General features: G+C 43.2%; 1 protein-coding gene and 1 long non-coding RNA gene across 5 annotated transcripts; both read right to left on the reverse strand.

Moving 5' to 3' along the window:
• Positions 1-21,948: 21,948 nt before the first annotated feature.
• TMEM218 (transmembrane protein 218) lies at positions 21,949-40,060 on the reverse strand. 4 transcript variants are annotated; one of them, XM_082200734.1, is made up of 6 exons: positions 39,970-40,060; positions 38,963-39,251; positions 37,972-38,044; positions 35,909-36,019; positions 33,524-33,626; positions 21,949-22,217 (listed from the first exon to the last, which is right to left on the reverse strand). In XM_082200734.1, the coding sequence occupies exons 4-6, from the start codon at positions 36,016-36,018 to the stop codon at positions 22,065-22,067; spliced, it is 366 nt and encodes a 121-aa protein (XP_082056860.1). In that variant the 5' UTR covers position 36,019; positions 37,972-38,044; positions 38,963-39,251; positions 39,970-40,060; the 3' UTR covers positions 21,949-22,064. The 4 variants fall into 4 exon arrangements, with proteins under 4 accessions (XP_082056860.1, XP_082056861.1, XP_082056858.1 ...); XM_082200735.1 differs by having other exon boundaries at positions 38,923-39,251; positions 39,798-40,050; XM_082200732.1 differs by having other exon boundaries at positions 39,798-40,049.
• A 4,162-nt stretch (positions 40,061-44,222) lies between these two features.
• On the reverse strand, positions 44,223-46,534 carry LOC309519384. The gene is made up of 2 exons (XR_014213829.1): positions 45,567-46,534; positions 44,223-45,493 (listed from the first exon to the last, which is right to left on the reverse strand). It is a non-coding gene; the product is annotated as an uncharacterized lncRNA (long non-coding RNA).
• Positions 46,535-72,089: the final 25,555 nt, after the last annotated feature.

The raw sequence follows: 72,089 nt of genomic DNA on the forward strand, positions 1-72,089 counted from the left end.
GAACAGAAATCGTGCTCTGGCGGCGCGGCGGCAGCAGGACGCCCCATTAGCTAAAGTGGTGCTTCAGGTTAAGAACAGTTTCAGGTTAAGTATGGACCTCCGGAACGAATTAAGTACAGTGGTGCCTCGCAAGACAAAATTAATCCGTTCCGCGAGTCTCTTCGTCTAGCGTTTTTTTCGTCTTGCGAAGCAACCCTATTAGCGGATTAGCGCTATTAGCGGCTTAGGAGCTATTAAAGGCTTAGCGGCTTAGCGGCTAAAAGGCTATTAGCAGCTTAGCGGCTTAGAAAAAGGGGGGAAAGCGGGGGAAAATCGCAACACTCGCAAGACGTTTTCGTCTTGCGAAGCAAGCCCATAGGGAAATTCGTCTTGCGAAGCGCATCAAAAAACGGAAAACTCTTTCGTCTAGCGGGTTTTCCGTCTTGCGAGGCATTCGTCTTGCGGGGCACCACTGTACTTAACCCGAGGTACCACTGTATCTGTTTTTCTTGAATCTGGAGAGTCAAAGACATTGGGTGACCCTCTCAAAGTCCTGATAAGAAAAGAAAGTGGGGACGATGACCTTATTTCTCTTTCCAGTTACTCCATACCCTGAACCATGTTATAAAACTTTATTATGTCCCCTCTTGCTTTTCCCCCCCTAAACTAAAAGAACTAGAACGTTTTAACTTTTCCTTACACCGAAGGTGTGCCAACCTCCTGTTCATGTTGCTTGCCCTTCTCTGCACTTTTCCAAGTGTACGGTATCTTCTCTGCGATCCTTTTACAACACGAGCCTGTATGCCGGAAGCAGGCCCCACAAGGTCCAGTGGGAGTTGTTCCTGCACAATGGTGTAATAGGATAAACCTAATTATGTTTACTCAAAAGTAAATCCAGTTGAGATCCATGTGGCCTACTCCCTAGTAAGCGGGTTTAGGATTTGCAGGGTTACAAGGCCTTAAGTTAGGACTTAATTTTGAATAAATGTGCACAGGTTTTTGCTCTTAGTGAACTATCTTGAAAACTACGGACTCAGCTACATTGGCAAAGAAAAAACACTTTATATGCGTTATTTATGCATTCTAACATTGTGACACCAGATGACGCTGTGGAGTTCCGATTTTGCTTACCCATTTCCCATACAAAGTTTGCAACGCGTTTAACTGAAACATTTCTTTCATGTGTCTAGATCAGGGGTCAGCAAACTTTTCCAGTGGGGGGCCGGTCCACTGTCCCTCAGACCTTGTGGGGGGCCGGACTATAATTTGAAGGGGGGGGGGGAATGAACAAATTTGTATGCCCCACAAATGACCCAGAGATGCATTTTAAATAAAAGCACACATTCTACTCATGTAAAAACATGCTGATTCCTGGACAGTCTGTGGGTCAGATTTAGAAGATGATTGGGCCAAATCTGCCCCCCGGGCCTTAGTTTGCCTGCGCATGGTCTAGATCCAGCCTATGTACCATATTTATTAGATTCAATGCGCCATTGCATCTAAAGCACACCTCAACTTTCAAAACCTTGAAACCAAAAAAAGTATTTGCTGGTGCCATCAAATCTAATGTGCACCCTAATTTTTGCGACGTAATTTGGCCAAAAAAAGAGGTATATAGTGAATAATTGGAACACAGATGCATTGTGTGTGTGTATGTGAATGCAACTTTCATGTTACCTCCACACTGACAGATTTGACTATCCCTAATATATATGCAGGCAGGCAGGCAGATGATGGATCCTCTAGTTCAGGGGTGTCAAACTCAAAACTGCATCAGCAGTTTGGTCACCCTCAAAGGGCCGGTTGTATCTGTAGGACTTACAGTACAGGAGAGAAGGGTTCAGGCAGCCGTTGGATCTGTCACATCACAGGATGGCATGCGCTCAATATAAAAACAATTGGAGGTTTCCTGTGTAGAACGACCGGCGCCGCTAGAGGGCAGACGTTCTCTGGCTTGTAGGCTGCCGCGCATGCGCTGAAGAGGCGGCTTTCTTGTGTCAAAAAAAAAGGAAGAATAAAAAGTGAAGGCTGGCGGCCGCCGGCGGCTACACGGGCCACATGACGAGGTCTGCCGGGCCGGATTCGGCCCACAGGCCTTGTGTTTGACACCCGTGCTCTAGCTGGATTATGTGCACTTTTCTACATTTATTGCTAGCTGGTGAAAACATGTTTTGCTCATGGGGAAAGGATTTCACAGCTGGACAGGGGGAGATTGGTGAAATTTGTGGTTACTTATTTACCCCCCTGCCCCCCCCCCGCTCAACCCTGGGTTATAGGTGTGTGATCAACATTTGCATTGCTGAGTTGCAGAAGCGATAACTGACAAAGAAAAAACAAAAACAAAAGCCTGATGTAGAATTAATGCCATTGCAGGATGGGGGCCTCACATGTTTGCATGCAAAAAAACGCTGATGGGATAGAGGGGTGGTTAGATTTTTTCTGGGTTTTTGTTTTGTTTTTAAAGTCCCACTTTATATTTCCAGAGTATGTTGCTCAAGGCAGCTCACTAAAGAAGAAGTCGTGACGTATTTCTTCCTCCACACCACCATTCCCAGTGACATGAGAGAGAGAGGGAGAGAGAGGGAGAGAGAAGGAGGAAGAGGAAGAGGGAGGGGAAGAGGAAGAGGAAGTGGAAGTGGAAGAGGAGGAACAGGGACAGGAACAGGTGGAGCTGGGATTCTGGCAGAAAGGGTATTTTTCCTGACTACCTGTTAGTCTCAACCCTGCCCTCTGCTGACTGGAGGCATGCAAGTTTGCTGAAACCCACCATTGTACAGTGGTACCTCAGGATGCGAACGGGATCCGTTCCGGAGCCCCGTTCGCATCCTGAATGGAACGTAAGATGCGACGGCGCGCATGTGTGTGACGTCATTTTGAGCGTCTGCGCATGGGCGAGCGGCGAAACCCAGAAGTAACACACTCTGCTACTTCCTGGTTGACGCAGAGTGCAACCCGAAAGCACTCAACCTAAAGCACATTCAACCTGAGGTATGACTCTATTTCTATTGAAATTATAGCTAACTATTTGTGTGTCTACACATATAAATTAGCATATGCACATTTGATGCAAATCTTTGTGTGTGTGTGTTTGTCTCCCACCCCACCCACCTCTCTTTTTCTTCTCTTTTTGGATTATGCATTTCCTGTCTTCTGGTCATGCATTAAGTGGCCTGTTCTCAGCTCTGGTGTGCCTCTGCCTGGTCCTCGGCTCCAGTGCCCTGTCTTGGCTCTTGGTTCACTTCCGACAGCTGCCTGTGGGGCAGATAAAACGGGTGGCTGGGCAGTGTGGCCTGCATGTGCCTGTTCACCTAGGTGCATCCACATGGCCTCCTTCAGCAGATGAGAGAGGGACATGCCAGACCTCCCACATGCCCGCCTCCCCCCCGTCAACCCGTTGCTTTTCGCCAACCGCTATGTCTCCGTAGCTGTGTCCCTTAATTGAATCTGTACTTTTAATTCAGCACCTATAAACGTTAATGGAGTTCTTTAGGGCTCCCTCGCTGGAGATCTCATTGTGCGTGGTAACCAGGGCAATCACGTTTTATTGGTTTGGCCCTTCTGGAAGTACCCATGAAATTTCCAGCAAATGGGTGGTGCTCTGAGGATTTCCATTAGTGATCGGGGGCGCTGGCTGAATGAAAGTTGTCGGAGATTCAGCTCTGTTACAAATGCCTGTGTAACTTGAGCTAAGTGGGAACAATTTAATTTAGAGCATGAACACACCCATGCAGGGCAAGATCATTTTTGGAAGCAGAACTCCCCTTTGTGACTCCCCCAGGGTCATCCCCATGGATACATAGGACCCTACCTTATACCAAGTCAGAACATGCACTGTCTCTGAATTGTCTACACCGATCTTCTTCTTTAGCAATCACTCATAGCCAAGTAAGATTGTCTTCCATAAACACAGTCTTAACAATGAGTCGTAAGTGACTGTGGAGGCTAATTCTGGATCCACACATCCTTCCACAGTGGGGACATTGGTTTCTGGGAGGGAGTTGATCACAGTGTGGATTTGCCAAGCATGCCTTCCTCTTAGCATGTTCCTCCTTTGCGTTCTGAGTTTGAGTGTCTTCAAAGCCCATGACACCTTTGGTAAAGGCTTTTCTCCAATTGGAGCGCTCACAGGCAAGTGTTTCCCAGTTGTTGGTGTTTATACTACATTTTTTTAGATTTGCCTTGAGAGTCTTTAAACCTCTTTTGCTGACCACCAGCATTACACTTTCCATTTTTAAGTTCGGAATAGAGTAGTTGCTTTGGAAGATGATCATCAGGCATCCGCACATGACCAGTCCAACGAAGTTGATGTTGAAGAATCATTGCTTCAACACTGGTGATCTTTGCTTCTTCCAGTACACTGGCATTAGTTCGCCTGTCTTCCCAAGTGATGTGTAAAAATTTTCGGAGACACCGTTGATGGAATCTTTTGAGGAGCTGGAGATAGAAAGTAGGACCTGGTAGATCTACACAGATGCTTATTACAAAATAAGGCTTGCTACCTTGTGACTATTCAAAACAACAGCAACTGATGATAGACTCTCTGCCCCCAAGACTCACCAACACTGCCAGCTCTTAGGTGTCAGGCAAAGATATTCTTGCTCTCCCAAGCATTTGGGGCTTGATATGGTTCACTTTTCTGGCTATTAAGTTCTTGGTGCCCATCTTTTGGATAGGTGGGGAAGGATATTTTCCTTGTTAGTTGATTGTTGTGACGGAGCACTTTCAGTATTAATTATGGCAATGCTTGTTCTTTTCTCTTTTACTGTACTTTAACATAAGTTGCTTTGTGACTCATCTGTTGTAAAAAAAGGTGTCAAATTAATTAATGAACAGTAATCAGTGTGATCTTCCTTGCACCGCAGTGCTGAATTTAACACTTGCAATGGCAGAAACAGAATGTTGGGTTGTATCTGATGCTAGCTAGTTCTACTCAAGAGTAGGTCCATTCAAGATAATGAGTGCCAACTTAGGCTCATTAATTTCAGTGGGACTACACTGAGTATAACTTTGTTGGATTCAAGCCACAGTCTCCACCAAGCCTTAAAACAGCTAGATGATTCTTGCTGGTGAAATTCTAGTCCAGCAAATCGGTGTCCTCCCTTGGACGGATTGCATCTATTGAGCATCTGCGAAGCTGCCAGAACTCTCAAGGCACCCTTCTGTAGGTTCATAGGCTGTTAAATCATTTTAGTGAGTTGCTTTGATTTACAGGGGTTCCTGGCGAGTCTTTACACTCCGAAGCAACTGAAATGGGCAGTGTTCATACCCAGGGGAGCTGGATAGTACTCCATGTGTGTTTGTTTTTCCCTAGCAAGAATGTAGTCATCTGCAAAAGGAATCAAGGCCTCTTCTGCCTGCTGTCCTCTCTGGCCGCTTTATGTCAGCTTCTGTACAATCCATTACATTGTTAGCTGCCTCCTGATACCCATTTGCACCTCAGCTTTCTGGTTGGCTGGGTTCTTCTTCTGAGCTGTTTGTTCTGCTCATCTTACTTCAGAAGTGCTTCCTTTGGCTTCCCCAAAGTGGATTTTCAGCTACCTGCATCCCTCCTGTTCAAGGCTGTGATGGGCAAGGAAGGAACTCCCACATAGGCCACTTCTGTTGCAGAGACTTGCTGGGTGGGGGGGGGGGGAGGAAGGTTGCACCATGATCTCACAGAGATGACTGGGAATAGTTCCCCAGAGGCAGCTAAATCTTAACCATAACTATGTATGCAACAACAGCAGCAAGAATTTTGATTGCAAAGTAGTGGAAGACACAAGATTTACCCACACTGGAAGAATGGCAGATGAAGGTGATGGACTACATGGAATTGGCAGAAATGACTGGCAGAATCCGAGATCAGGGAGAAGAGGCGGTGGAAGAAGACTGGAAGAAATTTAAAGACTACCTGCAGAAATACTGTAAAATTAATGAATGTTGAAGGAATGTTGGATTGAATATAAGCGGTATTGGTAAAAAGATGAATAAGAATATGTAAATGCGGATTGACAATGGCTGGAAATATATAGTTATAATAGGTTAAGATAATAAGTAAAGATAAATGATAGAGGGTAAGGATTTGCTGAACTAACTATGTGAACTGGAATACAGAAAAGGGGGGTGTGAGGAGGTCAGGAAATAAGTAAATGAAAGATATGACATGAAAATATTGATTGTTTTTCTTTTCTTTTTTTAACTTCCTTCTTTATTGTCTATTTTTGTATTTTTTCTCTCTTTTTTATTATTGTTATGCTTTTTTATTTTCTTATTTATAACTTTGTAATTTTTAATGTTTGGAAAAGTTTAATAAATATTATTTAAAAAAAATAAATAAATCTTAACCATAACAACCAGCAGCAAATCTAAAAGGATGTAGGATGATGCCACAGTTTAACCTGGAATAACAATGACTCCACTAAGGCCCAATTCTTGCGGTGATTTTAAAATTGAATACGGTTAGTGTGGGAATGTTCAGGGTGGCGGGAGAGGATATATTGTTTATTAATATCCTTCCCAACTTGCGCTAGCAAGTTCCTTTACTTAGCAGAGTTACATTCCCCTTTTTACATGCACAGTTGATGGCTGGTTGCAGGCTCGTGTGAGCTTCTCACTATTATACACTTCAGTCTGTCTCAGATTGAATTGTACGTTCCTGGTAAATTCTCTTGAATCCCTCTTAAAAAAATAAAGATGCCAAGATCTTATTCAAAGTCAATAAAAGAAGTTTACTTACATCAGTTCACAGTTGGATTCCTGAAGGCAGACTTAGTTACAAATATGTACATGTGGATCTACCCCATATGGGAGGGATAATCCCATAGCTCTAAGAGCTAGCAGAGCAGTCCTAGCTAAAAGCTGGTCAAACGAAGAAGGAAGTCAAAAAGAGGGAAGGGTGCTGCGTGACTCGTCCTTTTGTTACCTGGACAGGTTAGGTCACACCCACCTTCTATCACATGCAAAGGGAAGGATGCTCTACGCCAGGAGGAACAGGAAGTTTCAACTGGCTGGACCAAACATTCCCTCGCATGTCTCCTCTAGCATTACAAGGAATGTTGTACTTGACTGCCTCTCATGGATCACATCCCACAATTAGGTGGCAAGGTGACATGTCCTCTTGTTCCAGGCTCATCCACACCTCTTTTTGCCCCCGGGAAAATCCAATCTCTAGCGCTGAGTCGGAACAAATGGCAATCGTGTTTTTGCAGATTGCCGTTTGCTCCAATTCAGCACTAAGGAGAGGGGTTTCTTTTTCCAGGGGAAAGTTGCATGGCAAAGGCAAAACTGCTCACACCTGTGTCTAGAATGTTTTGCTAGGTGTGTATTTCTTCTGGGTGAGGTAGATTAGACCGACAGGTCACGACTGGCCCCAAAGGACACATGGCCATGTTAGCTGGGAATGACTCCATTCCAAATCTTGAAGCGCTGCAGCACCTGTAAGCCAGTGTAGACATTACTGAGCTAGGAGAGCCAATGGTCTGAGGCACTTTCTTAAGTTCCTACTATTCTACCCATTTTAAAGATGGGGAAAGAAAGAGTGGCCAGCCTGAGGCTACCAAGGAATCCAAAACCAGGGCACGTCTGTGGCCTCCGATCCAACACCACTGGATGCTGCAAATGTGTGAACTGCCCTAAGATCTTCTGATCAATTATTATTTTATTAATTTCTTTTATTATTATTTTATTATTATTTTATTATTTTATTTTATTAATGAATTTATATACCGCTCTATCACCGGAGGTCTCAGGTCTGAAGGGTGGTATATAAATTTAATTAATAAATAAACTCCCCCCCCCATATAGAATCCTGAGAACTGCAGTTTATTTACCAGAGAGCTACAATTCCCAGAGCCCTGAGCAAACTACCATTCCTCAGATCCTAGGGGGGAAGCGCCATGCCTGCAGATTTCCCCTTGCCCGGAAGAACATTCGTTTCTCCTTTGAAAGTTCCCCACCCTCGATATCCTTTCTGTTATTTTGCTTTATCGCTTCAAGTTTTAGCTCCGTTGCTTCGTTTAAAAAAAAAAACTTTAAAAAGAAAGAAAAACTTTCAAATCCTTCCCCTCCTTTTTAAAAGACATGAAAAAGAAAAGTGCCTTCCCCCTCCAAATCTGGTTCCCAGCAGCGGGGTTTAAAAATACCCTCAAATATCACGAGAGTTGTGATAGAAATCGTAAGACAGAGGCCCCTGCAGGCTTCCTCCTCGCTGGAGTTCTGTATCCTTCTTCAAAGCAAGAGGAAGAGAACCCTCCACACTGTCATTTGCATAAAACCAATTTCTTAAAATCTTTAATTAAAATCTTTGCAGATTAGGTTTGCCAGGTAAATGGGAAGCGCGTCGTTCTCTGCTGCCTGCCAGCTGCTTAGGTCCTTCAGAGCCTAGCTGTTTATATCCTCCTGTCTCATGATCTTCCCCTTCTCACGCCTTTCCTGACCAGTTGGCATTTCTCTTTCTCTCTCATTCATATATATATATATATATATATATATATATATATATATATATATGCATTCTTTGTGTTCTTATCAGCTCCTGCATCCATAGCTTATCTGATGGAATTTCCTGGATGAACAGCTCCGAAACACCAACTGTGCATGACCGCCAGCAAATCCTTTCCGGTCCCAGTTTCTGAAAGATACACCATAGTCCCTCTTTTACTTTTATTTATTTAAAATACATTTTTACCACTACTGACAACAAAATCCCCCTTCCAGGAGGTTTGCAAAATGTTAACAAGAATCACATAAGAGCCAAAACACTGTTTTAAAAAATAAAACGAAAATTTAACAAGAGCCCCTTTAACTAAAACAAACTAACCCCCAACAAAACTGACCAATTATCAGAAGCTGGGGAGAAGGGAGATACTTTAATTGTGCAGTTAAAGGGTGGTGCCTAAGCGTGGGCAGGTCTGTCGATTTCAGTTTCTCCTAGTTCAAATTGTAAGTTCCACATTGGTTTGCAATTTAAAAATAAAACTACTCGCGCAAATTCACCAGAATTTCAGTGTGAATTTCTCCTTCTCCACACATTTTTGTATGCTGTTTTTCTTAATATACACAATTCTGAAAAGCAAATTCACACATATTTCTTCGCACACTTCAGCATATGCATTTTTATACGCTTTACTTTGTTGGTGAACTGCATCGCAAAAATTGGAAAAATGCAAATTTCGAAAGGTACTTTCAGTCTGTCTTTAAATGAGAAGTGAATCAAATCCCCTCTCCCATTGCTGCTTCTGCCTCATGTCAAGCTGAATATCACTCAAGGCCGATCAAGATGTTTTGGCACCAGAGGATCAAAATCCTACAAGTCTGTTTTCTCATCCCTTGCTACTGTACTAAAGTGAATGATCAATAATCTGCAGCCCTTTCATGACACTCAAAATCAGCTACTGTAAGTAAGAAAACCTGCCTAATGGTAGGGCCAGCCCTGCTTTCCTGTACAGAGTTCAATAGGAGGAACCTGGTGCAGATTGACAGCCAAGGACAGTTGCATTTCCAAGGGAACAAAGTGTCAGACATGGGGAAAACTGGGGAAATCATAGAATTGTAGAGTTGGAAGGGACCCTGAGGATCATTTAGTGCAAGCAGGAATATGCAGCTGTCCCATACAGGGATTAAACATGCAACCTTGATGTTATCAGCACCACGTTCTAACCAACTGAGCTATCCAGGCACAAATGGTGATGAAAAGCGAAATCTAGCTTGCCCACTCAGACCATCACCCCACATCTTTATGCAGAGACAATGTTAGAATTCCTGCTCTGTGTTTGCAGTCATGGGATTGTTGTCTGTCACATGACGGTGTATGTTTTGACTCCACAGAGTGGGAAGTGATGAAGACAGGATGTTTGTGTTACTGTGTCCCATGAAGTGGGACTATTGTCCTTTGTTCTTTTCCTCTTTGCTGTCTGATGCTAGAGAGAGAGGGAGCCATGTTGCAGTGCTCCGTGTGTGTTTATATGTAAATAAAGTAGATTAGCCAAAATGCTGAGTTGCTGAGTTCTGTTACACAAGCTGTGAAAACTCTGCGGGTCCCTAAGTGTGCCGGTGTCTGTTGGCATCGGTCGCTGTGATATTCGGGCTGAAGAAAGCTTTTGAAGCTCTCGAACGATTGACCAGGAGGGAGAGAACATGCCAGTCGGGCATGTGTCTCTGCCAGGGTCCTACTCGACTGTAGGCCAAGCTCCTGACAGACAAACCCTTTTGCAAACAGGCATCTTTGGATCAACTCTGCTGATTGTTAACACCTGTGAACTGGGAAATTAAGGGGCAATTCACACCCATGCTCAGCATACATGGTGAGATGAGCAATCTACACCTCCAGCTGCATTTTAGCTGCTGTTCTTTTTCCTTTCCTGGCAGGTTGCCATGTCAACATTTGTCAGAGAAATAGCCTCTGCTTTATGCCAAAAAAAGAGAGCGCATAGTGCTGGACCAAGAGACACTGAGCAGAACATCCATCCCTGATTTGTTCTAGGGACGGGAACTTGAACACTACTAATATCCCCATCCAGTGAAATACTGGAACAATAAGAGCAGGAAACAGATGCTTGCTTTGTGATATTTGCGAGTGCAGAAAGTGCAAGATCAGCTCTTGCCGGACTCTGGCCCGATTGATCTCAATAACTGCTCTGGAGAAAAGGAGAACAGTGCAAGGAGTCCTGCGTGCCAGAATGAAGGAGTGTTATTGCCCAGCTGTTGTTTCCCCACATCTTATAAGGAGCCACAAAGCTGCTTTTAAGGTTAGGTCAGCATCTCCAGTTTTCCTGCCGCTGCATTGATTGGATGGCTCTGCATTCGCATTCCCCTGGCATCATTGCTGGTGCCGTAAGCGGGCACGGTTCCTTGCAGAGGCCGTGGCGAGAAGTTCCTGCCTATATGGTTTAGCCCCCCAGCGCAGCCGTCTTTAATGGAAGGCAAGGTTCCTGAGCAGATTAACACCTTGTCGGGCATTACGGAGTCTGTGGCAGACTTTCGCACTAATGACTGCAGCCGCTTTGTGCTGGTGATGCTAATCCTCAGCTGGCTGGCCTGCTACTTTTCAGCCAGGGTTTCCTGCACATGTTAATCCCTCCCTTTGCTCATGAAGCAAGAGTTTTAGGCTGAAAAGAGAAGGGCCCATTCTTTGATGCAAATCGGGGCATGGCGATGGCTGCCAGGGAAATGTCTGGCTCTGCAGGTGCGTCTGTTCCAGCGGTGGAAAGGGAAGCAGCAGAATCGGTTCTCTGGTTCTCTTAAGGATGAGAAAAGGCAAATGTATTCCGTAGGGTTGCTGCCTCCCCATCCCGATGTGACTCCTGTGCCTTTGGCAGCTGCGACGCAGACAGGAATACAACAGGCAAAGCTTTTCGAAGCATGGGGGTAAATTGATGGGGGAAAGGTGTTAAACTCTGGCTTTCCGCCTGTCACACAGCTGGTAAAGGCAGAGGAGTCTCACTTGAAAAGGTGGCAACCTGATTTTGAAATTCTCAGGGCTGGGCCACCCAAAGCCACAAATGAGAAACCAGTGAATACTGTTATTACCAAGGCAAAGTTCTAGCCTGATCTAGAAGCTGCCACAATTCTTCCAGCTCAGAGAAGTCCAATGTCTGGCCAGGTACAATTCAACAACTGTAGTCTCTGCACTTAATTGCCTTACATCACAATGTAAGCTAGCCCTACTGTGTTTAGAGACCCTCCTCATTCTGCTAAACAGGATCCTGGGCATTTGTCCTAAAGACATGTCCCGAGCATGGATAGCTCAGTTGGTTAGAACGTGGTGCTGATAACACCAAGGTTGCAGGTTTGATCCCTGTATGGGACAGCTGCATATTCCTGAATTGTAGCGGGTTGGACTAGGTGATCCTCAGGGTCCCTTCCAATTCTGTGATGCCAGAACTCGCAGGAAAAGGAGGAAAAGATGGCGGCAAGAGTGTTGCACTGCAAGCAGCTCAAAGTGAGCAACTTGCTCAACAAACATTGGGAGAAGAATGAGGTTGTTTCAACCTCCCAAGGGGCACCTCAGTCGGTAGAATACGAGACTCTTCATCTCAGGGCTACGAAGCACGCGTTGCCATATTTCAAAAAGTAGAATCCAAATTGTTGAGCTTCCTTGGGGAAACCTGACATATGGCAAGCCCATTCAAGCCCCACATCAGGCAAAAGATTCCTGCATTACAGGAGAATGGACTCAATCCTCACGGTCCCTTCCAACTCTATGATTCTAAGACAGTAAGGTAAAGGGATCCCTGACAATTAAGTCCAGTCGCAAACGACTCTGGAGTTGGGGCGCTCATCTCGCTTTATAGGCTGAGGGAGGCAGCATTTGTCCACGTCCGCAGTTTTTCCAGGTCATGTGACCAGCATAACTAAGGCACTTCTGGCGAACCAGAGCAGTGCATGGAAACAGAGTTTACCTTCCCGCCGGAGCGGTACCTATTTATCTACTTGCACTGTGTGCTTTCAAACTGCTAGGTTGGCAGGAGCTGGGACCAAACAGCGGGAGCTCACCCCGTCGCGGGGATTCTTAAAAAAACCCCACATACTTTCTGCAGTTAGGAAAGTGATGGGGAAATGCACAATGAACAGATTGGTTAAAGGGAAGGCATGTAAACGCTGTGCAAGCAAATTGGGACAAATGCTCACTGTCATAGAATCATAGAATCCTAGAGTTGGAAGAGACCACAAGGGCCATCGAGTCCAACCCCCTGCCAAGCAGGAAACACCATCAGAGCACTCCTGACATATGGTTGTCAAGCCTCTGCTTAAAGACCTCCAAAGTAGGAGACTCCACCACACTCCTTGGCAGCAAATTCCACTGTCGAACAGCTCTTACTGTCAGGAAGTTCTTCCTAATGTTTAGGTGGAATCTTCTTTCTTGTAGTTTGGATCCATTGCTCCGTGTCCGCTTCTCCGGAGCAGCAGAAAACAACCTTTCTCCCTCCTCTATGTGACATCCATTTATATATTTGAACATGGCTATCATATCACCCCTTAACCTCCTCTTCTCCAGGCTAAACATGCCCAGCTCCCTTAGCCGTTCCTCATAAGGCATCGTTTCCAGGCCTTTGACCATTTTGGTTGCCCTCCTCTGGACACGTTCCAGTTTGTCAGTGTCCTTCTTGAATTGTGGTGCCCAGAACTGGACACAGTACTCCAGGTGTGGTCTGACCAGAGCAGAATACAGTGGCACTATTACTTCCCTTGATCTAGATGCTATACTCCTATTGATGCAGCCCAGAATTGCATTGGCTTTTTTAGCTGCCGCGTCACACTGTTGGCTCATGTCAAGTTTGTGGTCAACCAAGACTCCTAGATCCTTTTCACATGTACTGCTCTCAAGCCAGGTGTCACCCATCTTGTATTTGTGCCTCTCATTTTTTTTGCCCAAGTGCAATACTTTACATTTCTCCCTGTTAAAATTCATCTTGTTTATTTTTGCCCAGTTCTCTAATCTGTCAAGGTCGTTTTGAAGTGTGATCCTGTCCTCTGGGGTGTTAGCCACCCCTCCCAGTTTGGTGTCATCTGCAAATTTGATCAGGATGCCCTTGAGTCCATCATCCAAGTCGTTGATAAAGATGTTGAATAAGACCGGGCCCAAGACAGAACCCTGTGGCACCCCACTAGTCACTCTTCTCCAGGATGAAGAGGAACCATTGATGAGCACCCTTTGGGTTCGGTCAGTCAGCCAGTTACAAATCCACTGAGAGGTAGCATAGTCAAGACCACATTTTACCAGCTTCTTTACAAGAATATCATGGGGCACCTTGTCAAATGCCTTGCTGAAATCAAGGTAGGCTACATCCACTGCGTTCCCTTCATCTACCAGGCTTGTAATTCTGTCAAAAAACGAGATCAGGTTAGTCTGACATGACTTATTTTTCAGAAATCCATGCTGACTATTGGTGATCACAGCATTCCTTTCTAGGTGCTCACAGACTGTTTGCTTAATGATCTGCTCCAGAATCTTCCCTGCTATTGATGTCAGACTGACTGGGCGGTAATTATTTGGGTCCTCTCTTTTCCCCTTTTTGAAAATAGGGACAACATTTGCCCTCCTCCAGTCTGCCGGGACTTCGCCTGTTCTCCAGGAATTCTCAAAGATGACTGCCAGTGGTTCTGAGATCACATCTGCCAGTTCTTTTAATACTCTTGGATGCAGTTCATCTGGCCCTGGAGACTTGAATACATCTAAACTAGCCAAATATTCTTGTACTATCTCCTTAGTTATTCTGGGCTGTGTTTCCTTTGCTGAATCATTTGCTCCAAATTCTTCAGGTCGGGCATTGTTTTCTTTATCGGAGAAGACTGAGGCAAAGAAGGCATTGAGGAGTTCAGCCCTTTCTGTGTCCCCTGTTTGCATTTCACCATCTTCTCCTCTGAGTGACCCCACTGTTTCTTTGTTCTTCCTTTTGCTACGAACATACCCATAAAAGCCTTTTTTGTTGCTTTTAACCTCTCTAGCAAGCCTGAGTTCATTCTGTGCTTTAGCTTTTCTGACTTTGTGTCTACACGTGCTGGCTATTTGTTTGAATTCCTCTTTGGTGGTTTCCCCCCTTTTCCATTTTTTGTACACATCCTTTTTTAATCTTAATTCAGTTAAAAGTTCTTTAGATAGCCACCCTGGCTTCTTTAGGCACCTTCCATGTTTCCGTCTCATTGGTATTGCCTGACGTTGTGCTTTTAGTATCTCCCTCTTAACAAACTCCCAGCCATCATGAACTCCCTTTCCTTTTAGTATTGTTGTCCATGGGATCTCACCTAGCACTTCCCTAAGTTTTATGAAGTCGGCTTTCTTAAAGTCAAGAAATTGAGTCCTAGTATGCTTGGCTGCTCCTTTCCGCTGTATAGTAAACTTCAGAAGAGCATGATCACTCGCGCCTAATGATCCTTCCACTTCTACCCCACTAACCAGGTCATCAACATTGGTTAGGACCAGATCTAAAATGGCTGTTCCTCTTGTTGCTTCTCCCACTTTCTGGACAATGAAGTTGTCTGCAAGGCCAGTGAGGAATCTGTTTGACCTTATGCTCTTGGCTGAGTTTGATGTCCAACAAATATCCGGGTAATTGAAGTCCCCCATTACTACTATCTCCCTTCCTTTTGCATGCTTGGCCACCTGTTCCAGGAAGGCATCATCTATGTCCTCCGTTTGGCTTGGGGATCTATAGTAAACTCCCACAATGAGGTCTCTGTTATTCTTCTCTCCCTTAATTTTGACCCAAATGCTCTCACTTTGGCTTTGAGGAGCTAAATCTTGGATCTCTTCACAGGTATACACATCCCTGACATATAACGCCACTCCTCCTCCTTTCTTGTCTGGTCTGTTTCTCTGAAATAGATTGTATCCCATTATTACATTCCAATCGTGGGACTTATCCCACCAGGTTTCAGTGATGCCTATTATGTCATATTTAGTTTGCTGTACCAAGAGCTCAAGCTCATCTTGTTTATTTCCCATGCTTTGCGCATTAGTGTACAGACATTGAAGTCCATTAATCATTCCCCCGTGTCTCTTATTTAAGGATTTTTTCCTCCCACCACTAGGTCCGTGTGCTGTTTTCTCCATTTGGTCTATGACATTTGGATGATCATCTTCATTAATTGATAGGCTCCTACCTTCAGGAGCACTGTCTCCCTCCCCTGTCATGTAATATCCCTGCGCATAAATCAGAACAGCTGCTCAATAAAGAACACACATGGCCTAACCTCCATATAAGCTTTATGTGAGCAAATCAGGAAGACTGCTGAGAAAACTGGTGATCTGGAGGAGCCCTGTATATATTATTCTGCATTTCCTTTGGATTTGTCACTAGATGGAGCCAGAGTAGGGAGAAACAGAGGACTGGGACCCTGTTTTACAGTTCTGTTTCCCTTCCCTGCAGGCCTCCCAGCTGCCTGGATTTCTTCCGCCGCCACCCTCATAAAAAAAACCACGGCGTGAACCTTTGGCTTCTTTATGAAAAGCCTGGCAAAATAGCCCACTTCAGGAAACCACACTATTTCTTTTAACCCAGATACAGTGGTACCTTGGCTTACAGACGCTTCAGGTTACAGACTCCGCTAACCCAGAAATAGTACCTCAGGTTAAGAACTTTGCTTCAGGATAAGAACAGAAATCGCGCGGTGGCAGCGGGAGGCCCCATTAGCTAAAGTGGTGCTTCAGGTTAAGAACAGTTTCAGGTTAAGAATGGACCTCCAGAACGAATTAAGTTCTTAACCCGAGGTACCACTGTATAAGAGGTTGGGAAATGGCAGCCTCTGAGCTGAAACCAGCCCACTGAGGAATGCCATTGGATTAGGACAGGGGTCAGCAACCTGCAGCTCCAGAGCCGCATGTGGCTCTTTTACACCTTTGCCGCGGCTCCGAGGCGGATACTAGCGAGGGGAGGAGGCGCACTGTGCGCCCCGACACTCCCCACTGTGGCGGGCGCTGTACTGGCTGTGACGCCGCATGGGGGCGGTGTGTGCGTCAGTCATGCACCGTCCCGACGTCACCTTCCCGCCCGCCCGCTACATTGTAAGGGGCATGTACGCTGGTCACTGCATTGAAAGGGGGCATGTACGCTGGTCACTGTTTTGAAGGGGGGTGAAGAACACACACACACACACACACACAAAGGTAACTTGTAAATTTAACGTTTATTTCTATGAGGAGAAGTTATTCTGAGGGGTCAAAGAAAGAAATAATAAAAAAGTGACAAAAAAGTTATTTTTATAATGACGAGTTTTGCGGCTCCCAGTTTTTTTTCCTTCGGAAACGGGTGCAAGTGGCTCTTTTGGTCTTAAAGGTTGCAGACCCCTGGATTAGGGCCTTGTTGGATCATGCCAAAAGCCCCTTGAGTCTGGCACTCTGCTCTTACAGTAGCCAAAAAGATGCCCACCAGCAGAACCTGTTTGCCTCCCCACCTGCGATTCCCAGGTAAGCACCCAACCCTCAGTTCATTCCTCTCATCCAAGCACCTTCAAACAACCCAGAGCTACAATCCTCAGAGCCATTTAGCAGATAATCCTTCTTCCCAGGGAACTATGGAGATGCAAAGAGGTTGAGGGAACGTTCTTTCATATGCGGCGGACTTGTAAAAGGGTAAGAGTATTGGGAAATGGTCCACAATGAATTGAAAAAAAACACGTTTAAAAGTACTTTCCCTAAAAAACCAGAGTCCTTTCTGTTGGGGATAATTCACACAGAAATTCCCAGGTGTCAAAAAAGGTTATTTATGTACTGCGGCGTGTTTTCTTCACCCCAAAATGGAAAACGAGTGAGGTCCCAGCTAAAGAAGAGTGGCAACTTAAGTTGACAGAATATGCGCAGCTTGCAGACTTAACATATAGAATAAGAACAAGAAGAACATACATTTAGAGAAGATTGGAAAACGTTAATTGAATATATGGGAAATAACTCTGTACAGCTGAAAAAGCTGGCAGCATCAAGATAACTTCAACAGTGTAAATAAGTTATGATGGATGTAATAATGGAATACTGAATGATATAGTTTTTGTAAAATTTGCAGGGATTTATGATATGTAAAATGAACCATGGAAAGAGAAGAAGGGAAGTAACTGATATTTTAAGGATGTAAAAATGAGTATTTAAAATACTAAAATAGAAAATTTAATAAAAATTATATACAAAAAAAGAGAGAATTGTAGCTCAATGAGAATAGGGATTTATTAACAACTCTCAGCACCCTTAACAAATCAAAGTTCCCAAGATTCTTCGGGGAAAACCACGGCTGTTAAAGTGGTATAATACGGCTTTAAATGTAAGGTGCAGATATGGCCTGAGTGTCGTTGGACTCCAACTCCCATCAGCCCCAGGTGGCCTGGCCAGTGGTCAGGGATGATAGGAGCTGGAGTGCAGCAACTTCTGAAGACCCCCAGGTTCCTCATCCCTGAGCTGTGTGATAAGGTAAAGGTAAAGGGACCCCTGACCATTAGGTCCAGTCGTGGCCGACTCTGGGGTTGCGGCACTCATCTCGCTTTATTGGCCGAGGGAGCTGGCGTACAGCATGTGGCCAGCATGACTTAAGACGCTTCTGGCGAACCAGAGCAGCGCACGGAAACACCACATACCTTCCCGCCGGAGTGGTACCTATTTATCTACTTGCACTTTGACGTGTTTTTGAACTGCTAGGTTGGCAGGAGCAGGGACCGAGCAATGGAAGCTCACCCCGTCGCTGGGATTCGAACCGCCGACCTTCTGATTGGCAAGTCCTAGGCTCTGTGGTTTAACCCACAGTGTCACCCGCATCCCAAGCTGTGTGGTATGAAGCACTAATGCCTATGTATAACTCTGAACACTGTGTACTTTACATTGGTCAAGGAGGCTGGTCCCTCTGTAAAAAAATAAAGACAAACAGATCAGACATTTCAGACAGAAACATGGAGAACTGAAGCAATGGAGCATTTCCATCTCCCTGGACACTCCATCTCTGACCTTAGGGTTGTGAGACTTAAAACAGACCTACTTGACAAATTACAGCAGGAGGCTGCAGAATTAACACATTTAATTAAGTCTCCCAGGGCCTGGACGAGAACTGTATGCGATTCTCTCCAACGGGAAGGAAGCAAGGGGAGCTGACTCTTGGGCTTGGCTGCCATGCAAATAGGCTGCAACTTTTATTAAACTTAGGAAGAACTGGGCGACTTAAAAAAGCAGGTAGACCCTTGACCTTTTTCCCCTTTGACATCCTGTGGGCAGAACAGAAGGGATACAGTTTCCTCTCGGGAACTAGTCTTGTCTGGCAGCAGTTAGGTTGGCCTGGCACTCTTTTGTTTCCCACAATGCCCTCCATGTGCTTCTCTGGGGCATTGTGGGAAATTTAAAATGGTGGCTTGCTTGTGCAGTTGCAACACGTGGGAGGGGGGCTGAATCAATATTCAAAAGCAGGTTAGGTTAGGAGATACTGCAGGGGTCAGCAAACTTACCACACCTCGGGCCAGTGTCTCCAGCGCTGATTGCGCAGCGGGCCGGAGTGCGAGGGAGCGTGTGCCCATACGCGTGTGCACACGCTATTTCTGGCACACTTCCAGGTTGGAGGAGCACCGGAAATAGCTTGTGCGCATGTGCACGGGCCTCCTCCAACCTGGATGTACACTGAAAAAAGCGCTTGCACATGTGCGCAAGCTATTTCCGGTGCTCCTCCAACCTGGAAGTGGGCAGCTGCGCAGCGCAGTGCCGGTAAGTGTGGGCAGCGGCAGCAGGCGTCGCCACAGGCTGGATATACGAGTCCCTCGGGCCTTATTTTGGGGACCTCTGAGATAGTGGCTGCCCAAGTCACCTGGTGAGTTTCCTGAGTGCAGATGTGAGCCTGGATCTTACCTAGCCTAGTCCAATGCTCCATGGATTACAAATGTTGTGCCCTCTGGAAGTTGTTGGACTGTAACTCCCATCATTCCTGAGCCCTGGCCACATTGGTGGGGTGCTGATGGGCACTGGAGTCCAACATTCAGAGGGTACCATATTAGCTTCCCCTGAAATAACCACACAATATGGGCCAACCTATTGCCTATTGATTTACCTAGCCTGTTTTGAAACCATCTAAGCTAGTAGTTGTCAATGACACCCAAATTCTGTATGTTACTTGATCGCCTGCCGAAATAGGCACGGTTAAATATATTGGGTGGTATCCAGGGTTAGTCATATTCAGAGTGGGTCCACTGAAATCAATGGGCATTGCTTGCTTTGGGTTCATTGAGAGCTTAGTTGGATACAAACCATGGATTTAAATTAACTTAAATTGCACTTGCCTTGGTACTGAATTAATACTAATGTACTTTTATTAATATGGGTTATTTGCTACTCCCCCCCCCATTTAGGAGCCAAGCTCATACTTTTCAGCCTCTGCAGAAATGAAATCTTACCCTTATTACTTTATCATCGTGAGGATTGTGATTTCTGCCTATAAGATTCCCCTGCTTCCTGCAAAAGATGAAATCAAGAGAACTGGCAACTTTGTATTTTGCAATTTCTTGCCACCTCCCCAGCTTTTTACGGGTTTCCAAATGGGCTGTTGCCAATTAATATGTGATATGGAAACACTGGCAATCTATTTCAGGAAGCTCTCCCTGCTATTTGCTGGGTTTTAAAGTATTCCTTAGCTGGCCAATTACTTTTCTACTTATTTCTCTTGTTAAAAATGAGGTTCAGCTATTTTAGAATTATTCTAAGGTGCATTAAAAAAATAAAAATCCACTCCCGGGGCAAGCACCTTTAATGAAGTTAGAAAATGTATCTACACTCTTGTTAGAAGGAGCCCTTTGCCATCTCACATAGCTCTTTCGTTAGGAGAAAAAGGGGGCTGTTCTCCCATTTCAAGTTTAATTTTTTAGGCCAAATGAAAATTATTCTGCAGCTAGTGCCAGAAAAAATGGGAGATCTTAGTCCAAGGAAAATTAGAATGGCCTGAGGAAGGTGGTGGAGCAAGAACTAAGACGATAAGTTGAAGCAATGAGTCTGTTTAATATCCAGAAGTTATAGAACTATAGAACTACTAGCCTCGTGTGTTTGTGTGTGTGTGTGTGTGTGTGTGTGTGTGTGTGTGTGTAAAGGATAAGGAACCTACTATGGTTCGCCAGTTCCTAATCTGGGTTATGTGCATTCCACAACACACTTCTGCAATTGCACAAGGCAAATATAAAATATGATACTAGGTGCAGAATTATGGTCCTGGAAGCCTGGTGTCCATTTTGTTTCTTTCCCATCAACTGCTTGTCTGAATTTCTATCTGTGCTGGAGATGCCAGAGTTTGAACACAGGACCATCTGCCATCTGATTAATTTCATTAACAAAGCTTGATTGTAAAAATCTTCAAACCAGTTTATACAAAGAATAAACTAATAAAACTATTGACACAAACCTTTTTTTTAAAAAAACAACTATTTAAAACTTTTTTTAAAAAAATGATAGACTAAAAACAGATTAAAACACATGTCAGTATTCTACATATCTGGGCAGGCTTGCCTGAACAAAAATGCATTAAGCGGGCACCGAAAAGAGTACAGTGACAGTACTTGCCTGATGTCAATAGGCAGGGAGTTCCACAGGGGCTGGCACACTAAAAGATCAATTTCATACAAATGCAAACCAAATATTATGTGGTACATCTAACACAGCCAGTACCACAGAGCGAAGTTGTCATGAGGGTACATGTTAATATCAGAACCAGAGCTTTTTTCTGGGGGGACGCATACCCCTAAACATTTATGTGAATCTTTGTACTTTTGTCCATTTACTGTATTTTTCCCAATTTAAACTATAAAATGAGTCAAAATGTGAGTACCCCTACACATATTTTTTTTTGGGGGGGGGGGAGCACTGGTCAGAACCAACCATCTATTTGGCAAAGGAGATCTTTGCAAACCGCGTGGCATCCAAGGATATCTAGTTCTGAGAACCACCACTTAAGAACAGAGAGAATTTATACACAAAATATGATTTGGCACCCTAAGCAGTCCTGGGCATGGATTCTAATTGTAATCCCCATCATGTGTGGGATTTTTAAAAGATGCAAGTAATAAAGAGTAATATAATTATGTGACCCATGAAATCAATTTGAAACTCTGGACTTTGTGTGAGCATAAACAAGATCTCCAACTCATCCATTCAGACATTACGTTTTCCCCTTTCTGTGTGTGCAGGCAGATGTGAAATGACTCCCAGCTTAGGTTTTTGTTTTTTTTAAATGCACCATGAGGTTCAGCCCCAAGAGAGGCATTAAATCATATATGGGCTTCTCTGTACTTTTTTTTTTAAGGGGTGGACAACAATAATTTGGTGACTAAGAAAAATGATCTGTTTCCTTTTTGTCCTCCTGGAACAACTCAGCCCAGCCACTTCTCAGAGGGACTCATTAGCATCTCTCACCTGTGTCAGGAAGGAGGGGGGAGACAATAAATAAGCCCTTGGGGATCCATTAAATTAAAACCACTAAATACAGAAGTTACCACAAAGAAATACACAGGCATAGTTTCTTTGACTACAGCATAGAGGGAAACAGAAACTGGTTAAAAGTCAAATCGGAAATTAATGTAAAAAATGTCTCTTTATTTAATAATTTGTCCTAGCTAAAGAGCAGCTACTAATACTGTAGTTGACATGGTCCAGAATCAATACAGCCAACCTATACTCCTTTGCAAACAGAAGGGGTTCTCAAGGGCTTGGCATACACTGGTTGCAGTACATAGTGAACCAAAACCATGAAGAGGCACCCAACGGAAACCACACAGAGAAGGGACAGCAGGACGAAGCGGCCGATAAAGAAGGTGTCGACAATCTGAGAAGACAAATTGCACAAGTGACAGCTGAGCATATCAATGACAGAAGACTTACTTGTTTTTCTTCTCCTTTGAATAATAATAATAATAATTTATTTATACCCCACCCATCTGGCTGGGTTTCCCACTCTGAGCGGCTCCCAACAGAATATTAAAAATAGAATCAAACATTAAAAACTTCCCTAAACAGGGCTGTCTTCAGATGTCTTCTAAATGTCAGACAGTTGTTTATTTCCAACTCTGTAATTCTAAGATAATATGGCTGGCTGGAGATCAGATCAAGGCCAGACAGGCTGAAGTTGTTGCTGTATGAAGGCAGTGAAGGGTTGCATTAAAGGCACACAAGGCCCAATTTGAAAAATGCTGCATAGATGTGCAATTAGATGGTTCCATTTCATCATCATCATCATCATCATCATCATTTATTTACACCCCACCCATCTGGCTGGTTTTCCGCAGCCACTCTGGACAGCTCCCAACAGAATATTAAAAACATGATAAAACGTCAAGCATTAAAAACTTCCCTAAACAGGGCTGCCTTCAGATGTCTTCTAAAACTCAGATAGTTGTTTATTTCCTTGACATCTGATGGTAGGGTGTTCCACAGGGCGGGCGCCACTACTGAGAAGGCCCTCTTAAATAAATAAAAGGTGTGCTCACAGATTAATAAAAGCAAGACAAATCTCCTGCGCTCAGGGTTACCATCTAAAAAAACACGACACAAAAGGAAAGTGTATTTGGAGCAGGGAAAGCAAACTCGGGAAATAATTATTTGTTACAAAGCTCTTGCACTGAGCAGCTGGAATGGAAAACAGTTCAACGAGAGGAGCCAAGCATTGAGGGTCTCTCAGGAGCGCCAATGAAGTGTCCTGCACACTTCTTTCCCTGCCTGCCACACAGCCACTGCCAAATAGAATGGCTGCTGCATCTCCTCCCTTGTTCCCTCTGCCTGGGTGAGCAAACACTGCGGAAAGACTTGAACATCAACCTTTTTGTGCGCCAAGCTCACTGACAGAGGCTCTCCACTAGGAGGCCTTATTGTGAGAGGCGAGGCAGGAAACTGAGGAAAGGGTTTCTTCATTGGTGATGGAGTGTTTCTGCTCCTGGAAGTCTCTCCCTAAGAAGGCTTGCTTGGCTCCTAATCTGGTATCTTTTCAGGGCCATACAAAGACCCATCTTTTAAAGTCCTACACTAATGGACAAAATTGTGGAAACGTTTTGGGGAAAGAGTATTTCTGAGGTTTGAAGACTGGCTCTTTAACACTCATGCTCATTGGCTACATTCAAATGAAGGAAAGCTACTCATATCAACCTAAGCAAGTTGTGCTTCCTTTTTCTGGTAATTTGGCTATAACTTTTGACAGAATACAGATAATTGAACAAACTTTGTTGCATTACATTCTTCATTAAATTATCTTCCCAGTGATATATAATTTTATGGTATTACTCCAAAACAAAGTGGTGTTATAAGCCATCAAACCTCAAAAAACAAACAAACAAAAAACACTTTTTCCAAAAGGTTTCCACAATTTTGGCCACCATTGTATGTATATTTTAAGTACTGCTCTGTTGTTGGCTGTTTTATAGTCAATTTGAATTTTCCTGTCTTGCATTGATTTCATTGTTGATTGTATTTCATTATGAGCTATCCTGAGAGCCATATGCTAAAACTGCAACAACCAGAAGCCAAACATTGCAATGCCTTGCCAACTTCAAGAAGGAGACGATAGGTGAAATTCAATGTCAGGATAAAAAATCAAGAAAGAGTTAAAGAGAAACCACAGCAACAAAAAGAATCAGCAGCATATACTGTAGCTTTGGCCTCCGGTCAGAGGACTTATCCCACCAAATTCAACAAATTGTATTTCGTATCAAATATATTCTCACGCAAGAGTGACTTCAATTCTTGTTTACAGTAAAAAAAAGCTTCTGGAATGAATAAATGCACAAATTAAAAGTCTCTGAGTTTTCCTTCCATGCTCATTAAGGCTTGAATTATTTGCAAGAAGCCATGGGTCCGGCTGGCTTGTGCTCTGCCTGCCCCACAGTTGCCCCCCTGCCCTTGCAGTGAAAACTCAAGTCCGGTTAAGTTAAAGCGGACAGTTTGCCCTACAAATATAAGCAGAGATGCATGCTAGGACAAGAGAGGAGGAGTGAGGTTAAAGCTGCCATATAAGAACCCCTGAACAGTCTGGGAAAAAAATATAATAGAAAGAAGAGTTTGGTAGTGAGGCACCCCACTCCATCGGTAAGAGACGGGTTCCCACACCCTCTTCCCAGCTCCTGGGACTGCTCTACACTCTGCTTACAGCAAAGGTGAGTTTCATGAAACAGCATTAACACAAGTTTGACCTCAGCTCCGCTACAGAACAAGTCTCCTGTGGGTGACATGTTTGCTCGCTCAACACACTGCACTTTTTAATTAGCCAATTAGCAGGCTTTGGGTGCCGAAAGCTCAGGGCATGTATTATTGATACCATATTGTGCTGGGCTGCTGCCGAGGTGAGTCCTAGAGATCCTCGGAATGGACTCTTTTGCGGTGCAGGAGTGTCTCTCAAAGAGACTGCACTGCTAAGTTCAGCTTCCACAGTTTCTCCTGATCCTGCTGTGATTCTATAGAGGAAAAGAACAATATGGAGGGTAGAGAGTGGTAGCTGAAATATGGCCAGGACTGAAATTTCAGATATACAGGGACAGATTTGCTTTGACACCAGTCTTAACCTAGTAATGGGTTCCAAAACCGTAGAAGGAATACCGTACTGGCCTAAATACAAGCCTCACTTTTTCCCCAAACTCTGACCATGAAAAGTTGAAGTGTGACTTAAATTCGCAACCTTACAAAAATGGGCTTTTACGATATCGCTGCTGAAACTGACATACGGTAAAACAGAACGGGTCTGAGTGCCTGCGGAATTTTAAGGAAGCAGCTTATATTCGGGTGTGGCTTATATTCAGGCCAATACGGTACTACTTTGCAAGACTCTACACTCAGAGCAGCCGACTGGCCCTTGCTGACACCTGCTAGGTAGAAATATTTCCATGAAACAGGGCATTAGCTGAATGCCCGAACAGGGCATTGGCTGCTCTGCTTCTTAGGCCATGCAGCCTTCTTTGCTGGATCCACTGCTCTTTCTTCATTGCTTCTCCTTGCCTTTTTGCACCACCTCCATCACCAAGGCCAGAACATACTTGTGATATCACTTGTTGCCAGCTCCATATGTACAGCAGACTCCTGTTCATTTCCAACATAGACTTGTTACCTGCTGAACTCTGCTGCTGCAGCCCCAGTTGGCTCCTAGAGGTCTCAAACCCATAGCACCTTTCCCAGCTCTTAAGAAGCTAGGATGTCTCATATTGAACCAGTCTCCAACAGGCACTTCTTGGTGCCTTACTGAGCTCCTATGCCACCAGCAGTCTGCTCCTACAGGACACAAGGCAGATCTGGATCAAGGGTGCCCTGAGTTCTGCCATTATTAATTATTACTGCAAGAAGCAAAGTTACAGGGAACCAGGCAGAGGGTCTTCTCAGCAGTGACGCCCGCCCTTGAGATGTCAAGGAGATAAAGAACTACACAACTTTTAGAAGACATCTGAAGGCTGGGATTGGGAGGTTTTTAACGTTTGGTGTTTTTATTATGTTTTTAGATATGCTGTGAGCCGCCCAGAATGGCTGGGGGAACCCAGCCAGATGTGCGAGGTATAAAATCACCACTATCATCATCATCATCATCATCAGTGTTAAGCAAAAGTGCATGTACAGGACTGCAAACCAGCATAGGTAGTGGCTTGCTGGTTCAGACCATGAGACACCGAGGTCAGCATTCTTTGCAGGAATTCCAAGCAACCAAGTGGACCTACCAGGCACTGTTCAGTGGTCCAAAAAGTGGGCACTGGTCTACCTTCTGCCTACCCTTGAGTGAGAAAATAGCAATTCTACTATCTCTAGTTGCTCTCTGGAATGGAGTGGGGAGGAGGGAAAACTTTGCTGTGTGTATATGAGGAAGCTGTGCAACACTCACTCTGCCTTCCTTTCTTTTGCAAATATCACGCGGCATGCATCCAAGAGCACATCAGGGGGTGGGGGAGCGCAATCAAGGCAAAGTCTGGATTTGTCACATTTAGTACCTAGCATAAATCTCCTTGCAGCTAAGGAGATGGGAGAAGTTGTATTCTGTCCTTGTCCTAGAAGCACAGACACTTAACAGGTGTCCATGACACTCTTGCTGTGGCAGAGTGGCACATTACATTACATGCTCTGCATGCAGAAAGGCCCAAGTTGAATCTCAGGCATCTCCAGGTAGGACCATCTGGAACCCTGGGGAGCCACTGCCAGTCCATGTTGACAGTAACTCGCTTGAAGGACCAGTGGTCTGACTCAGTACAGGGCAAATCCCTATTTTCCCATGTAATCACATTCTGGGCAGCACTCCAAATTGCAGTGACCCAGTTGGCAAGGGAAAATGCAATTCCACCCCCAACAGATGCTTTGGGGTCCGAGAAATGATGCTTTAATTCTTTGTAACAAGGGCGCATGTGCTATAAACTGAAATTGCAGACAATAAAGTTCTTCAGAAGAAGAAAGAAAGATACAGCTGTCCTAAGTAAGTGTAGGTGATTTCCCCTGCTGTTGGAGTGTGGCGGCAGCGGGGCCTTGTAGAGGAATGCAGTCAGGAAGGAGCCTTTGCGCCAGAGAGCTCAAAACATTCCCAGTGTCTCTAGGAGATGAAGACAGGAGAAGGACTATGTAATGAATGTGGAGTTTAAATAATTAGGACCAGGAAACCTTTGGGAAGAGGGAGAATTTCCTCCGAAGCTGATCCATGAGGGAGCCAAACTGCTGGTAATGGAAATTCAGACCGGGGGGGGGGGGGAGGTTGTTAATCTTGCAGCAGGGGAAAGCCTTGAGAAGGAACATTTGATTATCGGTGAAATCTGCTGGAGGCAGCAGCTGTGCTAGTGAAAGTGGGGGTTTTGGGGGAAAGCGGGTAGGATTACAGTTGCCTCTGGAGAAAGGGCACCCGGAGGTGGGATAAGCACTCTAATAGCAGCCAAGTGTCAGCACCAAGATAATTAAAAAAGAGCTTCCAGGATCAAAGATGATGTGATCATCACAATTAAAATCCGCATCTTCATTGCCAGCCATTTATACAGCGGTCTTCTTAACAGACTGTCAGTCTGTTAAATCAAAAGATTTAACTCTGAAGCAACAAAAAACTCCACCGTGAATAACTTTTCTCTTTCTCTCTTTAAATTTAGGGCAATGTAGAGAAATGGGTTGAGGGTTCAAGGCTTCTGAAAAAGAGGACATGGAGAAGAATCTAGTAACTCTTTGGATCAAATAGTTTGGCCTTCTGCTTGTAGCATGTAGCAGCACAGATTTATGCATCTCACCGCAGCATTTATCGTTCCACCTTCCAGGCTACAAATCCTTGCAAAGTGACTTACAAGTAACAAAGATTTATACCCTGCTTTTCCCTTTCAATAGAGGTGCTTGAAGGGCTTTCTAAAAATGCAAACACAGGCACAAATTTAACAACAATCCATCATTAAAACATATTGCCAGGCTGAAATTAACATCAAAGACCTAGCAGACAAAGAGCCAGAACTAACCATCAATACATTAAAATTAAGCAACAACAGAAATCAAAACCGTCTTGTTGTTACAGGTGGAACAAAAATAGAAGGGGAAAGTAACTTCTTGGGCAGGGGATCACCCCAAGTAAGCTCCACTGGATGCTGGAGACTGTTGGAGGGAAACAGGTAGGACGCAGTAATATCAGAGCATGATAATCAGGCAGAAGAGGTAGGAATAACAAGGAATGTGGCATTGGTGACCATGGGGTCACAGTGGAAAGCTTTCAACCTATGCAGGTTTCTTAGTCAGAACATAGGTATTAAGCCAATTTCAGTTAAGAGCAAAGGCAACCATTAATGGAAGCTTGCATAAGATTTGGTAGGTAGAGAAGTAGTAGCACTAATCCACACATACATGCCCCTAGCTATGTTGATACAGGATGCCTTTGAATACCAGCTGCTGGGAACCACAAGCTGGGAGGGTTCTGTTGTGTCCGTGTCTTCCTTGTGGGCTACCCAAAGGCACCTGGCTGAGTGCTGGGCTAGGTGAGTCTTTGGCCTGACCCAGCAGGGCTCTTTTTATCTTATGGTGAGGACAACTGGCTTAAATGGCTTTTAAGAGAGGATGAAACAAATCTACATAGGACACATCCATTGATTTAGCCATGATGACTAAATGAAACACCTGTGTTCAGAGGCCATGTGCCACTGATTACCATTTGGGGTGGGGGGAAAGAGTAGGGAGGGCTATTGTCTTTATGCTCTGCTTCTGGGCTTTCCAGAGCCACTGTGGGGAACAGGACATTGGATTAGATGGACCTTTGCTCTAATCTTAGAACTTTTCTCTGCAATGAGATGTGGTAGAGCAGGAGTTAAAACAGTTATGCGAGGAGCTGTCAGGAAAACAAGTGGAACACATAGAGGGAAAGCTGGACCGTGTATAAATGATCAAACCCTTGTTTAATAAGCTGGGATATGCATGAGCTCCTTGCAGTCACATGCAGTCCCTTCCGACAAGCAGGGAAACACACCAGGAAGCCACGGTTAACCATAGTTTCCTGTTACATGCAAACCACGAAAATATGGTCAATGGCTTTCCAAGAAGCCAAGCTACACAGCCATGGTTTAAAGCTGGCTTCTGTACAAACTGGGATTTGTAAGCCAAGGTATAGTTTAACTGTGGCTTCTGGGCTTGTTTCCTGCTACATGCAAAGTGACGGGCTGAATATTCAGCCCAGGAACTCTCAGACAGATCCCTTCCATTTCTCTCCCATGTGTGCACATACTTGATTTCCTAATTTAGGAACTAAAAACAGCTTTTTTTGTTTTCTCTATTGTTGACTTCCACTAGGAATTGGAAGTCCTTGCTGATCTGCTGCAAGTTACTCAAGAGATCTACCAGTTGATCCTGATCCATCTTCTTCCAACTACTGATGGATATCAGAAAAATGAAAAAGGAGCAGAAAGAGGTACCAGATAGTTTCCACAATATTTTAACAAGCAGTCGCAACCAGAGTTTCCTGCTAATATGCAATAAACCTAGTTACAGGCAAGTATGCCCATGTGATGATGAATGCAAAGCCAGGCATCTTCTATGCACCTTCTAGTGAAGCAACCTATTTCTCTTGCAAATGGCCCAGAGTGGAAACAGATTCACTTTGCAAACAGACCTCAGTGTAAAAGCATTTCCCCTCAGGCTGCTATAATGTACCTAATAGGGTGACTTGGGTAAATAATGCAAACATTCCATTCCAGGGTCATCTTCCTAGCTCAAACTCTTTTAAAAAAATAAAGTTCTCCACTCCAATGTCTGAAGACAAAATTAGCTTCAGTCAGATCCCACTTGCCCCCAACAAAGATTCAATCGTGGACTGTCTAGACAAAAAACTCACTCCCTACTTTGGAATTAAGAGTCCTTCGACATCAAGCGGATTGCAGAAACTTAAGGTGCTGCCTTACACCAGATCAGACTATTTGCCCTCCTCTGACTGGTACTCTTCAGGATCTTGGGCAGAGTCCGTTTCATTACCTGCTCATCATCCAAACTGTTTTTACCTAGAGATGCCATGGATTGAACCTAGGTCTGGTCCATGAAACCTTCCCCACCAACTGCTCTCTTCTTTTTGTGCTTCACAGCAAGGAAGGAACTCCTTTTCTCCATGGGCAGATGGCAGCATTCCTATGCTGCATGAAGAGAAAGGAATCGCTCTCTTTCCTTGCAAGCAGACTGTTTTGCTTCTATGCTACACACTGAGAAATGGAATCCCTTTCTCAGCGCGTAGCAAAGAAATGCTCTCCTGCTCTTTCTCCCTCATTCCAGCACCTAGGCCTTGCTTTTTGTGGTTCTGCGTGCACTAAAGGTGTGGGAATGTACAAACTCTTGGCTCTTGCCCTGCCAAGTTCTGGAAAGTCATTGACAGCTTCCCATTGGGGTAATGCAGTTCTTGGCTTGAATAAGGGTCCAAAACCCATTTCTGCATGTGCTTTACTACTAAGCTACCATTCCTTCCCTACACTGGAGATACCAGCAATTGAACCAGGAACCTTCTGCATGCAAAGGATATGCCCTGCACCTGAACTATAACCCCTCCCACTATCTAGAGATCTTACTCTTTCAGCTGGGTAAAAGGAAGCAGAGTGTAGACGGACAAAAGAAAATGTAAGTAAATGATAACAGTGGCAATGTGGAGGCGAAATGTTCTGATGAGTATTGTAAATTAAGCCCTTGATTAATCTCCGGCAACAAACCGCAATGCTTTTTATACAGATTTGATTTTTCCTTCTGTGTATCACTATATCACACATAACACCATTGTCTTTTAGAGGTACATTATGAAGCGCACCCACACTGCAATATTTCCTATGAAACATTAGTTGAATGCATTTTGATTGTCCTTCATTTATCTCCATTACACCTAATGGTAATTGTGGCTCTTATATTGGCACTGCAACCTCCCTCAATCTCCAGCTAATGGGAGATTGCAATGGGAAGCCATCTTTCTTGTTTGGGAGATGCAAACCCTGAAGAGGCCCAGTTCACATTTCTCTGGCATGTAGGGCCTTAACATAGTGAACTGCTGAAGCAAGGGCACTCTTGCACCCATCTCTAAGGAGGCATCCAAGGCCCTGACCACGTGATCCATATGCACCTGACGTACCGTCCTTGTGCCAGGAAGCACCAAATAAAAATGTCTGCAGGGGCACACACAAATTACCATGTATGGACAAAGATGTGCAGTCCGCAGCGTCTGCAAATAAGCCTGCCTGCATGATGGGGGGGGGCTGGGGGCTGCATGAACCAACATCTGAAATGGTTTTGTTCTTTCCCCTTCCTACCTACCTAACGCCATCAATCAAATGAAGAGATCAAGGGGCTCTCCAGAAGTCTTCATTGTGCATTCATGATGATTTGTATTAATGTATCGGTATGGTTATATGTCATTTTGTTTCCAATACAGTATTCTCCTGGCCTGGGGAGTCAGGTAACGCCGAGGCGATACAAAGGCCTTCAGAAAAGGCCTCTATTTGAAAGCAGGGCACTCAAATCGCAACCTTCCTTGTTTTGTAGAGGAAGGCCCCATTTCAGCTAGAGAGTATCCTCAAGTTACACACACATACACACACACACACACACACACAGCCACTTTTCAAATGAAAGCGGTTTTGTTTGTTTGTTTGTTGGCTTTGGGAATGGGAAGGGTCAAAGGGACAGAGAACCTGCTGCTAAATCAGGCTGTTTGAGAGATGTAATTAAACACCAACCACCACCACCCCACCCTCAAGACTTTCTTTTGTTTTTAATGGTTGACAAGAAAACTGTATTCACAGGCCCCATCTGTATTGTCTTCCATTTCAGTATTTCACTTTTTTATGGTGGGTTTATTGTTTATCGGGTGGAGTTGGTTTTTACTAGAGACTGTAAGCTGCTCTGGGAAGAAAGTTCCTCAAAAAGCAGGGCTATAAATTTCTGAATGAGTGAATGAATGAATCCTGCTGACTTTGCTCAGTCTGGACAATTAGCTACTAAGGCATGCCAGCTGGTTCTCTTCACTTCCAAACTTACTGGCTCCACCTGACCTCTAAGCTTGCCTTCAGTCCACTGACACATCATCTGAGGCCCTCCGGTCCCTTTTCTGAGGGATGATTCAGAGCGTGATGAGAAGGGAGTCTTTTCAGTCGTGGCTCCTCATCTGTGGAATGCTCTCCCCACTGAGTTCCATCTAGCACCTTCCCTTACATCCTTTCAGTACTAGTGAAAGGCTTCCCATTCCCCGCCTTCCTATAGCTCATGGAGTGGTGGGGCTGTTTTTGGTTATTGAATGAAAACATTTAATGTTTTATATTATTCCTCATTTAATGTTTTATATTATTCCCCCCCCCCCTTGCTATGCATCACCTCATCTGGCTCCTGAGAAATCTCTATGTGGGACAAGAAGCTACAGTTAGAACTGGATATGGAACAACTGATTGGTTCAAAATTGGGAAAGGAGTACAACAAGGCTGTATATTGTCTCCCTGCTTATTTAACTTATATGCAGAATTCATCATGCAAAAGGCTGGGCTGGATGAATCTCTAGCCGGAATTAAGATTGCCGAAGAAATATCAACAACCTCAGATATGCAGATGACACAATCTTGATGGCAGAAAGTGAGGAGGAATTAAAGAAGCTTTTAATGAGGGTGAAAGAGGAGAGTGCAAAATATGGTCTGAAGCTCAACACCAAAAAAACGAAGATCATGGCCACTGGTCCCATCACCTCCTGGCAAATAGAAGGTGAAGAAATGGAGGCAGTGAGAGATTTTACTTTCTTGGGCTCCATGATCACTGCAGATGGTGACAGGAGCCACAAAATTAAAAGACGCTTGCTTCTTGGGAGAAAAGCAATGACAAACCTAGACAGCATCTTAAAAAGCAGAGACATCACCTTGCCAACAAAGGTCTGTATAGTTAAAGCTATGGTTTTCCCAGTAGTGATGTATGGAAGTGAGAGCTGGACCACAAAGAAGGCTGATCATCGAAGAATTGATAATTTTGAATTATGGTGCAGGAGGAGACTCTTGAGAGTCCCATGGACTGCAAGAAGATCAAACCTCTCCATTCTGAAGGAAATCAGCCCTGAGTGCTCACTGGAAACTGAGGCTCCAATACTTTGGCCACCTCATGAGAAGAGAACACTCCCTGGAAAAGACCCTGATGTTGGGAAAGATGGAGGGCACAAGGAGAAGGGACGATATGGTTGGATACTGTTCTCGAAGCTACCAGAATGAGTTTAACCAAACTGTGGAAGGCAGTGGCCTGGCATGCTCTGGTCCATGGGGTCACGAAGAGTCAGACATGACTAAACGACTAAACAACAACATTTAAATGTAAGCTGACTGGAGACCTTCAAGGTAGCATGAGATTAATAAGTCAAATAACTACATAGGTGCCTACTCTCAGCCTGAACACCTGGCTCCCAAATACCAATCGTGGCCTTAGTCATCTAGCAGCCCTTTCGTGGCAGCATGCTGACTTCTCTTCTCCCTTTCCCAACGATGACTCACTCAACCTGGTGGCATTTGCTATCCCTTGGGAAATGTTCAATTAGCCATCCGCTTGTACTGATGCAAATTCACTGGGACTATACTTGGCCCCCTTGAAATCTGTGTTGGCTTATAAACAGCACGTATTTGAAACCGTTAGTATGAAATGCTACAGATTTGTGGAGGGCGAGCTTCTCAATAACTTTACCTTAATTTCTGTAGCCGGTGCAGGCAACTCGCTGGCACGAGGGAAAAGCAACAGAACCAACGTGATGATCACAGCAGCTAAGAAAACTGCAATGACAGAGAACCTGGGGAGAGAGAGAGAGGAGAAACCACAGGAATCACTGCTAATCCTAGCCACACTTTCTTAGTAGAAGATTTAAATAAACCTGCATAGAGTTGCTCCATGGGCACACACCCAGGCACACACTCCTTTAAATGCCCCAATAGGGCAGAGCAGAAAGCAACCAGGGTAGTTCCCACCCTTTACCTTTCTGGTCATAGAATCCGCTCATTCCCTTGTCTGCTACCAGCAAGCAAGAACCCAGGAATCTAGATGGTGAAAGTGGTGAGAACAGGTAGAAGGGAGCTATGGCTGCCTTCTCTCCCACTGACTCAGGAAATTTAACAGACTATGCCAGGCATCCAGGTGTGAAGACCTGCACAGGATTTGGCTTCCAGTATGCTAGCATCTTCTGCTGTTTGCATGCACCTCAGCTCTTCCTTGCATCACAGTGGACAATAGAACCTCCCAGAGCAGCCCCAAATGGACGAATCTGTAGCAAAGAGTGGCATTCAATGCACCCATTTCATTAGTGCAAGGATTTATGTTTGCACAACAGATCTCCACCCCCTTCCCTCTCCAAATCTGTCTAGAGGATTGAGGGAACCCCAATAACAGATTTTGGGTTGGGGCAGGCAGGAAGTCCGATTCTGCACAAGTGTAAATCTTTGCTAATGGAATGAGCAACTTAGTGCTACATTGGATACAAAGTGTTTAATGACTGTAACTTTAGGGTGCAATTTTCAAGAATCAATGCAATGACGCCAGTGAAAAGTACACTATGAATTTACCAGGACTGGATTCTACCTCACTACACTACAGGAAGGATCCTCGGAAGGATATGGCCAGTTCTGGAAAAAGTGTATTCTGCAACCCACATCCTTTTGATGCCAGCTTCCTTTCCTTTTTTTTTTTTTAATAGAAAAAGGCTGTGCAATAACTGCCAATATACACCATGTCTTGAGAAGCTAAAAGATGCACTTATTAGATTAGGTAGAGGATATGTGGCTGCCAATTTTCCTTTGACATTGTTTATTACTTATAGACTGTGCCAAATAAGAACAACAGCAAAAAAATTGACAATAATGTCCACTGCAAAGATAAAATCATAAAATGTTGTTTACATTTTTTTAAAAAGGGGGGTGGGCAGAGACATAAGGTGACAATCATATGGCTCCTGGGGGGGGGGCATAGGATACAAGATGGTTCCCTCCCTGATATTGGGTCTTCCCAGCTGCTGAAGAAATAGACACCCTAGCCATACCAAAATTTGGGTACCTAGCCAATAGCTGGAGATGAATTAGGCAAGCAAAGACTCACTAATTTATCAAATCATAAGTAAGAAAAGAAAGCCAAGTACACAAGCAAAATGATCAGGTAACCCTTCCTCATTAAAAATGCTATGAATATTTGATTTTACAAATGAAACATTATGCAGTAAAAAGGAAGATATTAAATATCCCAAGTCTTCCCTGAGAATAATTGGATAGAACATGGAGAAGTCTTTCATTTTGTTTTGGTGGTGGCAGGGGATTTAATGAGTCTATTATACTTTTCAAATAATTTCACAATCCACATTTTGAATACTTGGGGTTTTGTTTTTTAAAGGCTGCTCTCCAATTAAATAAATCTTGGCTGGTTAATTATACAAGTTTCAGCGGATTAATTGATTAAATAAAACCTGCAACTTCAGAAAAACAATAAGTTCTGAAGGAAAAAAGGGTGCTCCTGTTTTACATGACATCATAACGGGCATCACCCTAGAAAAGGCATTCACTCCTCTGTGAGAAAGATAAGGAAAGTTTTTTCTAAGCTGGTACTTGCTATCTGCAGTTTCCATTAGCACCTGCATTTTTAAAAGATTAGCTGTGACGAATTGGTGCACCTTTTCAGTTGATCAATTTTTATTTTAAAAAACATCGTCTAAACATTGCTGCCCCGGGTTCTTTTATTTTAAAAACCCCATTAATCCGCAGTATTCTCCTCCCCTCTAAACATAGTTGCTTCACTCTAAAAAAACACATGCAGAAAAATAATAATTCAGAATAGATTAGTAATAGGCTGGTTAGCACCTCTGATATCTTTTCTGTCCCCTCCAAAAATCAATCAAGGGTCTCTTGTGACAAGGCACTAAAAATCACCACACCTTGAGCTCCCTGGAGTGAAAGGTGGGGAAGCAACATGTAATTAATTAAATGATGGAACCCAACCTTCTTCTGAGGAGGAATGGCTGAAATATTTGCCTGAAATCCATGTGGTTAGCAGTTTCCTCTCCAATTACTTTCCCAGCAGGAGATGGCACCTTACCTAGCGAGTCCAGAAGCTCTGGATAACAACACGCAGAGCAGCAAGGTCAGTACCCAGAGCAGCGCTAAGATAAATACTCCTGGCCCAACTCCAAGAATTGTGCCAGGCATCCTGCAAAGAAAGAAGCATTGCTTAACTTTCTGTTAGCATAGCACCACCTTTTTGTTAGCATAGAACTTTTTGTTAGCATAGCACCACCTTTCCCATTCCTTCCTGGGGGTTTGGTATCTGTGGACGCTGTGCATTTCAACACCTCTTACAGGGTGGATTTCATTTAAATCAAATCGATTTAAATCACTAGTCAGACTTGATTAAAATCACTAGTCAGTAAGACTTGATTTAAATCTTTTTTTAACAGAAAGACTCATTCTTGCTGGTATAATCTTAATATTTACAGCCATATGAAGGTTTCATTTTTGGAATAATAAATTTTCAGAGTAGTTTTTACAGTTATATCAAAAATTACTGATTTGGTTATACTATTAGAAATACATAGTTAATTATGAAATTATTGTTTATATTTGAACAACTTTTCTGCTGTACTTTATTGGAAGGAGAAAAATAATCATTTCCCTAATTTACTTAACTAAAACAATAACATTATAGCATATGTATCCATGTTTGCTAACTGATGTGGTTAAATGATTTTAAAAAAACAACAACAGATAGTTTTAGCACACATGAAAAAATTAAAACAAATGTTATTTCCTGATGAATAGCCTTTGGACTATAATGTAACTTAAATAGAAAACTATCTTTAGAAAGATTTTTCCTCCAAAAGCATTTTATTTTAAAAATCTGATTTAAATAAAAAAAATCCAATTGAAATCAAAAAACCATTATTAATATTTTTTAAAATCATTATTTTTTATCCACCCTGGCCTCTTTAAGATATTGCAACCCAATATTGCTTGATGGCTCTTGAGATCAGGGGGTAAATTTTCATATAAATTTTCATACCGTTTGGTGGCTTTTTGAATCAAGCTGGCAGAGAGAACCTTTCAAAACTGCACTGATTCTTTGGTTTCTTAGAATTCTTGAACAACACCGAGTACAAGGTTGCTAATTTACAATATTTAGAATCCATCTTTTAGGGGGAAATAACATTGCAAGGCAGTTCCCAAAATAGATTTTAAATACGTGTTATGAATCAAAATTTAAAAATTACAAAAATTATCTTAAGAACCATCAGTGTCCCCTGAAAAAAATATATAAGGATGGTGTATCATTACAACTACATGCAACAAGATGCAGTGTGTCCAAGTAGTGTACATTTTGAATTTCTTTGAATTGTATGATTTTTTAATATATTATATGTAAAATTCTATTTTAAAAACAACATGAACCATAAGTAACCATAAAAAGAGTATCACCCAGCATAATGTATTTTAAAACCAATTAAGGAAAGCCATGAACATGCCATTCAGATACCAGTACGGCCATTCAATTACAGTGGTACCTCGGGTTAAGTACTTAATTCGTTCTGGAGCTCCGTTCTTAACCTGAAACTGTTCTTAACCTGAAGCACCACTTTAGCTAATGGGGCCTCCCACTGCCGCTGCGCTACCGCCACGAGATTTCTGTTCTCATCCTGAAGCAAAGTTCTTAACCCGAGGTACTATTTCTGGGTTAGCGGAGTCTGTAACCTGAAGCGTCTGTAGGTACTGGTAAAAAGATCAACAGGAACCCAGGGCTTGTTTAGGAAAAAAAGCAAACTGAAAGAAATAAGTCTTTACTGCCCATCTGGAAGCTTGTAAAAATGTCTAGCAGAAGGGACAATTTTTTAAAGGAGGAACATATGGCAACCCTAGACATGGGTTTAAAGAATGATCAAAAATAATGGATATTGAACCAAAAATGTAGGTCACTGGCCAAAGTCAAACATGATTGCTGCCCCATAAAATGTGAAACTCCCTTAAGAGAACTCATGGATGAAAACATCGCATTGTCTTTATGCCCAACTTGTGGTTGGCCACCGTATGAAACAGGATCCTGGATGAGATGAAGGTCTGATCTTAGATTCAAAGTTCCCAACTTGCAAAATAGAAATATTACAGACTTACTTCACAGTAAGTAAACACTGCTTTTTCCTCCTTCTGGTGGGGCCTCTTGCGCCTTTCAAAGCAGCATCACAAACTAGGAGCAGAAATGCAACAGATTAAGCTTTCTCCCTTTTGCTGTGTTATGTTTCCACCCCACCTGATCACTAGAAGAACTTGTAACCAAGAGCATGAACTTTCCCTTTTCCTTTTATAACACATCTGTGATGGCCTGGGATTTGGACTCGGAGGCTGAACCTGAGGAATCCCAGCACAGAAGTCCCCACCTCCAGAACCAGCTGATGCAGGGCTGGGGCTTGAGCCTGAAGGCTCCTCACCTGTGCTGGACCCTCAGGTGCAGGCATCAGCTGAGTCTGCTCTGGCTCCTGAGATGATGGGAGGACCCATTGCCTGCAGGTGCTCCACTCTCAGCCCCGCCAGAGGAAGCTGAGGTTGCCTCTGGTCTGGTAACCCTCCAGCCTCTCCTGAGCTACAGAGGCTCAGGGCAGAGAGGCGGAGGGAACTAAGTTCCCACAGGAGGAAGGAGTGCTCACCTCCAGGCCAGGAGAGGCGAGTCACCTGTGGACCGGGGCCGCCCTATGGTTCGGAGCAGATAAAAGCCAGCCCCAGTCCCAGGTTGCGGGAGCAACATTGTTGGTAGCCTGTTCCTGCCTGCACCCTGTCCTGCTCTTTTGCCGGAGCTCCTGACCTCACCCGACTCCCTGCCTTGGACCCAGTACAGCTTTGACGGACAGCCTCCATACCGCACCCTCGACCTTGGACTGGACTCGGACCTCGCCGCACGGTTAACCCTTGGGCCCAGCACAACATCTGAGCCTGAGGCCAGGGACTGTCTTGAGCTATAAGCTATTCTGGGGGCTTCCAGGGAAGTGGAAGTGCAGGGTAAAAGATAAATAAAGTAACCCCCCCCCCAAGGATCTCCAAGCTCAGGGCAGAACACAATAGTTCACATACCCTCATTTGAGTTATATTTTTATTTATTCCATTCATTTACCGCCTTTTATCAGAAGATCCCAGGTCGGTGTACAACATTAAGAACATGCTTTGGCTTATGAACGTAATCCGTTCCAGAAGACTGTCCAATTTCCGAAACGTTCGAAAACTGAAAACGCAGTATGGAAGCCTCAAAACGGAAAAATCAATACGAAAAACTCAATACGGAAGCCGCCTCGGGAGTTCAACTTCTGAGGTGCGTTCGAAAACGGAAGCAGTTACTTCCGGGTTTTCAGCGTTCCGAGTTCCGAAACGTTTGTCAATGGAGACGTTCGAAAACCAAGGTTCCACTGTAATAATAATTAAAAAAGCATAACGATATGACGGAACAGTTATTAATAAAATAACCATTTTAGCAGGTAATAAAGGATAAAATAAACAATAATAAAATAATCAGTTAGCAGTTAATAAAATAAATAATAACAATTAATAAAATAATCATTTTAGCAGTTAAATGATAAAATAATGATAAAATAATTAATAAAACAATCATTTTAGCAGTTAATAAAATAAATGATGAAATAACTAATAACAAAATAACAATAATCATTTTAGCAGTTAATAAAATAAACAATAATGGAATTAATAAAACAATAAATACGGATAATAAATAATAAAATAACAGTTAATAAAATAATCATATTAACATACCCCCCCCCAGCTTTAACAGGCCTCACAACAACCCTGCAAAGTAAGCCAGGCCAAGAAGTGATGGGGAGGGAGGAGAGAGTAAAATAAATACCTATTAAGCGCTTCTATGCTTTTAACAGTTGTGTGAGAGAGGAAAGTTGGGGGGGGGCGTGTTAGACAGACAGGGAGAGGCCATAAAGCTTCACCTGTTGAATCCCTGCCTGGCACAACAAGGTGAGCCCAACCTCGCAGGGCTGTTGTGTGAGAGGAAGTGCGAGACGGAAGCCCTTTGGAAACCAAAGCTTTGCCGCTGTAACAGACCCGGGGGTATCGCCCTCACAGAGCGGAGCCCAAAGCGGCGCCTGCCCCTCGCCCTACCTGCGGGCAAGTCACGCACAGGCGGCGAAGGCCCCTCCGCGGAAGGTTTCAATCCTCGCCTCAACCGCCTTAACCAATCCCAGAGAAGATTGCAGTCAACCCCGCCCGGCGGAGCCAATGACCACTTTCGTTTCATCCCGCTTTCCAGACCGGATTGGAGGTTACCATGGGCAACCCGAAGCCTTCTGCCAGAGGGCGCCGCGGCTTTTCGGGAACGCGCCGGCGGATTGGCTCAGGGGACGAAGGGGAGCGCGCTCTGAACCAATCGGCTTCTCGCCTTCTGCCCGCCGGCCTCCCCCGTCGGAACAAGAGCCGTCGCTCCCGACGTGAGTCGCGCAGAATCAAGCTGCCGCTCCGCTGTCCAAGGGCATGCTAATTGCATTTAAATAGATGCCGGTTTTTTCCCCAAAACTGTCAAATTAGCTAGCGCTGGGGATGAGCTAAAAATAAGGATAACGAGAAGCCCTTCCGCAAGAAAGTGGCAAAGTTATTCCGAATTTGTGACCCATTTTTACTGTATAAACACAATGAGGGTTTAACTCCGCCTTTCCCCTGGTGCCCAAGATCACTGACAATAAAATGTGTGAGAGCTTGTCTACTTTTAAAATTTTCACTTTTGATCTTTTTCTCCTACTTCTTTATTTTCTCTTTATTGTTTTTTCTTATATCTTTCATTATCTTTCATTTCTCCTCTTTATTTTGAATAGTATTTTATAGAGGTATAAATATAAATAACTAAATATGAAAAGAGACAAAATATTTTCTAGTTATTTTCTTGGTTATATGTATTTTCTCTTTCTTGTGTCTTTTCTTTTTTTGCATATTTGTATATGTGTGACACTGAAATAGGGGGTTATCATTCTTATTTTTTTTTTATTTTAATGTTCCTATTGTACCAAAGCCCAATACAGTACTGAGGGCATAGCGCAGATCCACAAATATGAAAAGTGAAAAGCATTGAAAGTACTCAATTCTGCCCCCAACTTTGATTTCCTAAAAAAAAAGCTCAACAATATTAATTCATTTTTGGGGCAAAGGTGGTGGGTGGTGCAGAGATGAAATAGTGGTATATGCACATGTATCTCTGCATTTTCTCTGCTAAAAACTTTTTTTTATAGAGGAAAACATTCCTATGCTTGTCATGCTTGCGGTATTTTGAACATTAAGAGGAGATCCAAAATAGAAACACTTGTAATATCAACTTGCGACTAATTTACCATCTGTCCTTTTCCTCCCCCCTTTTTTTTCTCTTTTCCCAGATTTGCTGCAGTATCTGGATTTCTGTTTTCTTTAAAAGTCCAGCAGCGTCAGTAAGAAACGAAGATACTGTCTGTGTGAGCTCAGTCTTGCTTTTGCCTCATGTTGACATATCCTCCAGCAGACAGCTTTAAAAGGGCATTAGACACATTTGTGATGCAGGGCTGGAGGGTGTGTGTGTGTGTGTGCAAGAGGGCCATTGGGCCCAGCGTGGGTGGGTGGGTGTGCAGAATTTTAGACAATTGCTGATTTGTTGGCATTTAATAAGTTTCTCAGCTTATTTTTAGGCACAGGAGACCCAAATGTGACATGAGCTCTCAGCTTCGTGCTGCAAGTTTAAGCAAATAAAGAGGATACGATTTGGTAAAAGTCATAGCTTTTTTTTTGTTAGCTGATACAAATTTGGTCATATTAAATCAGGGATAGGCAACCTAAGGCCTGGGGGCCAGATGTGGCCCAATCGCCTTCTCAATCCGGCCCGCGGACAGTCTGGGAATCAGCATGTTTTTACAGGAGTAGAATGTGTCCTTTTATTTAAAATGCATCTCTGGATTATTTGTGGGGCATAGGAATTCGTTCATTTTTTTCTTCAAAATATAGTCCGGCCCACCACATAGTCTGAGGGACAATGGACCGGCCCACGGCTGAAAAAGGTTGCTGACCCCTGTATTAAAGGGTTTTCAAAATGTTTATGATATATACAAATATATCAACCCTGATGGCAGAAGATTAGACACAAAATTTAGTGTGTCATCTTTTTAAAAAAATGTTATTATAGCTAGGGGTCTCATAAGCTGGAAGGGGCCCTGGGTCTCTATGGACTTCTTAGAGGGCCTGCATTCATACAAGATAAGACTAATAATAATAATAAATACTATTACAATTTGTATACAACAGCAAGAAGGCTATTTATCCTCATGCCTTACCTGTGAACTTCCTGAAGGCATCTGGCTGGTTATTGTGGAAGCTGGAAGGGATATCCATGCTAAACAGAAAGCAATGGATATGAAGAGATTTAACAGATGCCCTCTAAAATCCTTCAGTGCCAAGAGGTTTCAGAGATTGTCTAGGTTTCCATTATTTTCCAGGAGTGGCTTGTCAGTCTTTCTGGACATCCTACCCTCACCCCAAACCATGTTCTTGAACCCAGTGTCTCTCTCCGCCACACTCATATTCATACATTTCCTCTGTGTTCCATAACACAGGATTTCACAACACAGGGAATTAAGCTTTTCCAGATTCGAAACAGAGTTGGGAGGCGAAGAGGTGGGTGAGAGGGGGGAAAATGGTGATGGAACTGAACTGGAAAAAGAAGTTAGGGCAAATTACAGCTGTCTGACCTTTCTGAAACACCACTAACTTGGAGGAGAACATGCAGATGGGAAAGGTCATAGCAACCCAGAGACGGAGGGCAGGGAATGTGAATAACACAATCCTTGCTTCTCTTTCCATAAATCAGCATTTGCAGTCCAGATCCAGGTGTGCCACAGCAAGACAGGAATGCAGATTCCATCCCATAGTAAGAAAGAGAATGTAGGAGGGGGAAAATAATACAATCAGGCTTAGGAAGCATGCCGTAGGATGACCTCCCATTAACCCAAATGGTGTGGTTTTTTTTTAAAGCACCTTTGAAAATATTTGACCTTTTAACCAAATGGCAATAAAGGAGGGCACAGGAGAGAAAAGCATCTTAGAAATTTGCGAGGGCGTCTCAGCCATGAACCGTAAATAATCTCTAGCTCAAGGTAAGTATGCCTTTCCTGAATGATCATTGAGGAGTGGAAATATTCTGTGGAGGAGCTCACCACAAAATGGACCTTCCCTAACGTATCGCCTGTGTTTCTTTGATCAACATTACTGACATCACAGACTGAGTGACCCTACAAAATGGCCCAGGTAGTAGATGGGAGGAAAGACTTCAGGAGAGTGCACCAGTCAGTGTAGCCATTGTGGGGATATATTAATAAATAGCTTGACTTGGTATTAGGCTGCTTAGATTGCTGGTTGTTAGTGTGGTTTCTTTGTCTCAATTTCAGGGGTGGGGCACCTGATCTGGCTGGCGAACCAGATCATAATCTCTCCTACCCCTCGGGGGCCAAATTTGACAGGTGGACATGGCTGGACACCTGTCAATCAGCTCACCTCACAATGAAATCACACGATGCTGGGACTTCAAAGCACCACGCAGGGTCTTGCACGATGCCCTGGAACACTGCTGACTAGCAGGCTTGAAATCATTGGATGGGTGGTGACTGGTATATATTTATGCAGACATTTGTATTAATGCATTTATTTTGTATGTTTTAGCTTGCTGTGCACATCTTAGGTGGTATTTGTTGTTATTTAGTCGTTTAGTCGTGTCCGAGTCTTTGTGACCCCATGGACCAGAGCACGCCAGGCACTCCTGTCTTCCACTGCCTCCCACAGTTTGGTCAAACTCATGATTGTAGCTTTGAGAACACTGTCCAACCATCTCATCCTCTGTCGTCCCCTTCTCCTTGTGCCCTCAATCTTTCCCAACATCAGGGTCTTTTCCAGGGAGTCTTCTCTTCAAAGTATTGGAGCCTCAGCTTCAGGATCTGTCCTTCCAGTGAGCACTCAGGGCTGATTTCCTTAAGAATGGAGAGGTTTGATCTTCTTGCAGTCCATGGGACTCTCAAGAGTCTCGTCCAGCACCATAATTCAAAAGCATCAATTCTTCGGCGATCAGCCTTCTTTATGGTCCAGCTCTCACTTCCATGCATCACTACTGGGAAAACCATAGCTTGAACTGTACGGACCTTTGTTGGGCAAGGAGATGTCTCTGCTTTTTAAGATGCTGTCTATATATATGGAAATGGTCTAAGTTAACAAAATAATAAATATTATTACTTTCATTATGACGAGGGCAGTATTGACGAGGGCCTGCTCGTCACAAAATAAATGAGTCTCACACCAGGATGCTTTTTTGTAAAGGGTCTAACAGCTTCAGGAGAGAGAGAGAAGAAAGGCCCCTCTGGAGCTGCAGCCCAACATTTTTATTAAGAACAGTACAACAGTGTATCAACCATTATGCAAGACAAACACCATATATGGGGATCACCCCATTATCAAGCCATACAATAAGAACCAATCACCTTCCTTGCATGAGGCGATCACGCGCTCATCATGCCTAACACAGCCTGCAGTATCAAAAGGTCAAACTATAGTAAATTTCCATCCTGGCATCCATCTTGTCATGTAGGTACAAACAACCATTTTCCTACATGCCCTCTTTTCTTATTTGTTTTATGAAAAGTAAAAAATAAAATTTAACAAAACCTAATCAGAATCATTTGTTTCATTTCCTAAACGCTGATATCTTGCAATATAAATTCCTCTTGTGACTCCAGTAGTAGGTCTTGGACGATACCACCATGTACTACATTGAGCAAACAAAGAGGGTAGGCATTGAATGCAGCAGCACAACACAATGAATCCTGCAACAAGCAAAATTACAATTAGTAAATTTTTTCTTAACCATACTCTATTAGGCAACCAGGAAGACAACCATTCCCATGGATCAAAACCTTCGGGAGGATTCAAAGGATTGTGGGTTATCATTTGTTCCATATAATCAATAGTAGCAGAAATATTGGCCGATTGATCAGATACATACATACAACAATGGGAATGAATTAAAGCACAAACTCCACCTTTGGAAGCAAGGATTACATCTAAAGCATAACGATTTTCAAGAGTCACATCTCTCATTTCTGACATTTCTTTGTTAATTAATTTTAAAGCCAAGATAGTAGAATTAAACAAGGCTTCAGTCCAATTAGCCAATTTGTGCAAATCACGGTAATTCATGCCTGCACCTAAAGAGGGCAGGAGAGATCTAGAGACGGCTGTCCCTGTATATCGAGAGATAGGTGATCGCACTTCCCTTTTGTTACGCAAACGAACCGCTGGGAGCTTGTCCAATTTATAGACCAAGGGTATGACTATTCCTAAAGTGCACGTTCCAGAAAAGGCAAAGGGGATATCTTTGTAGGCTCTAGTACCACAAAATAACCATAAATCAGATTGAAGCAAACATGTAGATTTGCTGCTTTTCTTCATCCAATCAAACCAAACATAAAAATCTCTACACATAGCCTGTTGTTCATAAGTCATGTTGGTCGTGACATTATTAACTAAAACTTTTGGCCTACCACTCATAGTGGTAACATTAAGAAAACAAGAAGATCCATTAACATACTCATAGGTCCAATTGCAATATGGATAATGACCTAAAAACTTACTACTATTATGGTTGAAAAGAAAACAATAAGATGCCATTTCTACAAGTGACAAAAACACAGGGGGTGAACTAGTACGATTATCTTTCATATTATTACTAATCTTATATGAAGCATTTACAGGAATACCATGCAATAATATGCCAGATCTTTTTGATTGAGGAGGAATATGCATACACACCCAACATTCGGAAAGATTAAGTATAGAAGCAAAATGATTTATGTCCCTAACATACGTATTGTTGGTCCAAATCTGATGATAAAGTTCAGGTCTCTGGGTCTTCTGCAAAAGAGCAGCACGACGAAAGCGGTGCTTCACAACGTCCACAGAGGGATGATTGGTAGTCATGGTGACTTCCCAGGAGGGAGGAGTGCCAATGCGGTAGGGACGAAGATGACCTTTCAACGTGCCAGGAAACACTGGAACAGCTGCGGAAGGTGACTCTGTCCAGGGCGCATCAATATGGCGATGTCTCCAGCTGCGATGTGGATTGAAGTCAGGTGGGAGGTCATCACTGGCAGACAGTGTAAAATACGGTTTCAAGGTGTTGGTGTCTCCTTGGGCGAGGACGAGGCAACAGAAGAGCGCCAAGGTCGAACGCACCGAGCTGGAACCCATCGTGTTTCTCCGTCCACGTCAATGGCAGCGAATCCGCGACCCCAGGAAATCAAGGAAGCTGGACCCTTCCACTGTGGATCTGGAAGCAACCTGTAAGACACTAAAGGGCGTTGCAATACTTCTTCCTTCCTGAAATGAAGTTCAGCAGGCGTAAAATTCTTATTGTGAGGGTACAACAGATGATTTAAGGTAAACAACACTTGATGCACAATATTAGGTATTTCAGAAGCAGTAGCCGAGCGGCCTCCCAATTGCTTGTTGAGAAGGGTCTTAAAAGTCAAGTGGGCACGCTCGACGATTGCTTGTCCTGTAGAATTGAATGGAATACCATGAGTCAACCTTATGTCCCACAAAGAACAAAAATCAGAAAAGGCCTGAGAAATATATGCAGGACCGTTGTCAGTTTTTAAAGTATGGGGTTTTCCCATAACAGCAAAACAACGCATTAAATGTAACTGTGCCATGGAAAGAGAAGGGATCCTGTCCACCATACATCTGCGGAGATGGTTGTTCACGGTTGTTAGGGCAGAGAACCGTGGAGACAGAGTGGAGGTGGGCAGGTCCAAGTGACTCTTTATCCAATTCCTGTCTGCTGGTTTTGTTGATGTTGACTTTGTTGAGGCACGGCGGAACGGCACTGGTCAGCCCAGTGAAAGCCTTTCTTACAAATAGGGCACTTTGTACTAGGGCGACGTTGCTGTGTGGTAGATCTGCACTGCGCACGAAAATGTCCCATTTTTCCGCAACCAAAACAAGTTTTGTCCTTGGCAGGATTCTGGGATACTGTAGAGGATAGAGCAGCGGCTAAAAGACGAGCCTTGTGTGTTTCAGTGCCCACTGATTGGCAGGCTTTAAGCATGTCCGCAATGGCAATATTTGGTGTTGTCATCAAAGGGCGCAGCGCTTGCTTACAGTCCTCATTTGCATTATCAAACGCGAGCTGGCGGACGATCACTTCTTGGGCTGCCACGTCCTGAACTTGCCGCTTGAGGGTGTTATACAAACGATCGACAAATTGTCCATAGGGCTCTGCAGGGCCTTGTCGGACGCTGCCCCATCGACCATCACGCTCATTCTTGTCATCAGGCACGGCGGACAGGGCCTCCTGAGCGGCAGCGGTAGTGGCTTCCCAATACATGGGATCAAGGGCTAGCTGCTGGGCGATGGTAAGAAAATTGCCTTCGCCAGTTAAGCCATTGAGAACATCTGAATGAGTTAACATAACTGGAGCTAGGGGAGCAGCGGCAGCGCCGGCAGCAGCAATCGCGGCTTGATGGGCGGCCTGAGCAGCATTGTTGAGATTATTACGAATGCCGTCGACGCGACGTTGGCAAGCCCAGTGCCAGGCTTGTACAAACAAAATCATTTGATGAGGTTGCATAACAGTACGTGCCAACAATTTAATATCTTCTGGTATCAGATTCTGTTGAAACAGAGTGCCAAACAATCCAAGAGTGTATGGAGAATGTAGGCCATTGTCCAGAACAGAAGAGTAAAGTTCTTTTATGAATCTCAAATCAAACTGCTCGTGCCGGGCTGGGCCTCCCCCTGGGGCGCCAGGAACAATCACAGGAAAAAGATTTGGGGTGGCAGAATCAAAAGGCAGCAGCGGAGCAGCGGCACGGAGAGATTCTTGAAAAGGAGTGGTAGAGGGCTGTGCAGAAAGCGAATAAGGTGGTGGAGGTAGCGGTGGGACAGGAGGAGCCGAAGGGGAATGAGTCAGCGGTGCAGAAGGTACATAGACCGGAGGAGTCGAAGAAGGCAACGTGGGAGACAAAGACGAAGGAGGAGCCAGGAAGAGAGGTGGAACAGGCGATGTGGCAGCCAGGAGGATATTTGCAGGAGTTAAACTCGACATAGCTTTGTAGACTTTACACCAGGCATGCAAAATTTTTACATCAATTTGAGAATGGTTGTGGAAAAAATGTCCTATTTTTTCCCAGTCTTTTAAATCCAAAGTGCCATCCTGAGGATACCAGGGGCAATGAGTGTCCAGAGCTTGTATAAGTGCCTTAAGATCAGCATCCAGGATGCTTTTTTGTAAAGGGTCTAACAGCTTCAGGAGAGAGAGAGAAGAAAGGCCCCTCTGGAGCTGCAGCCCAACATTTTTATTAAGAACAGTACAACAGTGTATCAACCATTATGCAAGACAAACACCATATATGGGGATCACCCCATTATCAAGCCATACAATAAGAACCAATCACCTTCCTTGCATGAGGCGATCACGCGCTCATCATGCCTAACACAGCCTGCAGTATCAAAAGGTCAAACTATAGTAAATTTCCATCCTGGCATCCATCTTGTCATGTAGGTACAAACAACCATTTTCCTACATCATTATGCACCAGGTTTCTGGGTGCTGACCAAACCCACCTTAGGCCTTACCAGATTTGCTCCATCACACCAAGGATTCTGCACCATGCACTGGCATTGGAGCAGGCTCCTTCCAGCTCTGTGAAATTCATTTCATCTAAAGCGGCTGCCAAACATCCATTAAGCAGGAAACAATTTATAGCCCCTACTGAGTGGATCTGCCAGAACTTCATAAGACGTGCCCTTAGGTGCCTAGTTCCCAGTAAATGCTAATATTACGACAGCTTCCAGAATAAGGCTTTACTTTGTGAAAGTGAAAGATTGTTTTGACCTTTTGCAAGTTTACACAGGCAGTGAATTTCTCTGTCGGACATCCAGTTCTTCCTGCAGTTTCTCCCCCCCTCCCCCCCCTTTTTTTTTTTTTTTGTTCTAAGACCTGTTCCAAAATGGAGCATCTCTGATTTCTTAGGCTATGTGCACATTACCATTTATTCTGGCTCCAGTGTGCTTCCACCACCGCTGTTTAAAGCTGAGTACACATGATGCTAGCCACGATCCACCTCTATCCACTCGTTTCGTGAGTAATACTGTTTACTGATGTGTTTTCCTTCAACTTCCATCTGATTTTAAAACTTAAATAATTTTTATTAAATTTTCCATTTTAACAATCCAATCAAATCGCATTATGTATTCCAAATTATACAAATACATATCATATAGTCCAAATATTCTGCCAAATTATAAATTTTTGTTGGGGCTTCCCATGCTTCCAGTTCAGTGGGGTTCCAATCATCTTATGTTTCTACTGCCTTGAGTTTCCAATAGTTCGTTCTTTAAATCTTCCTGTTGTTATCCTTCCTTCTTTTGTGGCTTCTGAGCTGTTTCCACAGGAGAGTTGAAATAAACCATAATGTGCTTCTGTGTGAAATTTGTATGACTCTCCTTTTTTTTTTTTTTGCAGCTGGTAAGTCTATTATTTGCAGAATGTCCTCACACACTGGTGTTTATGCCGAATCAATCCAAAAGTCCTTCTGTGGTGGCAGGTGCCACCTGATTTTAAAACTTAAGCTATAGTTAAGCTGAGGTGTACATTTTAGACATCCGCTGCACATGTGCAGATGATGTCTTCACTGAGGGTGCATTCAGTTGTGCAGAACGTGACATTAGTTTTCCTGATTATAATGCTAGTGCTTTTGTCCCATGCTCTAATGTTCCTTTCACACTCCAGTACCTGTTGAGTTATGGAACTGTGGCTACTTGACAGATACACCAACAGGTTTCACTAAATTTCACTCACACCTCTGGGTGTGACACAACAATGAATGCCACTGGGCAACACCACTACTCTCCCCAATTTCTGCACATGTGTGCTTCCATTACCACATGATTCTCCCATGAAAAGAAGCAGGAAAGAACTATGTGCTGGAGAGATTTCTGAACATGTACCATTTTATTCTATCTTGTGGCCACGGCCAAGCAATGGAATCATGAAATACCTGCAAAGCAAAGTAATTACTAAGAAGAATCAACACAGCCATGCATCTTTTCTTGAAATAACAGCAGCTGATGTTGCAACTAAACAGAAGCACTGTGGTGACAGAAAATAGAAAATGATGTTGCCATTTCTAACAAAGCAGAATAAATGCAACATTAACACAACTTGTACACATTTGCGTTTTAAAATGGCATTTCACAGCTGTTGCTTGATGCTTTTGCACATAGAAACCTTTCCATCTGATTTATCCCCAGCATTGAATTCATAATATTCAAGCCCACAGCGCAGCTCTCTTTGTCTTGAACTATGAATCAGCCAGTACAGCACTGATCAATTTTATTTAACAGTTTTAATTTTATTCTTTTCCAGTCTATGCCAAAATCAGGGCATATACCCTTATCTGTGGATGGGTGAATCCCATGGAATGTACCTAATACTGTGCAATAAGTAAGCTACGCTAAGAAGAGATTTGAACCCAGCTTGAGAGCTTAACACCGTCTGCTACACTACACAGACTCTAATATAAACATGAACCCATTTTCAACCCTCAAACAAATCCCAACCAAGGAACCTTGAGAACTATCGCTCTACGAAAAGAAACCTGTGACAACTTAATCTGATTCATAGTGGTCTAAGTTTGCATTATAGATGAGACGCAAAATCACTTTCTTTGCATTTTGTAGGATGAGTGATGTGAATGCAAAATTCAAACCAGCTAGAGGTTTTGCTTTGAATCTCTTTAGCTCCCCCAATCCCAGACCACCCTACTAGCTTTGTACTCTGCATCAGAAACACCCATTCTTTCAGATAAGAAGGCATCAAAGGTGATTCTGGTGTCATGTGTGAAAACACCCTTGGTTTTGTGTGTCCGCCAACTTTATGTTCAAGCCAAGAGTACTGAGAGCTGATCCCTGGCTGAGCTCATCAGGTCACAACACCTGGAGATTTTGCATGTCTTCTTTTAACAGCAGGGAAAGATTATGCAGCACATCAAGGGCGGCCTTACCAACCAGCAGAGAGAGGCTGTAAGGTGCATCAGTGAGGTGTTGGAGGACAGAGCACAGCCTGCCTTACACCCCCCCAAAATAGCCTGCAACTTCCGGGAGCACTGTTCCCTTCCAACCTGTTTCAGTTGCCCATCTGGGGGCAATTCTGGTCCAGTCTGCTGGATTCAATCACATAGGGCTCATCCAGGCTTCTTTTTGCATCGCTGAGTGACATTGCCAGACAAGAGGACATAGCCCAGGTAAAACCAGGGATGTTCCTAGGGGACCAGATTTATCGGACCATACCAGCCCCCTACCTTGCAGAAATTCACTATGTGGAATATCGTAGACTTCTTACAGCGGCTAGATTAAATGTCCTTGACTCTGCGATATTGTGGGGAAGGTACAGGGGAGTACCATATGCCCAGAGAACCTGTCATTGTGCCATGGGTGTGGTTGAGTCCACCGAACACATTCTCTTGACTTGCTCTTCTTATGCAGAGCTTAGACAAACTTTTATAGACCCACTCCTATGTCAATCTAGCTTCCTATCCAGAGAAAACCAGGTTTTACACTTGCTGAATAACGTCACTAGAGCTATACCTTCCTTGGTGGCCAAATTTCTTTTTTTAGCTTTTAAGCGTCGCAAGATTATAATTGACTGTATTGATATGGGGCTATCTGTTTAGCCCATTTTAGTGTTGGCTAAGTTCTAAAAATTTCCTGGAGCTTTTAACTGTGTATTGACAAATGTACTTTATTTTTTGACTGACGGTCGAATAAAAGGTTGATGATGATGATTTGCATCACACTTTCCAGGCACAGGTCTGTGCTTTAAAGCTCCGTGTCTGAGTGGGTTTTTTTTTGTCTTGATGCTTTCTCCGGGAAAACCAGCGTTTTATCATTGAATCAAAGCAAACAGCAATCTCCGGGAAACCCGGGACTCAGCTACATTAGGAAAGAAACAGCAATTTGAATGCACTATAAACATGCAACACCAGATGGCGCCAGAGAGCAGGAAATTTTTAAACACTATTTTCAATACGGATTTTCTTTTTCTTTTGTTATAACGATCTAACTTTTAACTTATTTATAGCACCCCCCCCCCGTGTGTAGATCAACCCTTGATTACTGTTTGCTCTAATTAGTGGTAAAATGTGGACTTCTCCAGGAGGAGGCGGGGAGACACACTTGGACAGAGAGGTTTAAAGCCCAGACCTATGCCACCCAGACATAGCATCTGGGTGAGCCTGCAGATAGTCACATTTGGGTTGTGCAGTGAAACCTGATTTGGAACTATTGTGCAAGAAACCTGCTTCCCCACAAAGATTGGACTTTTTGCTGAAAGGAAAGTTATGGGGAAATGCACTGGAAGGTGTGGGATAATGCAATGTCCTCTAATCCCATCCAGAAACAAATCAAGGTGAGCAGTCACTAAATAGCTAACATCACCTAGCCTCCCTGCAAACAAATCAGGATTAATCATCAAATAAGTCATCTGGAAGCAACCGCAGTCAGGTTCTGTATGTGGAATTGGGGTAGACTTCATAATAGCAGTTTTACTTGTTTTAGCAGGTGGGAGTGTAAAATGGGGAAGATCATGGTGGAGACTACATTATTTTTTACCTCTGCGGAGATGTACAATATCCGACTTGCAACCTGGCAAACTGTACTGTTAGAGGTAGAGAGAGCTAGCTAGGGGGATATTACATTGCTTACCTAAACAAGGTGGCCTTGTGTCTGATTTTGTGGAGGACAGTCCTCTATTTGAAAAGCTGTTAAGTGACAATTCTCTGCTCAAAACCTTGTCTGGTCCAAGTCTGGTTTGAAAGAAAACGAACCCTAAAAGGAGTGTCCAGGAGGAGCCTTGAAGCTGCCTGCTAACAGTACCTGTGCTTCAGCCTGAGAAGGCTCCCGGGGGTGGATCTACACACAGGGGGGAAAACGCTATAAATAAGTCAGAAATTAGATCGTTATAACAAAAAGGGGGGGGAAACCTTATGGAAAACCGTGTTTAAAAATTCCCTGCTCTCTGGCGCCACCTGGTATTGCATGTTTATAGTGCATTCAAATCGTTGTTTCTTTGCTAATGTAGCTGAGTCCCAAATCTCCTGGTCACAGTCTTCTCTGGCAAGATGAATTCTACATCTGAATTGCTTGGCATGCGCGTAGCCAGGATTTATGTTGGGGGGTGGGCAGGCTTTATGTTAGGGGGAGCAAAGCCTCAGTTTGTTAAGTATTTTTTTAAATTGATGTACTTGATTGGGGGGAGGGTGCAGCTGCCCCCCCCCCGGCTATGCCCATGGCGCTCAAGTGCAGAATCTCGACAGCCCGCCCACTTCCTCCATTTTGTTTCTGCTCCCACGCTGCCGAGGCGTTCCAAACACGGAATCTCAATCAGCGCAAGGTGATCAGAAAGCCGCTTGAATACTGTGCGAAGGATGCTTTAATTAACAGGAATTGTATGGGAAGAAAGTGGGCTGGACAAAAATAGCAAATTGCATTGTTATTGCCTAAGCTGCTTCCATTCAGGGGAACCGCTTTTGATGCCCGACAGGAAGGTGAGGGTGGGGGAGAGAGAGAAAGGGGAAAAAATCCATTGTGCAATGCTAGAAAGCTCGGTTCTGGTTACTTTTTCGTTTTAATAAACCTTTTCCCATAGTCTTGAGGTTTTCCCTGTGCTGTGGAGCTGACAAAATGAGGCTGGAGGGCCGGAAATCAAACCAGCGAAGCTTCTCCCGGCTCTCATTGTGTCTGATGAAAGCAATCTTAATATTGGGATGGGGAGGGGCTCCCGGCGAGAGCTCAAAGTCAAGCAAAAGTTCTCTGCTCTTCCTCTGAGCCTTGATTTCTTTGTTCTTGCTGGCTATCTGAAGATCTTGAAGAATGACACGGCATTAAGCATTTTATTATGGAGGGAGGCAATATTGTAGGGCATCACATGGTTTCTTCGGCAAGGCTAGGCAGGAGAAAATAACAGGTCAGGCCAGAATAACAAGCCACATTCCCCCAACCTGGTACCCTCAAGATATTTTGGACTGCAACTCTCATGTTCCCCAGCTGGGGAGGAAGAGTGTTTTCAGGGAAGGCGAGGCAGCCAGAACCACCATATGGCTGTTTTAACGCAGTTGTTTTAATTTAATGTAGTTTTGTTTTAATTACGGGTAGCTGTATTGTCTGCACTAATGATGGGCAGCTGTATATTTACAACTGGCTTTATCCTTGTTATTTTGCTGTTTTATTTGTGAACTATCTTGGTCTTTCTTCTTAAAATGAAGAGCGGAACAACAACAACAACCTTGAAGAACTGACTCCCTCCAAGTTCCATAATGCTCCCCCCCCACCAAAAAAAGACTCTGACGCAACAGAGACATAGCTGTCAACGTTCCCCTTTTTTAAGGGAAATTCCCTTATTCCGAATAGGATTCCTCACAAGAAAAGGGAAAAGTTGACAGCTATGAACAGGGATGTCTGAAGGACCTTCTTGCCCTGAGGGGCGAGGGATGGAGAAGAAGCAGTAACAGTTTTTTACTAAATGCACAAGTTGTCTTTTCCATTCTTTTGTAACTTTTTTTTTTTAAGTGATGCTTCTTGGAATGATCTTATGTAAATTGAAAAAATTCCTTCCAGTAGCACCTTAAAGACCAACTAAGTTAGTTCTTGGTATGAGCTTTCGTGTGCATGCACACTTCTTCAGATACACATGTAAATCGCTTATGTAAATCGCTTTGTGATGTCTGACTGAAAAAAGGCGTATAAATGCTATAAATAAATAATAGGCAGTGCTATTTTTCTAGAAAAAAAAAGAGGTGCGGAACACATCCCACATTCTCTTAGAATGGCAATGGCGCCCACCTGAGAGTCCTGGATGGGGGAAAAAGCCCTAGGCATTGGTGAGGGAGGACTATAACGCCATCAAACCATCAGTAAAGGGTAAAGGTAAAGGGACCCCTGACCGTTAGGGGGTCAGTCCACTGTCCCTCAGACCTTGTGGGGGGCCAGACTATATTTTGAAGGGGGGAAATGAACAGATTCCTATGCCCCACAAATAACCCAGAGATGCATTTTAAATAAAAGCACACATTCTGGTCATGTAAAAACACACTGATTCCCAGACCATCTGCGAACCGGATTTAGAAGGTGATTGGGCCGGATCTGGCCCCCGGGCCTTAGTTTGCCTACCCATGGGCAAGACCATCAGAACTGGCACTGCCATGACTGCAGCTTTAAGGACTGTAACTTTCAAGAACCTTTGCTTGAGCTTCCTTTCGCCTTCTCCCTCCTGTTCCTCTTTTCCTTGTGTGCCATGTATTTTTACATAGTGAGCCTGGGGACAAAGGCTACATCAGAAATTATTTTTGTAAGCCGCCCTGGGATGCTTTTAACTGAAAAGCAGGGTATAAATTGTGGAAGTAAATAACAAAATAGGGACAGGGAGGCTGCAATCACTTAAACGCTATGGGACTTACTGCGTGCGCACGCGCGCCCACACACACACACACACATACTGCACCATATATATAACTTGCAAATATTTATAAATAAACACACACAGACACACACACTCATTCTGCTGTGATTTGCCAGCAGCCAGTATCCAAAAATAGGAACTGTTCTCTGGTAAATAGGACCTGGTTTCTGGATTTCAGCTACCGTGGGGGGGGGGGGGAGAAGTGTCTGGCCCCCAAGGGGATTAATTCTGAACTTTTTTTTTTGCACAGGAATATAACTTGGGAGGTTTTTTGTGGTTTTTTTTTACAGTTTTAGCAGAGCTATTCTGGCTTGATCATCAAATATTAGAACTAGAAGAAACAAGCACTGATGCAAATAAAGAAATATTCTGCTGCTGATTTAAAGACTAGTGAATTGCTAAATATTTTTATTAGCTGCTTGCTGGAACTAATTTCACGCCCTGTAGATATAGTGCTTAAGTGGGAAGTAGCGTTAAATTATTCTCCTTTGCAAAGGCAGGGCGATCCCCGTCGCCACAAGACACCACTAGGTGGCAGGCCCAGGTCTGAAAGGCAGAGCCAGGAACTTTTTGCTTGTGAAGGGACGGACTCTGGTTCAGGGAGAGAGAATATGCTAGATAAGGGGTTGGCAAGGTTTACCTCGGCTGGGCTGGTTCACTCCAGCAGAAATCCCACTGTGGACTGGATCGCGCCCGCGATTTCCGGTGTCTGTGTCTGTGTAGACACGATTTCCGGCGCCACGGAAGCGTGTACTGGTTTAGTGCGGGGACTCGCTGAGCGAGTGGCTCAGTTTGGGGGCGGCTCGGGGGCCGGTTAAACGACCCCCGTGGGCCGCTTGTGGCCCATGGGCCGTAGGTTGCCGCCCCCTGTGCTAGATTCATTCCCCCTTCCTGCAAAGGAAGCTTTTAGTCTTGTGGGAATGTTCTGGGGTGCAGGAGAGGATATATTGACTAATTATATCCTTGTCCAACTTGTGCTAACAAGTTCCCAAAATATCAGCAGAGATTATAGACATTCCCCTTTAAGTTCGCAACGGTAACGTGTGCACAGGTTCGCTAGAACCTCTATAATAATTACTCTGGTAATTTCCCCTTTGTTCCCTCTTAAAATACAAGACACAACACAGTCTTTATAAAAGTATAAAAGAGTTTACTCACGATCTGTTCACAATATGATCCCAGACGGCAGACAGGCTTAAAAAGGTAAAATACACTTAGAATCTATCTTATAGGAAGATAGCCCTCTCCTCTCTTGGCTGAGAGCCAAGAGGGCATCCTGCTTCTTCGAAAGGTGATGGCAGAGAGAGAGAGATGGCTGCCTGCCCTGTGCTTTTGTCATTACCTGCACAGGTGAGGCCACACCCACCTCTGGTCACATGCAGAGGAAGTCTGTCCCAGCCCAGAAGGAAACAGGAAGTTTACCTGCTGGCAGGACAAACATCCCTCCCTCCCCATGTGTAAACATGTTCACTCTAGGAATGTTGTCATTGACTGCTCCTGTGTTTACATCCCACAAGTCTGACCTGGATCTGAATTAAAAAATGCTCAGGAAGGCTATGAAGAATGGCTGGTGTAGGGTGAAGCCCGGAGAAAGAAGATGTGACTGGGGAGGAATGTGCATTCTGGGGAGAGTCCTAAGGGCCAGATAAGGAGGTCCAGGGGGCCACTTTCGGCCACCAGGCTCCCCGTTCCTGCTCTAGAGAGCTCAGGATGGAACGCACCAGGTGTTCCTGGTCTACCTTCACAAGAACCCTTTGAGGTAGGACATGGGACTCACCCCATGTCAACTCAGTGACTTTCATGGGCTAGCAGAGATTTGAATCCAGTTCAAGTCATAGCTGTCAACTTTTCCCTTTTCTTGTGAGGAATCCTATTTGGAATAAGGGAATTTCCCTTTAAAAAAGGGAAATGTTGACAGCTATGGTTCAAGTGTCCCAAGGAAATGTTCATATCAACCTCCTCACACCCGCTATATATTTTGTAAAGTTCTTTGTCTGCTTCGTATACATTTGGACAGCTCTCGAGAGATCGAAACCAGCTTTTGCATGATGGCTCCTGAGGTGATGAAGCAGTTTTTTCACCATTGCTTGGATTCAGCTGGACGCCATTTTGAATCAAGATGGCGGATTGAAACTTTCAAAATGGCACTGATTTCCACCCCCTGCTTATCAATCCCAAGCAACGCTGAATGCTGCACTCTTAGTACGTAATAAATTTGTGGCGGACTAGCGCAAGTGTAGAGAACTTGTAGCTCCCCCCCCCCGGTCTTGCCATACTACAACGTAGCAAGGAAGGCTACATTTTAATAATAATAATAATAATATTTTTTAAATTTATACCCCTTCCTCCCCAGGCAAGAGCGGGTTCAGGGAGGCTAACACCGGATATAAAACAATTGATTGAAATACAATTTAAAAAACAACATTAAAATACAACATTAAAATGCAGCCTAATTTCAGTTTTGGTTCGCATACTGCTTCAGAAAGTGTGAATTAGCTGGATTTGCTTTTAAATGCAAACCTCTTCTTCTTCCCCACTTCCCATCTTGTGCTGTTCTGCTCACTCTTTTCTACAACGGGTTAAATCCCTTCGCTCCACGTTCCTTCCAGCCTAACTCTTAAAGGGGTCTTTACTTTCACACATGTCACCCAAATTTGGGGTCTGTATCGTCACTTGCCATTATTGGGCAGCTACTGGGTCTCCAGTAATATGGAGGCCTGATGCCTGCCCTTGTTGTTGTTGTTGTTTAGTCGTGTCCGACTCTTTGTGACCCCATGGACCAGAGCACGCCAGGCACTCCTGTCTTCCACTGCCTCCCGCAGTTTAGTCAGACTCATGCTGGTAGCTTCAAGAACACTGTCCAGCCATCTCATCCTCTGTCATCCCCTTCTCCCTGTGCCCTCAATCTTTCCCAACATCAGGGGTGGCTAAGTCCATCCACCATCTTAGTTTCCCACAAGGCCTTCAGTGTACTACCATTCTGGGGCATTCTCAGAAATTTAAATGGCGGTTAGACTCTGCCACAGGGTCCACGGAAGAGGGTACATTGCCTGGTGCCTCCTCAACCCTAAAGCACCAGTCCATTCTTGGGATTGCTATCTATTTTAAATTGTTTTTAAGCTGGTATTTTAAATTGTCATGGCCCACCCTGGGTGAAGGGCAGCTAATAAATCAAATTGTTTTTTATTATCACTGCTACTACTGCCCTGACTTTGTTCCACAGACAGCAAAGAACCAATGGCATAGACATCTATAATGTTCCTTGTGCGGTTTTACAAATAATGCTATCACCTATGACCATCTTACATGTGATACGAAACCAAATATAAAGCTGATTTTTCCATTATTCATTATGATGGACCAAGATCTCACTCTGTGTGTGTGTGTGTATTCATATTCTGCCATGGAAACAGTGAAGGCCAAGCTCTTCTTGCCAGTTTTCTTGAAATACAAGTTTGTTCTATAATCAGCCAAGGGATAACTTGGCCTTTTCTGGGAAGAACAACAAGAAAAAAGAAAGTTCAAATAATATAAGGGGTTGTAATGGCTCCTGTGGGGATAAAGTGTGTGTGGTGTGTTTTTTTTTAACCTCCTCACAGGAACCCATTTTGTATTATCTTTCTCTTGCTGATGGCGGAAATCAATTTTAATAGAACTGACAGGAAACGAGGATGTAAAACTTCAAATAGAACAAATCCTGCAAGGTTCAGAAATAATAAAATAAGTTATGAAGTCATTTTTAAAGTTTAGAAAAATCTGATATTTTTTTTCATGTGAGCAGCCTTTTCGAAAGATACAAACACCACAGCCCTGTCTGGCAAAAGTCTCTCAATGGCATAGCCAGAAATGTACAGTTAAAACAGTAAACAGTGTGAAGTATAAATCAAGTTGAATAATATAAATATAAATTGCAGGCATATTTATGTTCCACAGGCAATACCGTTGTGGGAAAATATATAAGAAGGAATATCACTCAATCCATTATTCTGCTTTTGAGCCATATTGTCAGTTATAACAAGAGAAATTTACAAGTTCATATTCTTCACATTAGGTTTGATGCTTGCCCCAAATTGCAACTTGGATTGAATATTGTGGTTCTGTCATTTCCAACCACTACTCCAAAAAATTAAAAATCTGGCAGATATTCCAAAATCTGTCATGTTTTTGATCAATCTTCTTACAATGAACTATGCTTAAGTGAATGCTTGTTATGCATTCCTCAGTGTTCACAGAGATGGTGGGGAAGGGGTACTGTATTTTTCGCTCCATAAAACGCACTCCCCCCCAAAAAAAAAATTAGGGGGAAATGTCTGTGCGTCTTATGGAGCGAATGCGTGGTCCCTGGAGCTGAATTGTCCAGGGGAGAAAAGCAGATTATGCTTTTTTTTAAAAAAAGAGGGAAGTGGGTGTTGAAACAAAGCGGCTGACTGTTTGCCAATCGGGGAGAGAGATAAGGGATGATAGAGATAAAGGAGGCTGCCTGGGAGCAAACTTGCAAAGGGTGGAAACATGAAGACTAAAGCAATAAGGAAAGAAATTAGAAGAAAAGGAGGAGCAAAAAACTGCTCCAGCTAAGGAAAAGACACTAAGGCAAACAAGAGGGAAGGGAGTGTTGAAAGGAAGCAGCTGACCGGCAAGCGATCGGGAGGGAGATAAGGGATGCGATAAAGGAGGCTGCCTGGGAGGGGGGAGGTAAAAGTCCAAATTCACCATCAGATCACATAGCATGTCCATGGCTACAGCCTGCACCAAAAAAATCACACATTCACTGTTGCCTGGGGCCGCAATGGAGCAAAAACATGGTTACAAAGCATGGACCCACATGGATTTTCAGGATTTCTGCATTGGGCTACCCCAAACTCACAGTCAAATCACATGTCTGTGGCCACAGCATGAACCACAAAAATCATACATCCACTGTTTTGTTCAGAATATTTTTTTTCTTGTTTTCCTCCTCTAAAAACTAGGTGAGTCTTATTGTCAGGTGCGTCTTATGGAGCAAAAAATACGGTAAAGGGAAGATTTTGTTTTTTAGCTGGGCCAGTTCAGTTCTAGCCAATGAAAAGAGTGGGACGGCTTTAGAACTACCTGAAAAGGGTTAGGATGCTCTCCACACCCCACCCCACTTTGAGCTGTGATCCTTTCCCCATCTCATGTCTGATGTGTTACCAGTTTGGATTCACTTCAAAAGCATATTCGGTTGGGCCACCTATGGTTTGAACATTACTAAGGGACCACCTTTTCCACTGGTGCAAGTTTCACAGTAGCGCAGGGGGAAGGAATTCAATTCAGTTTGTGTCGAAAGGGGAATCTATCTAATCTGCACTTTCTGAAACAAGATGTGGAGTGAAACACAACCATCTATTGAAATTTGCACTTCTCTGAATGTAATGTTGTATTGGGGGAAGGTGTGTATTAGGCAGAATTGCATATAGAATGTGTGTGTGCATGTGTATATATCCCACTGAAATGCTGATTAATTTTCATCATGATGCCTTTAATTTTTTTTTAAAAGGATATGAAAATCTGAGTAACAGAATCCTCAAAAAATAAGATACTGAAATAAACTGATTCTAGATTCAGGTAGATAGCTGTGTTGGTCTGACACAGTCGAAATAAATTAAAGGGTGGGGTGGGGTCCTACCATCCTTCTGAGAACCCCGCCTCCCACTATATATAAGGGCTGGTGACTTCTATTAATTTATTTTTTTTAATTAATATTTTATTAAGTTTTATCAATAAAGTAATTCAGAAAAAAGTACAAAAACAGAAAAATACAAAATCACAAAATACAAAAATGCAAACATTAAACACAAAAGGGAAAAGAAAAAAGAAAACACATAAAAATAAAACTCCCTCTTTTTTAAATTCTCATCTTTAGTTAACTTATTCTCCTGACTTCCTCACGCTTCCCTTTTTTGTATCCCTTTTATAAAGTTTGGTTCAGCAAATTCATATCCAATTTAACTTATCTATTATCAATCCCATCTTACATTTTACCTTGTTGCTAGAACCCCTTCAGTTCATTTCAACGTCATCAGCATTCAACAATTTTACAATATTTCTGTAAATAGATTTTAAATTTCCTCCAATCTTCTTCCACGAGCTCTTCTCCCTGGTCTCGGATTCTGCCAGTCATTTCCGCCATTTCCATGTACTTCTATTAATTTAATTTTTATTAGTTTCAAATTCATTATGCAACACCAAACATTAAAGCAACAAAAAAGACAAACAAAACACAAGAAAACAACAAAAAAGAAGAAAAACATTACATAACATAAAACACCAACAAGTTAAACTTACAATAACTAAATAACTAAATCACACAACAATAGTTGACTTCCCTTCAACTCAGTTTTGGAATATGTTACAAAAGGTTTCCTATCTGCAGTTTCGTTTTCTTAAAACTCTTTGCGTCGCAAGCGTTATATCGAGCCTACTGTGATTTTTAGATTTTTTACATCTGTTTCAATTTATGTCATAAATTTATTCCATTCATTATTAAACTTTGTACCTTTTTGGTTTCTTATTTTCTGTGTCATTTTTGCCAATTCTATATAGTCAAATAATTTTGATTGCCACCCATTTATAGTTGGGATTTTTGATGTCTTCCAGTTTTGTGCTATTAGTGTTCTAGCAGCCACTGTTGCATATTGGAAAAATGTTTGGTCTTCCTTTTTAATTTCTTCTGCAATTATCCCCAGAAGGAAGGCCTCGAGTTTTTTTGTGAAGGTATATTTAAATATTTTTTTTTAATTCATTGTAAATAGATTCCCAAAACTTTCTAATTACTTCACAAGACCACCACATGTGGTAAAAATTGCCTTCTTTAATCTTGCATTTCCAGCATAATTTGTCTCTGGTTTTATACATTTTTTCTAATTTTACCGGCGTGATGTACCACCTGTACATCATTTTATTCATGTTCTCTCTAAGTGTTGTACATGCTGAAAATTTCATACCTTTATTCCAAAGTTTCTTCCACTTATCAAACTCTATGTTGTATCCAAAGTCTATCGCCCATTTCACCATTACTTCTTTTATTTCTTCATCTTTAGTGTCCCATTCAAGCAACTGGCTGTACATTTTTGATAGGAGTTTTGATTTGTTTTCTAATATTTCTACCTGGAATCTGGATTTTTTTTCGTTCATTCCATTCTTTTTATCTTCAGTCCACATAGCATTGATTTGATGAAATTGGATCCAGCCTGTCAGTTTATTTTTTATCTCCTCATATGGCCTAATCTTCCATCCATTTTCTTTTTTTACTAGCAAATCTTCATAAGTCCATCTTTCTCCTTCAGTATTTATTTATTTTATTGTTAAGATGTCGATAGGTGATAACCACCAAGGGGTATTTCTTTCCAATAAGTTTTTGTTTCTCTCCCATACTTCCAGCAGTGGCCCTCTAATAATATGATTAGAGAATCCTTTGTGGACCTTTTCCTTATTGCGCCATAAATAAGGGTGCCAACCAAATCTTATGATGAAGCCTTCTAAATCTAATAGATCTGTGTTTTTGATAACAATCCAGTCTTTAACCCAGCAAAGGCACGAGGCTTCATAATACAACTTCAAATTTGGAACCGCAAATCCTCCCCTATCTCTTTGATCTGTGAGTAATTTGAATCTAATTCTTGGCCTTTTCCCTTGCCAAATAAATTTCGAAAGTACTTTCTGCCAATCTTTAAATACTGAGGTTCCCCTGATTATCGGTATATTTTGAAATAAGAACAGCAACTTCGGTAATAAACTCATCTTAATTGCCACCATTCTTCCCGACCAAGAGAGTTTTATTCTATTCCAGGTATCCAGGTCCTTCCTTATTTCTTTCCATGTGTTTGTGTAGTTGTCTTCCATTAAATTTATATTCTTCATCATTAGCCAAATTCCGAGGTATTTTACTTTTTTAGCTACTTTGATCCCGGTCTGTATTTCCAGATGGTTTTTTACCTCTTCTATCATATTTTTAGTCATCATTTTAGTTTTTGTTCTATTTAGTTTAAAGCCGGGTAACTTTCCGTATTCTTCTAGCAAATCTAACACTTTACCGACGCTTTTCTTTTGGGACTTCCAGCGACAACATAAGATCATCGGCATATGCTTTCAATTTATATTCTTTCACTCCAATTCTTATTCTGCGTATCTCTGAAGTTTTCCTTATCTTATTTGTAATTATTTCTAACACCATAATAAACAAAAGAGGTGACAGAGGGCACCCCTGTCTTGTGCCCTTCGAAATTTCAAAGGATTCTGTTAAGTTATTATTAATAATTAGTTTAGCACTTTGTTGTGAATAAATTGCTTTTATTCCTTCCAGGAATGTGCCCTCTATCCCTGCCATTTCCAAACATTTTATTAGAAAATGCCAGGATACGTTGTCAAAAGCCTTTTCGGCGTCAATGAATATTAATACCGCGGGGATCTCATTCTTGCATTCTAAGTATTCAATAAGATTTATTATATGTCTTATGTTGTCTTTTATTTGCCTGTTAGGTAAGAAACCGGCTTGATCATTATGAATCTTAACATTATTAAACTTAACATTAAGAACTATAGACCGATTTCATTATTAAATAATGATTATAAGATCTTTGCAGATGTAATGGCGAGTCGACTTAAAAAGTGCTTAGTCAAGTTTAGGTATTAGCGTAATGTATGCTTCTTTCCATGACGCTGGTATTGTTCCTCCTCTTAAAATCTCATTCATTACTTCACAAAGCACCGGTGTTAAGAGTTCTTCTAGGGCTTTGTAATACCTGGCTGATAAGCCATCTGGCCCCGGTGCTTTCCCCAGTTTCATCTTCTTTATCGCCTCTTGAATTTCCTCTACTTTTATGGGTTTATTTAATAGACTTCTTTCCTCCTCCGATAGTCTGTTAATTCTGTTTTCTTCTAGATATTTTCCTATTTCTGTTACATCCTCTTCTTCTCTTTTATATACATTTTCATAGAATTTAAGGAAGCTCTTTTTTATTTCATTTGGATCCTCCAAGACTTGTTCTTCTACTTTTACTTTATTGATCACATTTTGTTTTCTCCTTTTTCTTAATTGCCACGCCAGGAATTTTCCAGTTTTATTTGCAGACTCGAAAATTTTTTGTTTCATTAACTTAATTCCCCATTCCACCTCTTGATTTATTAATATTGAATATTGTGTTTGTAACATCTTATACAGTTGCTTGTTTCTTTCATCATTCGGTTTCTCTATCAGGTTCTTTTCACACTCTTTTAGTTGGGTAGTTAACTCTTCTTTTTTTTGTTCTCTCACCTTTTTTCTATAGCTATTTTGTTGTATCAAAAAACCTCTTAGCACTGCCTTGCTGGCATCCCAGACTACATCCATATTTGTTTCTTTATTAATGAAACAAATATGGATTCTTTATTAATGTTTAGATCAAAGTAGTCTTTCAAAGTGTTTTTAGCCTTTTCAATCACCTCCTCTTTTTCAAATAAATGATCATTCATTCTCCATCTGTAGGGCTGGTGACTTCTGTTTCCGTGTATCTGAAGAAGTGTGCATGCACACCGAAGTTTATACCCAGAACAAACTTAGTTTGTCTCTAAGGTGCTACTGGGGGGGGAAATGTTAATTTTTGAAATAAACTGAGAATGACATATTTGCCCATACCTGTTTTGCAAAACAACAACAACAACAACAACAACAAACCTATGGTAACATGAAACATACTCAATAAACACACAAGACGTAGCTGGCTGTACTTTTGAATAAATAAGGTATACTATTCATTGTATCAAATTGTAGATTTCAACGGAGGTCTCATAAAGTTCAACGAAAAAAGCAGAAGACCCAGTGGATCACTTCATTCTCTAGTCAGTTCATGCTTAAGGTCCATACATGTATAAGTATCTATTCCACCTGTCTGTTCTTAGAGTCCAATAATCCACATGCAGGGTTGTTACAGTTTCACAGAATCCTTTCACGGAGTCTAAGACAAGGATTTCCAGAATATTAGCCTTGTTTCACCATCCTAGGCTTCATCAGTAGAACGGGCTCTAGGTAATGCAAATAAATCAATATCATAATCTCACACATTTTTACAGCAAAATTAATATAAGAAACCATAAACAATTGTACATACCATATGTAATATTACAGGATGGTGGATCTTATAGCATAGTAGTGGTTGCAGTAAGCAGTTGCCCCAGCCACTCTGTGCGGCTTCCAACAAAGATTAAAAATACATTAAAATGTCACACATTAAAAACTTCCCTGAACATTAAAAACTTCCCTGAACAGGGCTGCCTTCAGATGTCTTCTAAATGTCAGGTAGTTGTTTATCTCTTTGACATCTGATGGGAGGGCGTTCCACAGGGCGGGCACCACTACTGAGACAGTCCTCTGCCTGGTTCCCTGTAGCTTTGCTTCTCGCAGTGAGGGAACCGCCAGAAGGCCCTCGGCACGGGACCTCAGTGTCCGGGCTGAACGATGGGGGTGGAGATGCTCCTTCAGGTATACAGGACCGAGGCCGTTTAGGGCTTTATAAGGTCAGCACCAACAGTTTGAATTGTGCTCGGAAACGTACTGGGAGCCAATGTAGGTCTTTCAAGACTGGTGTTATGTGGTCTCGGCGGCTGCCCCCAGTCATCAGCATTACCTTGTGAGATAGTGGATGCTGGTCCTACAGGTCTAATAGGTCACTGCCCCAGCAGTCTCAGTCTCCCCACAGTAAGCCCCCGCCTGCCTGCCTTCTTTAATTACAACCGGTCCAGGAGGTAGCACTGGCTGTCAGCTTCATCCTATGTAGTCTTGCCTTTGTAGGACCCGTCAGGGAAGAGTGTGAGGAATGGGACACACTGGCTCTGTCTGTCATTGGCTTTGCCTCCACTTCCTGTCAGAACGTGCGCCATGTTTTGAAGAGAACAATTTGCCCCATAGATTCCCTACCACGGCCAAAAGGAAAGCGAGGGAAGGCTGAAAGGCACAAATTGAATGTTAGTTACTGGGTGCAGATAACGACGGCGATACACAATCTGCAGACATTCTGCTCATTTGTAGCTTTGTCTCTCTGAGTCCGAGAAATCACTGCAGGCACTTAGCCAGAAATATGGTGGTAAGGGAGCATGATAACCCTAGAGGGGGCATTGAATCATTGCACGAGAGCCAGAACATGAATGCAGGAAGCCTAATAATGTTTTAAGTTATTTGATTGCGTTTCTTCTTAGTGAGCAATTTGGCAGAATGCTGCCTGTGCAATTTCTCAGGGGGCTTAGCTGCTCCTCTAACGCCCTACAGCCCTGGATCCGAAGCACTAGTTAGCATCAACAGAGGAAGATGATTTGCACAGCATCATCCTGGAGTCCATCTATTCCAGCTCAGCATTGCCTAGTAGCAGCCCTGCAGGGTCTCAGGCAGAGGGCTCCTCCCACATCACATGCTACCCGATCCTTTTGACTGGAGATGTCAGGGATTGAACCTGGGCCTGTGTGTGTGTGTGTGTGTGTGTGTGTGTGTAATGGTAGAGTCTAGAATTGTAGGAACTGCTTGGATATGGTAGAGTCTAAAATCTTTGGAGCTGCTTGGATATTGTGACCTTAGGGCAAGTCCTCAGACTGCCAACTTCTGAATACTAAGGGATAATTTCTAAATTACAAATTGTCCCTTAGTATTCAGAAGTTGGCAATTTGAGGACTTGCCCTAAGGTCACAATATCCAAGCAGTTCCAAAGATTTTAGCTTTCTCAAGCCCTTCCTCATTTCTCTAGTTTTTTGTGGACTCTGAATCATTACATGGTATATGGCCCCTAGGAGGTTGACTATGAGAGAATGTGGCCCTTAGGCTGAAAAAGCTTCCCCAGCTCTGTTCTAATCCATGGTCAGCAATGCTATCCATTGCACACATTGCACCCCTTCTTTTGCTCCCCACCCCTGTATTTCCGGACACACATGACATCCCAGGAGCAGAAATATATCAGGCCAGCTATGCCTCTGCAAAATGAGTAGCTTTTGTTTAGAATTAATGGCCCCTGTAGTTGCCTCTGTATTAGGCATTTCTCGGAACAGGGCTTCCACTTTCCAGCGTTGTGGTGTTGTTTTGAAAAAGCTTTAATGTCCATGCTTTTGCCTGGTAGAGCTAGTCAGCTTCAATTCAACACAGCTGGGTTGCACTGCTCTCTCTCTCTCTCTCTCTCTCTCTCTCTGTTCCATAGAATGTGATAAAGAAGATCTATATCCCAAGCCTCGGAGCAAATTCCATGCCCCGAACACATGGCAAATGTTGTCAGATGGCAGCATCCAGACTGAGTTCCAAGAGAAGCCATCCAGTCATTGATAATGAAACTGAAATGCTTAACTGTAAAGTGGGTAATCATCATTAGTTCCTTTGGTATTCCTCATAATGACATTAATCATGGCGTACTCATTAGATTTTAATAGGCCTGTAATATGTTAATCCATAGTAATTCTATTGCAGTTCAGCATTAGCTAATGCCCACTTCTTGGAAAGTGTTCTGTAAGTCCGTTTTATAATACAGCTTACGAATTCAATCTGGATAAAGAGAGAAAAACGAGGTTTCTCCAAAGCTCAGGACTGAGGCGATGGGTAAGCGATAGCCCAGTGTGATTGTCCAAGCAAAGGGGTTCATACGGTCATGTACCTGTACAAGGGGTGTTGAGTGGATATGGTCACAAAAATGCAATATAGCATCCTCATTTCAAGGCAATTTATATTCTTGTTATGACCCAGCAGCATAGACCAGTGATCTTCGACCAGTCCAGACCCAAGACCCACCTCTGACTCCCAAGCTGCAACATGGGACTCGTGTTCACTTGTGATTTATTCTTAATAGCGCTAACAATGTATGTTATTAATCCTAAAGTGGCAATTCCCCTAGTGATATGCATTGTGTTACCTCAGCATTGCCGCTAAAGGAAAACTAGTCCTGCTATAGGGCAGGAGAAAGTCACGAACATGCAGCTGGCCAGAAATATGTATCTTATTTTTTAAAAAAATGGCTCGCACCTTTCTTCTGCCACATTGCAACTCTTGTGGAAATGGATAAAATTAGCATCTCATCCCGGTCACACGCAGCGCTCCTTTGGTCTTATCAGCCCAAGCTGGAATCCAACATGGCAGCAACATCTTTGCTGTGGGTCCCAACCCACTGGTTGAAGACCTATGGCACTGACCACTGCTGGTACTGTCAAATAGGGTAGAGCATCAGTGTGCAAAATAATTTTTGGATAATAGGGGATGTAGTGGGGGGGGGGATGATGGCCTGCTTTAACCTTCTGGCTACCATTGCCCCAGTGTGCAAAAATTGTCCACCTACATTTTGCACATATTGACTGCTCCCCGGACAGTGGAGTTAGGAGCACTGTGTGGCCATGCTTATTCTGTACATGCATCCATGAGTACATGCTCACATGAGTACATGAGGCCTTCTTGGAGAAACTGTCGCCCCAGTCTGCTGATCACCTGGCTATTGGAACAACAGGAGAGTAATGACTCGGCCAAGACAGTTTTATGTCTCCATGTGGTATGGTATTTGAAATATACTCGGAGTCGAGTGTGGATTTCATTCTCTTTATTCAGCTCATAGTAGTTAGGAATGGAAGTTCCCCCAAAATGTCTGCTTTATATACACAATGGGCCCCACGTGATTGGCTAATTCTGGGATTCTCCTGTAGGCCAATCAGGTTGTGGATTCACGTCCACCTGGAGTTGGATTGGGTGGCTCCTGCGGACCAATCAGACTGCTTCATTCTGGATCCTATTGTTTTAGGACCAATCAGACTGCTGCATTCTGAATCCTGTTGTTCTAGGACCAATCAGACTGCTGCATTTTGGATCCTATTCAACTCAGTACATAACAGTATTGTACTAGGATCTGGGAGACTTGGCTTCAAATCCTTACTCAGCTGCACTGAAAACATGTGTAATTGCTGGTGTAATTGTATGATATGTGGTATGCATACAGCATCAGAGGCAGTGTTGAGTTGTCTGCAGCTACAACTCTCTCCTTCAAACAGGGACGCTCTTGCTTGGGAATGATTCGTCACTGGTGCCGTGTTGGTGTCTGACACACGGTGTCTGATGCAGATATCGAACCCCAGCAATCCTGTGCACAGAAAGTGGGGGTGGGAATGAGGAACAGACAGTCAAATGAATCCTTGCAGATAATCAAATGAATTCCTGCAGATCCTAAGTCACACCAGAGGCCACGCATTTTTAAAGCCAGAATTCAATCAATATAAACTCACATAGATATAATTCAAGCAGGGATAAAAAAAAAACCCCACACTAACCTAGTAACTAAAGCTACTAAAAATGCAAAGTTTATAGTCCATCTGTCTCTTTGCTTCAGGGAGCTTGTATTAAATTCATTGCTAAATAAAACAAATAAGCCCAGCAAAAGTCGGCACTGAAATCTGCATACTCATAAGAGAATTAACAGAACTCTCTTGTTATGATGGCTGATTCTCAATTTGCATCTTTAAAGAGTTGTGACCATGTCTAGCTTTCTGCCTTCCTAGTTATATTGGAGGCAGGATGGTCTTATGGCTTTGGGCTCCTGCTTGATTACTTTTTGAACAGGTGCTGGATGTGAGCAGGATTCTGCAAGGGGGCTCGAGGGGGCTGGTAGGAAAGCAAGAATCAATAGGGATAAAATATTGTCTCAGCCAAAATTGAATGTCATTTATCTTTGGGGAAACAATCAAAGGTGTATTGCTACACATTTAAATACAGGATGTACCAAACTATTGGCTTTTTGGTTCTTCAACCAGCACTTAAAATCTTACTTTTACTACCCCATTGTCCCCAAATTCTGGAGTTGGCAGCCACTGAAATTTTAACTACCTCCTTCTGGATAACTTCAGGATTCTTAAAAGCCTCTGGCCTGAAGATGGTCACTCTGTTCCATAGCCTTGTGCCTGATGCACCCATTGTGCCACTGAAATTGTGAAGTACTGAGTGAGGCCTTCGGTTCCTTAGGTTTAGCTGTAAGTTGTGGGTGAACATATCAGACAACACAGCGATTCTTCAGACAGCTCTTGTTTATTCACTGGCCAGAATAGAACTAAACAGAAGGGTTCAGCCAACCTGCTTATATAGAGCTCAACTACAAAGCAACAGTAACAACTTTCTGTAACTATCCAATCACTGAACGTCACTTTCAATTCCTTATTTGCATATGCGGACCTGAGTGAAAGCTATCTACAGTATCCCCCTGCTGGCCCAGGGTGAGAACTTCACTACATAACAATGATGGTCTGGGCTCTGTCCTGTAAGCCCTGGCGATATGGTTGTTTTGTGGGTTCCTGTCTGTCCGTGTGATGCTCAGAGTCCTGAATCCAATCCAGCTCCCTACCTGAAACATCTGCAGTCTGTGACTCTGAGGTCCCATCTGCACTATACATTTAAAGCACTATTATGCCACTTTGAATGCCACAGCTTCCCCAAAGAACCCTGGGAAATGTAGTTTAATGGTCCTGAGAGTTGGTAGGAGACACCATTCTCCTCACAAAGCCACAATTCTCTGAGTGATTTAACAGGCAATACCTCTTCCCAATGAACTCTGGGAATTGTTTATCTGTGAGGGGAATAAGGGTCTCCCATCAACTTGCCGCTACACCCTTAACAAACTACCCTCCCTGTTATGTACTCAAGTTCTCACCCTGGGCCAGCAGGGGGATACTGTAGATAGTTTTCATTCAGGCCCACATATGCAAATAAGGGATCGAAAGTGACGTTCAGTGATTGGATAGTTACAGAAAATGGTTACTGTTGCGTTCTAGTGGAGCTCTATATAAGCAGGCTGAACCCTTCAGTTCTGTTCTGTTCTGGCCTGTGAATAAACAAGAGCTGTTTGAAGAATCGCTGTGTCGTCTGATATGTTCACCCACAATTTAACACTCCCCAGAATTCTGTGGGGGAAGCCATGACTATTTAGTGCAGATAGGGCTTGACAGCTGCTGGACTCTGACGTCATGGCATAACCTACTTCACAGAAAATAAAGGATGGGGCAAGTCCATGTGCCACCCTGCGCTTCTGGGAAGGACAGGATAAAAGTGTAGTAAATAAAAGAATCCCAAGGTGATGTGTGATATTTCTGCATACAGGAACTTAGGGTCTTGTCACATGGCTATATCTGACAGGCTGAAGAAGTCCTCATCAATTGGTTTTCAGAGGAATTGTTTACCCTAAACTTCCCCAGTATTTTCAATGTCTTTTCTAAAATGCAGCCACTAGAGGTGGCCTTAGAATTATTTCCTATATAATTACTTTCTTATGACAAGATGCTGCTGTTTTACAGGGTTGTTATTAGGAATCATCTTTAAAGGCGTCTATCCACTTATTAATAGTCATGCTGATAAGCAGCAAACTCTGTTTGTTGCCAAGGGAAGAATTAAATATTTTGATTCTTTTTCTTCTCCCTGAGTGACAGATAGAACTAAAACTGTCTCGCGTTAATGGATACAGGCACGAATCGTGTTTTCTCCATCAATTTGGCTTTTGAGGGCGTCCTCCTTCAAAGAGAGAGTAACTTTATTTTCTGCTCCGGAGAAGCACATTGCTAATGAGGATTTAAAGCACTGCAATTTGGCTCCATAAACAACACAATTTCTTACGCAGGCGGGTGTGGGGGTGGAATGGTCAGGATACAGGCCTGAAAATGCTACGTGGATAATTAGGTATCTCTTGAGGCTACTTATGACCTCTCACGTAGTCACAATAGCAAATGGTGCTGA

Source organism: Podarcis vaucheri (genome assembly GCF_965113315.1).
Source record: "Podarcis vaucheri genome assembly, chromosome: 15".
In the NCBI taxonomy this organism is placed as follows: Eukaryota; Metazoa; Chordata; class Lepidosauria; order Squamata; family Lacertidae; genus Podarcis; species Podarcis vaucheri.

What these genes read in the sequence shown, in the direction of transcription:
- TMEM218 (XM_082200734.1), bottom strand. Translation starts at nt 36,018, where the DNA reads ATGCCTGGCACAATTCTTGGAGTTGGGCCAGGAGTATTTATCTTAGCG. An exon ending in AGAGCTTCTGGACTCGCTAG is followed by an intron (nt 33,627 to 35,908) that starts GTAAGGTGCCAT and finishes CTCTCTCCCCAG; the next exon opens with GTTCTCTGTCATTGCAGTTT. An exon ending in CACCGGCTACAGAAATTAAG is followed by an intron (nt 22,218 to 33,523) that starts GTAAAGTTATTG and finishes TTGTCTTCTCAG; the next exon opens with ATTGTCGACACCTTCTTTAT.